This window comes from Neoarius graeffei, chromosome 8 (assembly GCF_027579695.1).
Source record: "Neoarius graeffei isolate fNeoGra1 chromosome 8, fNeoGra1.pri, whole genome shotgun sequence".
Classification (NCBI taxonomy): domain Eukaryota; kingdom Metazoa; phylum Chordata; class Actinopteri; order Siluriformes; family Ariidae; genus Neoarius; species Neoarius graeffei.
Window position 1 is genome coordinate 25267559 of NC_083576.1, and position 72089 is coordinate 25339647.

The 72089-nt window shown below is 42.7% G+C and overlaps 1 protein-coding gene across 1 annotated transcript; it reads right to left on the minus strand.

Annotated features, from left to right (window-relative positions):
* Positions 1-7220: 7220 nt before the first annotated feature.
* Positions 7221-27582, minus strand: LOC132889873 (uncharacterized). Its single transcript, XM_060926697.1, has 11 exons — positions 27382-27582; positions 27189-27294; positions 26956-27083; positions 26825-26869; positions 26670-26729; positions 26533-26562; positions 26378-26422; positions 25557-25789; positions 25256-25415; positions 24680-24755; positions 7221-7311 (listed from the first exon to the last, which is right to left on the minus strand). The coding sequence occupies exons 1-11, from the start codon at positions 27446-27448 to the stop codon at positions 7221-7223; spliced, it is 1041 nt and encodes a 346-aa protein (XP_060782680.1). The 5' UTR covers positions 27449-27582.
* Positions 27583-72089: the final 44507 nt, after the last annotated feature.

The window sequence follows — 72089 nt, forward strand, 5'->3', positions numbered from 1 at the left end:
CTACTCTCTCCCGTTGAAACGCAAGCCATGGAGGAACATCAGGGTCACGTCCGGCAGGTCCTCCAGCACCTGCTAGAGAACAAACTGTTCATCAAGGTGGAGAAGAGCGAATTTCACCAGAATCCTGTCTCATTTCTGGGATTCATCATCTCCCCAGCGAGGATCCAGATGGACCCCCTCAAGCTTGAGGCAGTCACTGATTGGCCCACCCCATCCTCACAATGAGAGCTCAATCATTTCCTGAGGTTCGTCAATTTCTAGAGGTGCTTCATCCGCGACTTCAGCACGGCGGCTGGACCTCTCATGGCATTGACCTCGATCAGGAGCCTGTTCAAGTGGGGGGAGGAAGCAGAAAAAGCCTTCTCCATGCTCAAGTGCAAGTTCACCACAGCACCCATTCTCACCATACCCGATCCGGCCAAACAGTTCATTGTGGAGGTTGACGCTTCCAAGTCAGGGGTTGGAGCCCTCCTCTCCCAGAGGGCCAGTGATGACAAGGTCCACCCCTGCTCCTTCTTCTCTCATTGGCTGTCCCCTGCTGAACGAAACTATGATATCGGCAACGTAGAGCTGTTGGCTGTCAAGTTCGCCTTGGAGGATTGGAGGCACTGGCTCAAGGGGTCAGATCTCCCCTTCCTTGTCTGGACTGACCACAAGAATTTAGAATACCTCAAGGCCACCAAACATCTCAATTCACAGCAAGCCCGATGGTCTCTCTTCTTCTCCCGTTTCCATTTCACGCTCTCCTACCACCCAGGCTCCAAGAACGGCAAACCCGACGCCCTGTCCAGGATATTCTCTTCCCACCAGGAGGAGTCTAGAATGCCCAAAACCATCCTCCCTCCACGTTGTCTGGTGGGAGCCGCCCTACTTGAGGTATAGACATTAGTGCAGAAGGCCCTGGAGCAGGACCCTGGAGAAGGTAACTCAAGCAACACACCACTTAAATATCTGTTGGTTCCCTGTTCTGTGTGAACCCAGGTGCTGCAGTGGGGTCATGGCTCCAAGTTGGCCTGTCACCCGAGAACTGCTCGAACCCTGGCACTTATCCAACAACGCTTCTGGTGGCCATCCATCAAGGAAGACGTCCAGGAGTTCGTGGCAGCCTGCAACATATGTGCCTGGAACAAGACAGCCAATCAACCCCCTGCCAGCTTGCTAAGACCCCTCCCAACTCCTCATCGACCCTGGTCTCACATCGCCCTGGACTTCATCACAGGACTCCCCAACTCAGATGGCAACACATGCATCATCACGGTTACTGACCAGTTCTCCAAGTCAGTCCATTTCATCCCTCTGCCCAAGCTTCTCACAGCTAAAGAAACCACTGAATTACTCATCCTCCATATTTTCCACATACACGGACTCCCCACTGACATCGTCTCCAACCGGGTTCTTCAGTTCACTGTGCAGTTCTGGAGGGCCTTCTGTAAACTCATTGGGGCCTCCTGTAGTCTCTCCTCAGGTTTCCATCCCCAAACCAATGGCCAGGTGGAACAGGTGAATCAAGATTTGGAGGTGGCACTCAGGTGCATGGCGTCCAGGGATGCCGGTTCTTGGAGTAAGTACTTACCTTGGGTCGAATACACTCATAACACTCTTCCTTCATCTGCCACAGGTCTGTCACCCTTCCAGTGCTCCCTAGGTTACCAACCACCACTCTTCCCCAACCAAGAGGAGGAGGTCGCCGTACCCTCAGCCCAGATCTTCATACGCCACTGCAGGAGGACGTGGGCATTGGCCTGGAGAAGACTCATTCGCTCTGCCCTATCATCCAAGAGGCAGGCCAATAAACGCCGCTCTAAGGTGCCCACCTACCAGGTGGGGCAACGAGTCATGCTCTCCACATGCCACCTGCCACTCAGAAACGTCTCCCACAAGCTGGCTCCCAGGTACCTAGGACCCTTCCTCATCAGTAAGGTAATCAACCGATTTTCCGTCAGACTGGCACTTCCACTCACCATGTGACGCATCCACCCCATGTTCCATGTGTCACAGCTTAAACCTCTGGTCTCTCACTCTTTTTCTTTGACTCGACTACTTTGCAATGGGCTGGAGTGTTTGGCGTGCTTATATCGGGAGAGTGATTATAAAGAGGTGTACTCCCAATCAGAATTCAGAAGGAGGGCACTGTGGTGCTTTGGAGTTGTAGTCCATGGTGGCCATGTTTGAAGGCTGCCATGAACTTACACTGTCACTGACAGACACCCCCCCCCAAGGCGCTCTCTCTGGGAGCAGAATTCTTCTTGGGACACCCTCGCCTTCTAGGTGCAGGTTACTCAGGGTGCTGTGCATGGAATTCCTGAGCGAGCATGGGGTCTAGAATGTATTTGGCAAGCACCCAGCTGTGCTCCTCCAAACTGTACCCCTCCCAATCTACCAAATACTTGAGGTTGCCTTGCCTGTGATGAAAGTTGAGTATCTTGTGTGCATGGTACACCAGTCCTCTTTCCAGTTCAACTGCTGCTGGGTGTTTCTGGGCTGGTGTGTTTTCTGCCAATGATACCAGGATGGCAGGTTTTAGACATGATACATGAGACGTAGGTGAAAGCTGGCAGTGTGGGGGTAGCTCTAGCCTGTACAAAACTTTGTTGACCTGGTGAAGGATTTTGAAAGGACAGACGCACTTGGCACTGAGTTTTCTGCAGGTGTTGGGTCTATGCAGATCCGTCATCGACACCCACACTCTGTACCCTGGTGTGTATATGGGATTTTCACATCTGTGTTTGTCAGCATACTGTTTGTATTTGTTGGCCACATGTTCCAGATATTGGTGAATGCTCTCCCAAACTTGCTCGCTCCTCTTGAACCAAGTGTCTACTGCCAGGATATGAGTGGGGGAGTCATCCCATGGGAACGGTGGTGGTTGGTACCCTAGGACACATTGGAACAGAGTGTGCTGTGTGGCTAAGTGTCTTTGAGCTTGTTCATAAAGCTTGCCCATAACCTTGACAAAAATTGGGGTCCCCAGTCACTTATGATATTCAAAGGGATCCCATAATACCTGAAGACATGGCTAAATATGAGCTCTGCTGTTTCCAGGGCTGTAGGTATACCAGGAAAGGGGATGAGTTTCAGAGCTTTTGAGAATCTGCCTACTACTATCATGATGACTGTGTTTCCCTGAGATTTGTATAGCTCAGTGATGAAATTGATAGCAACATGTGACCAAGGTCTGGGTAATGGTATGAGTTTCCCAATGGGTGGAGCTTGGGGTACCTTGGCTTGAGCGCAGGCTGAACAAGAGGATATGAACTGGTTTATGTCAGTTCTCATGTTCTCCCACCAATACTTGGTTCTGATAAGTTTGTAGGTGCATCTGCTGTTTGGATGTCCCATGGGAGGAGAAGAGTGCGCCCAGGTGATCAGGCAGCCTTTGTACTGGGGTCGGATGAACGTGAGACCTTGCAAGCATACTTCAGGTGAGTTATGGGGTTGGTTCTGGGCCAGTTCCTTGTTGATGTCCCATGAGAGAGCATTCACAAAACACATGGGTGGTAGGATGGGTGTGGCTTCTGGGCTGGTTGTGGTGGAAGCATGTAGTTGAGACAGGGCATCTACTTTAGTGTTTTGGGACCCTGGACAGTATGCAATGGAGAAGTTGAATTGAGTAAAAAACAATGCCCATTGTGCCTGTCGGGGGTTCAAACATCTTGTGGACTTGAGGTATTCTAGGTTTTTTGTGGTCAGTAAAGACAACAAATGGATGTATGACCCCCTCCAGCTAATGTGTCCACTCCCCCAAGGCTAGCAGTTCTTGATTCCTGATGTCACAGTTTTGTTCTGTGGGTGTCAACTTCTTTAAAAAAAAAAGGCTACCAGATGCAGCTTGGGTCTGTCTCCCAGGTGCTGAGACAACACTCTGCCAACTCCAGTCTCAGAAGCATCTACCTCGACAGAGGAGTGTTTTGAGGGGTCTGGGTGCTTAAATACAGATGCTGTGGTGAAGGCTGATTTAAGATGAGCAAAGGCTTCCTCTGCTCCCTGGTTCCACTGTAGACACTTGGGGTTGTATTTGAGCAGTGTTCTGAGGGGTGCCGTAATGGTGATAAATCCCTTGATGAACCAGCAGTAGAAGTTGGCAAACACCAGGAAGCATTGGAGCTCCTTAATGGACATGGGCATTGGCCAAGAAGTGACAGCGGAGACCTTGTTCAAGTCCATGCTAACTCCATTGGCACTAATAACATAACCCAGGAAAGAGATCTCGGCGACATGGAACTCACATTTCTCTGCCTTGACATACAACTGATTTTCCAGGAGCTTGCTGAGAACTGACTTGACATGTTTGTGATGACTGGTTTCATCTGGGGAGTAAATCAGAATATCATCAATGTAGGTGATAACATAGCATCCCAGCATGTCCCAGAACATGTTGTTGATGAGACACTGGAACATGCTGGGTACGCAAGATAGTCCATTTGGCATGGCAAGATATTCATAGTGACCTGAGGTGGTGCTGAATGCTGTCTTCCATTTGTCCCCTTCCCATATGGACTATCCTATCGTTCTGATAGATAATTTCTCAGCAAGACTTCTGGTGTTTCCTTTGGTGTGTTTCCTTTTGTGTGGTGTAACCCTACCCTATCATTGATCTGCAAATATGTTTGCAGAGTGGGCACTGATAACCCATGGCAACAGCACTGTCCTTGTGATATGCAAGTTTCCTTGTGGCCCGTGCTGCCTTCAGGTTTGCCACTCTGTCTTCCTCAAAACTTCTAACTGCAGTATGACACTTCTGATGCCAGACAGTTTTATCCAGTGTGAGTTCTTCCCACTGCACACCTAGGTGGCAGGCATGGAGGTTGTTTTTGAGTGTCTCTCTATATCTGAGACATGGCCTACCAACAAAGCGATTCCTAGTACTTAGCTGAACATAGAAGATTGCCTTGGGAATCTTACTGTCCAACATTCTTACCAAGTGGCCAGCCCAGTGCAGTTGTGCCCCAAGTATCAGGCTGTCAATTCCTGGTAACCCACATCAATTCAACACTTCTGTGTTGGGATTTTGTCCTGCCATTTTATTCTACAGATGGAGCAAAGGCATCTGAGATGGAACTGCTCTAGTTGTTTAGTGTGTTTTCTATACACTGTCCAAGTCTCACATCCATATACTGTAATAGGGTGGCAATGACCACAGCCTTGTACACTCTGATTTTTGTTACCATTTTGACTCCATGATTGTCCCAGAGTTGATGTCTTAACCTTCCAAAGGAGGAGTTGGCCTTGGCTATGCACTGTGTAATTTCATCATCAATGGTAGCAGAGTTAATAATTGTGCTACCAAGGTAGCAGAAGCTTTTCACAGGCTTCAATGGGGATTTATCAATATCTGCTGAGTAACCTGCACTTGAATGGATTTCAGTGAGAGAGGGTTGTGCTGGACCAGTCCCATTTTCTCACCCACTGAAGCCCTATGCAGACTGGTGTAAAAGTGCCACAAGTCAGGAGACAACCATGGATGCATGTTTGTATAGAGTGTACTTCTCCTAGGCAGTTGCCTACCATGGTTGAAGAGCCTTGCCTACCCTGCTATTTAACCCATAGCTGGGGCATGGTTGCTGGATGCCAGGGCATGTCCACATGCCAGTGGGCCTGGACATCACAGCTTTAGGGTCCATGCTACTCCCAGATCCCTCAACAGCTTAGTCTGGGGCAGCAAGGTGCGAGATCACCACGAGGAGGTGCTGTGTGAGTCATGACTTTGGAGAAGCTACTGGTATGTACTGGAAGAAGACGACTTATGGATGCTTCCCTTTTTGCAAAGGCTAGCCAGTGGCAGCAACTGAAAGCACTGTAAAGTGCTACTACTACACTACTGTGCTAGCCGCATCACTAAGCCCTGTGGACACACCACAGACACACCTTTCCCATATACGCACCAGGTTATCGGCATTTTGGTGGTTGAGTTTGGTGAAAACGTAAACAGACCTTAGCCCTTTGGTGACTGACCCCTTGAAAATCGTTCCTCCAGGAACGATGACGTTTCAGTTGTCAAGACAATGGAAAAACTAAAATACAAAACAGAAAGATACCTCACAATGCTCTTTGTATCTCTACCAATCATATTCATGCATTCGAAAATTCCTCGCTCCGATTGGACAGAGTTGCTAGCTGTTTTTCTTGTGGAGTCACACAATCGTGACTCATTTCAAAATGGTGTCTTCTAGTAAGCGTTCGTGTCAGCAATTTACTGCTGAAGAAGTAGCACAAATTATTATCAATGATCAGAGTGACGATGAAAGTGATGTAGATAGTGAAACTGGTGGCCTTTCGAGTGGAGAAGAGTTCGAGTTGGACCAAGATTTACAGGAAGAAAGTCACTCGGAATCGAATACAAGGTGAGTAGAAGGCAGCGGACACATGTAAACAATCCCAAGCAGGAAGAACGCTATCGCTTTTTCGGCTTGTATTGACATTGTTTGGCCCGATTATCAGTGCAAAAACAACCTCTATCCTTTTTATCCATCTGCTGTTAGAATTTAGGCATAAAGTCTCTTAGATAGGGTGATTTTTGAGGTTATTTTATGTTCTACACGAAACATGTGTTGCTTTCGCGGCAGAATGTAAGTTGACACCTCAAAAGCAAACAACTGAGTCTTATAGATTCAGACGTTTAGGCTTCTATACAGACAAATCTCGCCAACAAGAAAGCGTAAAAATACCTTCTGTCTCCTTGATATTGATATGCTTTTTATAACATTTTTTCCCCCCTTACATCTGTTTCAAAGTACTTTGAAACTGCGTTGAATCAAAGAGGTTTCTTGTTGAATTGAACTCTGATGAACTAGAAATGAAAACACTTCCGAACGAATGCTTTTTTTCTCGGAGCTGCTATGTTATTTTGTCATTTACATAGAGGGGAAGGATAAAAAACAACCGATGAATAATTTACCTTTTCTTGTATGGATAAGTAATCCTTTTCAACTACGACTTTCAAATAATTTTTTACATCAATTTGAAGTTTTCTTTGCGGCAAAAAGTAAATTGACACCTAAACAAACACCTCACTTATGAGTTCTTTTTTTAGTTCTTTTTGTCAGTTCTTTTTGCCCATTTATTTACTGCATACAATAAATAAAATCTCTGTAATGGTTGTAGCTTATCATTGAAAAGATTTTCTACCTTTTCTTTACAATTGAAAAATCAAGTTCACCAATTTACAAACTAGAGCACGTGTAAAAAGTTACATACTGTGTATTGACTTCTAATTATTGCTTTTACACATCCCTGAAGTGGCACTGAAGACGATGAAGAGGCTGCACCAGTACAGCCAGCACCACAGCCTGTGAGGGGTAGAGGAAGAGGAGGCTGTGCCAGAGGGAGAATCGTTCGTGGCAGAGGAAGGCGCAGAGTCGCACCACAGCAAGCACAGCCCCCACCTCAACATAATAGTTATGCTACCCCTGACACACCAAATCAGTTGCCTGCATTTACACCCAACAGACCTCCAGGTTTACACTTGGAAGCTCCTATTCTTAGAGGGGCTATGTGTAAGGCCATTGACTTCTTTCAGTTGTTTTTCACAATGGAACTAATGGCCCGCATATGTGAATATACAAACTCATATGCATGGGCTGCAATGGCAAACAAGTCTTATTATGGGGACCGACATGGAGCTTGGATAGAGACAACACCTCAAGAGCTGAATAAACTTATTGCATTGGTACTATACTGTGGCTTGGTGAATGTTTCTTCTTTTCATCGCTACTGGAGCACCAAGACATTATACCATGGGTTATGGGCCCGCAGTATTATGTCTAGGGACAGGTTCAAAGCACTCATGGCTGTTTTCCATGTGGTAGACCCTGCAACAGAGGATGAGAATGATAAACTACGGAAGGTCAGTAGCTTTATTGAGCATTTCAAGAACAAGTGCAAGAATTTATACCAGCCATTTCAGCAGGTTGCTGTTGATGAAAGGATGGTGAAGTCTAAGCATCGCTCTGGAATAAGACAGTATATAAAAAACAAGCCCACTAAATGGGGAATAAAACTGTGGGTGCTTGCAGACAGTGCTAATGGCTATACATGTGATTTTGATGTTTATGTTGGCCGTAGAGCAGGACAGGAGCCATCAGCTAATGGACTTGGATATGACACGGTTATGAGACTCATGACACCATTACTGAATCAAGGATATCACTTGTACTTTGACAACTTTTATACCTCTGTCAAATTGGTCAAAGATCTTTTTCTTGCTGGTACACCTTCAACTGGAACTGCAGCAGAAAACAGGAAAGGATTTCCTGACAGTATGAAAAAGGGCAGTGAATGGGCAAAGAAACTTGATAGAGGCAGTATGAGATGGGAGAGGGATGGTGTCTGCTTAGCTCAGCAGTGGAAAGACAACAGAGCAGTTACTATTCTGTCATCAATAGAAAATGCAAATGATTTTATAAGAGTTGAAAGAAACGAGAAAGTTGACAATCAATGGACAAGGAGAGAGGTACGTCAGCCTAAGGCAATATCAAATTATAACAAGTACATGAATGGGGTCGATAGGTCTGACCAGTTGTTGTCAAAGAGTAATGCCTTACAGAAGTGCATGAGGTGGTGGAAGACACTATTCTTTCACATGATTGATGTAGCAGTAATAAATGGCTATATATTGTTTGAACTCCATCGGGCAGCAAATCCTGACAAAGAAATGCTTCGCAGGCCAAAGAAGTTCCCTGTTGGCGAGTTCTGAGAGGAACTAGTCCGCCAGCTAGCTGGCTTAGAAGATTTTTGTAATCCACCAATGTTTGGACCTCCAAAGAGAGAGCCAGGTACCTATGACACCGTTCATCTGCCACAGTTCACAGACAAAAAGAGAAATTGTAAGGTCTGTTACAAGACGGCAAACAAGGAGCTGAAGGTGTTGTCTATGTGTAGTGCTCCCCAGTGCCAGGTGTACCTCCACTGCACTGCAGACAAGAACTGCTTTGCCATTTGGCATAGTAGAGTCTTCCACAAGTAGTTGTTACTTTTGTAAAACATTTTTCCTAAATTGTTTTGTATCACAAACCCGATCACAACTTATTTTGTTTTGCTTCGTAAAAGCTCATTTGCATATCCCTATGAACTGAAGGTGCTATTTCTAAAGATACATCATTTGACCTTGGTTTATAAGATTCCAAGGTATGAGCAAACTCTATCAGGACATTAAGAAGATTTAATGGCCTCTAAAGCAATTTTAAGCATAAAATGTAAACAGTGGTTCATGTTGTTAAGTTTTAGCCAAAATGGGTGTGTCCGTTCACAAGCCTATATCTTGGTAAATATTCAAGCAATCATCTTGAAATTTGCTGTACATATTCATTATATATTTGTCTTCAATTCATTCTTGAAACTTTTCCATGTAAACTTGATAGATTTTTCACTTTTTAGAAAAATATGTAATTTTTGATGTTTTACGCAATATGTAAATTAGGTTTAATGCCAAAAAAAATATTACTTGAATAATAAATATTACACCTTTGAGAATAACTTATGTTCAATCACTTAGCTTTAAAATGATGGGTTACTTATATGATTTGGATAAGTCAATGGTGAGTTATGATGTTTTTATCTAACGTAGTTGAAAACAGGCGATTTTGGGGCAGTCACCAAAGGGTTAGTTGTTCTAGGGCAGGTTGGATGAGGGATAACTGATATGGATACTTGATGGTTACCTGGTTAAGGCCTTTGTAATCAATGCAGGGTCACAGGCCTCCCCCTTTCTTCTCCACAAAGAAGAAACCTGCAGATGCTGGGGATGTGGATAGACAGATGTAACCTTGCTAAAGTGACTCCTGTACATATTCCTCCACAGCTGCTTACTCTGTTCTAGAAAATGGGTAAATGTGGTTGTGTGGAGGGGTAGTGCCCGGAAGGAGGTCTATGGTGCAGTCATATGGTCTATAAGGGGTAATCCACTGGCCTTTCCCTTGCTGAAGATTTCCTGGAGTTCACAGTAGCAAGCTGGGACTTGCTCAATGCCCCCAAGCTAGGGGCTTTCCACAGAGGTGGAAGCCAGGGTGAGTTGGTTGCAATTGCAGGCAGTTCTGATAGCAGAACAGGGACCATTTGAACATTTATTTTTGCTACCAGGAGATGAGTGGATCATATACTTGCAGCCATGGAAATCCTAGCATGATAGCATGGTTGGTAGTTCAGGTGATGTATGGTAACAGACGCTCCTTGTGCAGGGCCCCAACCTGAATCTCCAGAGGTCTCGTTCTTTTTGTGACCAGTCCATCTCTGATGGGGCCACCATCAATAGCTCAGAGGCTCACAGGTTGCTGGAGTTCTTCAATGGGCAGCTCGAGCCTTTAAATGATTTCAGAGTCAATTAAGTTACCCTCCACCCCAGAATCTAATAGAGCAGAGAGAACATGGGAGGTTTCTGATACAGATAGCAAGATGTTGAGTTTCAGAAATGGATGGGTAGGAAAATGTTTATGACTCACCAGGTTGTTAGAGCGATCCTCTTGTTGGGGGTTGTCATGCTTCTGGGAGACCACAGGCCAGATGGGACATTGGGCCAGCAGGTGGCTGGCTCCCCACAATAAAAGCATTATCCTTCCCAGCATCTCCTTTCTCTCTTGGAGTGCGGTGTGCAAGTACTGGAGATTTCCATTGGATTGGGTGCCTGTGAAGGCTGGCTTGGACCATGGGTGGATTGCAAGGAGGGCCGGTTTCGGAGGAGGTGGTCTAAGTTTTAATGGCAAGGTTGATTAGTGGTATATTGCTCATTCCTATAGGTATACTGTTCATCCCTACATGCCAGTTAAGTTAGGATGTTAGCTTCAAGACCCTGACAAAAAACAGCCTTCAACGCTGGGTCATTCCATCACCGGCAGCCAGCATGTGAAACTCTAATTCTGCTACAGTCCTTTCTCCTTGCCAAAGAGTGAATAGTTTCTCACCCACCTTGATGCCCTCAGGCTGGTGATAAAACACTCTTCTAAATAACTCCACAAAGAGATCAGATGATGTTGTGGGTTCACCTCAGCGATTCCAAACTGCAGCTGCCCACTTCAAAGCATGGCCGGTTAAAAGATTCACAAACTGAGCTATCGTTTGTTGTTCAGAAGAGCCCCTTTGTTAGGACTGGGACTGTTTTGGCCTCTAGAGGCCGCTGTTATTTCCTTATCTTGTCTTGTTTGTTTTGGCCTCTAGAGGCCGCCACTGTTCCTGTGTTTTGTGTTTGTGTTGATTGCCTGTTTGTCCTCATCAGTGTCACCTGTTTCCCATTTAGTTTTGTGTATATATACTCCCTCAGTTTGGTCCCTAGTCACGGAGTCTTTATGCTACTTATGGTTTGTTTCCTCTTTCCCATGTACCTTGCTTATGTGCTTGTATTTTGCTTTCTTTGGATTTGTTCTACCCTTTTGGATCTTCTGAGTGTTTTGCCTTTTCTTTTCTTTGGACTTTGTACTACCTTTTTGGATCTTCTGAGCGTTTTGCATTTGGCCTCTTCTTTTCTCATTTTTTGGACTTTGAACCTTTGGATTATACTTTTTGTTTTTTGCCCTGGATTGTATATAGTGTATATATTGTAAATAAACTTTTTTGATACTCTACTTTTGCCTCATGCCTCTGCACTTGAGTCATTCCCCTGGTGGCCTAGTGGGGGTTTGCTGGATCATTACACCAGTGATCCAGGTTCGATTCCCAGCAAAACCCTAACACCTTTAGAGTCATGAAATACAAAGAGCATTGTAGAAGAAATCCTTTACATTCAGTTATGTCACTGGAGAACTTATCTGGCCGTGGAATGGCTGTAGTAGAGTTTGGATGTGTTAGGAGGGCCTGCGATACAGCAGCAGTGAGCTGAGAAAGGTGGATGTCAATATTGCTCAGCATCTGCTGATGTTTTCCCAACAGTCATCCCTGAGCCAAAAGCACAGTTTGCTTAGCCTCTTCTGCTGCATCTATGGTGGCAAAGTATCCTGTCAGAGTGCGGCACTTATGGACGCAATTGCAGGGGAGAGTGGATGCTTCACAAACTGGTGAACAAAGCCAAGTCCTGAGACAAGAATCAAGGTCAGGTTTGTGCCAAAGGTCAGTCAATATGCAATCAGAGTGTTGGAGGAAAACCAGAGTCTCAAAGTCAGTAAATAAGTAGTGGGAGTCAGAATACACTTGAGTCAGGTCAAAGAAACAGAGAGGCTCGGGATGATCAGGTATGAGAACACAGAACGATACTTCACAACAGACTGGAGTGTTTGGTGTGCTTATATAGGGAGAGTGATTTAGAAACAAATGTACTCCCAATCAGAATTCAGGAGAGGGAGGGTGCTGTGGTGCTTGGGAGTTGTAGTCTGTGGCAGCCATGAACTTACACTGTCACTGACAATATAAATTAATGGCAAATATAGAATAATCAGAGGTGGAAAAACCCGGGTGCAGAAAGTAAAAACCCTGCCACATTTTTGCTCCAGCCAATTCAATGAACCAGCTGATCCTAATTACCACATCCCCTAAGCCAGGTTGATGAGCTAATTGGTGAAATCACCTGTGTTGAGAGCACAGGCAGAAGGAAAACCTAAGCAGGACTTTTACTTTGTCAATCCAGTTTTTCCACCTCTGAGAATAATAACTAGAATAAATAAAATATAATGTGGATAAAATATTAAAGCTTATAGCAATTTGTATTGACAATGGAAACAATAAGAAATAGTGTGAAAATTATAATATTGGGTTCTGCTGAAAATCAGTAGTGGCATTTGTCTCAGTTTGGAAAGAAAGGAAGTCTTAGTTTGGAAATGCAATGCAGAGAAACATTGTGGATAGTGCATTTTGCATAAAATTGAATATGGAATGTTGAATAACGATCAAATGGCAAACTTATTTCACTGGGACTTTTTTTTTTGGAAATGGCTCTTATATTTTGGAACCAAACCCTTCATATCTTATAGCTTATAAGGAGAACATTATTTCATTCATCCCTCATCAGTATCACAATCCAGGGCCTATCCTGGGAATCCTGGGTGTAAGGCAGGAATACACCCTGAATGAGATGCTAGTCTATTGCAGGGCACCATACACACATTCTTTCACTCATAGGAGCAATTTGTCATCACCAATCTACTTTCAGCCATGTTTTGAGAGCTGGGAGGAAAGCATAGACATAGACAGTCACTCACGCTCAGGATAGAACCAGGGACCCTGAAGTTGTGAGGAACAATGCTGTGCCACCATGCCATCCAGGGAACAACACTAGTTCTTGCCTGTTCATGTGATATCCAAGAATGCATCCTATTTGTTCTGACATGATGAATTGATAGTGGTGTAATAGAAACTGCAGTACTTGCATTTAGAAACAGATAGATGGCAGATGCATATTGTCTTTGGAAGATTAATTATAGTAATTAGCATTCTGTTGTCTTTGTTGGCCAAATTTTCACTTTTTTTGTCAATTTATCTATATATACTCAGGAGAAAACAATGTCATTGTGGTGGATGATTTGAGGATCTTCATGTGGTTTCTATTTTTATCGCAGGCCAGCTTGGGTAATCAATTCAACCAGATTGCACATTGGGAAACAAATTGCTTAATTTAAGCATGAAAATTGATTGAGCAAAAGGGTGCCACATGAAACCGAACATTTATCAAGTTCTGTTTACTCTAGTCACAAAATCACTTTTCCTTTTTTTCTAATTCAGAATGAAGCCTGAATGACTCAAACATATAAAGGCTTTGACATGCTACTTCAGTTTCAGAGATAAAGGATACATTTCAGTTTGTACCCCAGTTGTACATTGCAGCCCTGGGTTTACTTCAAACATTCAGACAAAAGCTAATATATAAGAACACAGCATCTTAGGTCCAGCATCTATGGGAAAATCCATCCATTTGTCCATTGCCTATACTGCTCAGGGTAACAGGGGAGCTAGCTGGAGCCAATCCCAGCTGACTTTGAGCCAGAAGTGGGGCACACCCTGGGCAGGTTGTCAGTCTTTCACAGGGCTATCATTGGAAAAATGCCCATTTAAAATATTGGGAGATAAATCTTACTGGAAAACTCATATATAAAAGTAAATGCTGTTTTTATAAAAGAGTATATATATATATATATATATATATATATATATATATATATATATATATATATAAAATGTGTGTGTGTGTGTGTGTGAGAGAGAGAGAGAGAGAGAGAGAGCTTAGTGTGTGTGGGCATGTGTATAAATATCCAAACTATCATTATTATGCATCAAGTCATGACTCTCACAGTTTTACCAACTCACATTTATTAAACACTGCCTCAAGTCCTTATGACAAACACTTTCCAGAGTGGATCCAGGAAAATGGGAAGGGGGACATTAACTCAGTGCATGTGTGTGTGTGTGTGTGTGTGTGTGTGGGAGGGGGAGCAGAAGCTCAGTTCACAAGACTCAGGGGATTTCAAGCAGATATTCTTCAGAGCTGTTGCAAAAATCAACATCTCTCACAGACCTATCCAGCTGTTGTCGTAAAAATCAAAGTGATGCTCACCCCCCAAACAGCACATGTCCCATGTACATACACAGGGTATAGTAAGTACAGAGATACCCTATTAATGAATACGAGCAGTAGCCGGATAGCTGACGTGTGTGTCTGGCAAGTCTGCTGCAGCATCTCATCATTTTGGCTTGTGAACATGTGTGTTAACAATACCATAAACATAAAAGGATGGTGCACACCCTTTACATGTAGTCTACAGTGCAGTCTGGGAATACAGTATGTTATTACAGTGTGGGAAATAAGGAATTTTAAGCAGACTGTCACAGACAAGTCTGAATTGTTGTCTGTCTGCCCAAATTTCAGCCTGTCTGAAAGACAGGCCAAAGACCTGGAAAAATGTGGCCGGGGGTCCGGGGCACACCTTAGGGCCCTGGAAGCTGAAGGGCTTTAGATGCCCGGAGATGGCTTCTCAGCTATTTCTCAAGGGCGGCTGGTGCATAAGGGCGATTGGGCGATGCACTGCCAAAACGAAAAAAAAAAGTTTTTTTTTTCTTTTTTTAAAACAAACTTTCACCAGCGCTGCTCGAGCCTGTTTTAATCTGTCTCTGGGTATCATTGTCCAATCAGGGTGGTCTTGCTTCTAGAGTACCGCCCCTTTTGGGGCGATTTCAGTCACGCTGAAAATCGCCCAAGAGTTCACTGATAGAGTCCCATGTTAATATAATTTTTTTCTCCTGACTGACACTTCAATGCAATCTCTATGGGTTCCGGGGGGCTTGCCCTAACGTGCTTACGTCACTGCGAAGCGCGGCAAAGTTGCGTTCGACCCGCTCAGTTTCTGAGGTGAGATGGATGCGGAAAGCAATTCAGTGCGGTCCTTAAAAGAAGTTCAATTTAGTCAGCGATCAAATCGAGCTAAATTGGCAACAAAACAAGCTGGACCCCCCTCGACCAAATCTAAACATAAAACAAATTTCAGCAAGGGGGGGAAATCATATACTTGAGGTTTTACTTCAACATGGTCCCAGCGCAAATCCTGGTGAGCTGGCTGCAAGGACGCCTCAGCGGTTTTCTGCTCCCCCTGCTTACTTTTCCACCCTGGAGGTGGCTCCACGGACAACACTGCTTGGACTGTTACTGGAGTTTTGGACATGCATCATTTGTCGGAGAAAATAAAACAAACATGAGTCATCAAAGATTCACATGGGCAGCTACCTGAAATTTTTGGCTTTTGGGAGAGTGAACATCGCTACACAATCGGATGAGGGCTACAGGCTAGCAGTTCACTGCCACAACGATGAGGTGAGCAAGAACAGGCACATATTAAACCGGCTCACCCAATGCGTGAAATTTTGTGGAGTGTTCAAGTTAGCTCTACGAGGCAAAGACGAAACTGAGGGCTCCAGTCACCGTGGTGTTTTTCTGGGTTTGGTTGACTATTGACTTGCTACCTAGATTAATTTACTTCAGTCCTGTGGACATTTATGGTCCGTGTAGACATAACGGGGGAAGATTGCCCCCCCTGAAAAAAAATTCAGGAGCCGCCACTGCTATTTCCAGGCACATTTTTGTGATCTTCAAAGGAGCTCTTACACTAGACATTAGTTACTAATTACACTACAAATTGAATATAATTTACAAGAAAATGTCAGAAGATTCAAGTAAAACATGCTTAAAGTTATACCCAAGAAACCAGTAGTACGCACAGGTCAGTTCCATGTCTAGAAAAAGTGTGTGTGTGGGGGGGGCACGGTCGCAGGGATGTTCCAGTTGGTTACAACTTACTGGTAGGTACTATAATAACCCTCATGAAATACTGTCAACAATGACTAATTTTATCCTATGTTTATCATAAGTCTATAAGAAATTTAGTAATTAACAATACAACTATTCTTACATAATATAGTTAAAATTTTGCGGACGAGAATTTTGTAACAAAATGACTTTTAAAATGGCTCAAAGCTAGACATGGTAATATCATTTGGCATTCAGACTAAAATTTGCTGGACTAGAACTTAGAAAATAGAAGAAAACACCTCAAAAGAGAAACCAATTGAAACCGAAAGAGTGAAAGTGATTATCATGCCATGTGAATAGTCTTTTATGAATGCATGAGTAAATGCTCAGTGTTCCAACTCTGGTGTGACTGAGTAAGGTGACAAGTTTTATGTTTCATCTAATTTAGGTAATTTAAAATAATATATAATATTATTTGGCAGTGGGCACATAGGAAAGTGTAAAGTTTCTGGCAATATGTTTATCATGCTTGTATGATAACTTGCAAAGATATTTATCTAAATACATGACCTACTCATTCTAAACCTGCCAAGCTTCGCTGGCAAAGCTCTTAACCCCAGAGCGTTCGAATATGATGGAAAAAAAAAAACACTTTGTCAGGGTCCAAAACCTATAGTAGTCTATTTTCTTTTAATGTTAGTGATATACCTCCCCAGCTGATAACAGTGTCATGTGGTGTCATGCCAGAATGCACTCCTACTCACTAATGAGAGGTGACTTGTCATTCATCAAGCGTGTCCACGATCGGCCAGTCACAGGCCGTGTTATGACAATGTATTCACCCATTGCAACATTTGGAAGAAAATTAGAAGTAGATTAGACCCATATCTTTACAATTTTTCATGGGTCATCCGGTCCGATGCTTTTAAAATACAGACTGACAAATGCAAAAATTACTGGTGAATGTCCTCTGGTCCAGCCTTATTTCCCACACTGTAATTATGTCGATGCACGAAGTTCCCGCGCCCTGTTAAAATCCAACAGGACTCGCCCAGCTTGCATTTCACTGCATTCGTGTCATGAGTGAAAAAACCTAAGCTAGGACCTACTATTAAATATAAATTTATACTATAAACTCTTCAGCTCAATCCCAATATCACAATTTATTTTGTTTATTTTTTTAAACATTATTAAGTAAATAAAAAGCGGTGGGCATATCTCAGTATCTACAGTACTGAAACAAATTTTTTTTTGGACAGGGGGGAGGGGGAGACGGCGGGTGCGCCCTCCCCTTAAATCCGCACCAGCTTTCTAGGTTCTGTGGCGATTATAGCTATTTTTTAGACATGTAATGATTCACTCATTCATGATTTCATTTTGAGTCATGATATTGGGCTCATGATTAAATTTCCCACAATATTTAAAAAAGTTAAATTCAGCAAATTTTATTATCAAAAAATGCAACAGTTATTTTCCAATTTTTTAATCAGCTTAAATATTCCTTTAAATGAATTTAAAAAATATTGTTTCAACAATAATTATTTAGAAACATTTGTAAATGTTGGAGTAAAATATAATAGCCACTTAACTAAAATATTCCTTTTATTAAAAATTAAAAAAGGTTAGTAACAGACTTTTTCTTAACCATTTATGAACATTTGTGAAGGCTGTAGTCAACTTAAACATAAAACAACTACACTGCAACCCTTCTATAAAGAACTATTTTACTACAAACTTTCGCATATAAATGAATTAAGTTCGTGTCCCATGCCATTAGTGACAATGAGTCGGAGTATTAAAAAAAAAAATCACAGCAATGTGTCCCTCTTCCCCCCAGATACAAACAATAAGTAATCAAGTCCACAGTCAAGTTAACAGTGTGTTAATGCCATAAAACAAAGGCTCAACTAGACTACATAGCTTAGGTGCTGATCACGAACAATTATGAAGAACAGTGATCAAAGAATTGATAAAAGGACAAAATGACTGCTGACACTGCTAAACTTAACACCTGGCAGTTGAGCTGTGTTACTTCTGTCGAGGTTAAAGTTGCATACATAAAGTTGCTGTTGTACATGATTGCACCCTGATGTCTAAACAGCACAATTACAGCTAGGACAAGCTAAGGGATTACGCAACCTAAAAATAATCAAGGTTCAATTTTTTTGCCCTCAATTCTAATGGTCATAAATTTGTAGTGTGATTTGCCATCGCACGATATATAGTTACATTCCTACTGTTTTTATATGCTTTTAATTTTGCCTATGTATAAAACTTGTCAAAATGTTGCAATTATGCAATTGTCAGGTATCTTTTCTTTTTTTCAGGACAACATTTTTTCAGGACAATGTGAGCAGATTTTTTTTTTTTACTTAAGCATATATCAACATGCTCAACCCCAAAACACAAACCCATAATATCAGATTTAGAATATTACAAGTTACAAATGAAAAACAAACAAACAAACATGACAGAAATAGCAAAGTTATTCCAATAAATGCAATAACTCTCCTGCACCATTTTCACAATAAAAAAAAAAAAAAATGTTTTTTAAAAATCAAATTTAACTTACCACATCTCCATGTCTATGTTTTAGTTGGAAATAAACATTTCACACTTACAAAGACACAGTGGATCATTGCTTAAATTATTGCATACCAAAAATACTATGTGCATTAAGCATCATTTTTATAGAGCAATGAATGTGTTATTCATGTGAATTTGCAATGTGTTATTCAAGTGCACAGTGTTGCTGACAATGGAGCTAGAGTAAGAGGTGTCCAGCTGTGTCATGAAATGGAGAGGGGATTACAAAGGACAAACAAGAATGAAGGGAAGGAGGTGGTTTCTGAACATTTCACCTAACATTCAGACAATAACTCCAGACCTTTTTTAGACCATGGACTAAGGCCCTGTCCACACGGCAACAGATTCAGGTGAATCCGATACAATTGTTTATCGTTTCAGCCTGGTGTCCACATGGCACCGGCGTTTTGGGTGCCCCAAAACGCAATCTTTTGAGAACGGGTTCCAGAGTGGAAAGATCTGGCAATGTTGCCGTTGCGAAGTCATCTGGATGAGTAGAACAGATTTGTTTACGATGACATCACAACCACATGACTGTGAGTGCTTCACGCCGGGTAGAAGTGTAACGAACTCGATGCGAGTTGTCAACAAATCCTATAACTTGGTTCATGAAACGCGCTTACAAAATATTTTCACTGTGAATATTTATTGTGTAATGGTGCAAAGAGAGAGAGAGAGAGAGAGAGAGAGAATAGCCCTTAGGTCAGAGTCAATCCCGCCAGCAAAAATAGGGAAAAAAAGGAGCGATCTCACCTCTTCAGATGTTGGTTTAAGTCCTACAATACATTCCTCAAAAAGGTAGTAGAAGAACAAATTAATCCATCAATGTGTAGCATTCAATTTATTCCGGACCATTAAAGACGCCGCCTTCCGCGTAGAATCATACGTCATCCTCGCCGCCATATTGGATGGGTCAAAGCAGAGAATAAAGATGCCTCATTCATGTGCTGCGTTTAACTGTACCAACAGGTTTGCTGTCCAAATGAGATCACATGGGATTGCCTTTCACAGGTGAGACTGGAAAAATACTTTTCATTGTATTTGATCATTATAATGTAATTTTACGAACAGATTTTTCTGACTTTGTGGCTAATATGAAGTCTCGCGCATAATAGTTTATGCGCATGCGTCCTTACTTCTATTGTTCTGGTGTCTCCGAAGGGACCGTCTTACAGCGCCCCTAGAGGTGTGGCATGTGTATTGCATCGTTTTCAGCAAGCGTTGCGTTGCCATATGGACCTGATATTTTACTGATCGTTGCCCATGTGGACGCAATATGTTTTTAAATAACATCTCGTTGCCATTGTCGTGTTGTCGTGTGGACACGACAACGGCAACGAGATGTTATTTAAAAACATATTGCGTCCACATGGGCAACGATCAGTAAAATATCAGGTCCATATGGCAACGCAACGCTTGCTGAAAACGATGCAATACACATGCCACACCTCTAGGGGCGCTGTAAGACAGTCCCTTCGGAGATACCAGAACAATAGAAGAAGTAAGGATGCATGCGCATAAACTATTATGCGCGAGACTTCATATTAGCCACAAAGTCAGAAAAATCTGTTCGTAAAATTACATTATAATGACCAAATACAAGGAAAAGTATTTTTCCAGTCTCAGCTGTGAAAGGTAATCCCATGTGATCTCGTTTGGATGGCAAACCTGTTGGTACAGTTAAACGCAGCACATGAATGAGGCATCTTTATTCTCCGCTTTGACCCATCCAATATGGCGGCGAGGATGACGTATGATTCTACGCGGAAGGCGGCGTCTTTAATGATCTGGAATAAATTGAATGCTACACGTTGATGGATTAATTTGTTCTTCTACGCCCTTTTTGAGGAATGTATTGTAGGACTTAAACCAACATCTGAAGAGGTGAGATCGTTCCTTTTTTTCCCTATTTTTGCTGGCAGGATTGACTCTTCCCTAAGGGCTATTCTCTCTCTCTCTCTCTCTCTCTCTCTCTCTCTCACTTTGCACCATTACACAATAAATATTCACAGTGAAAATATTTTGTAAGCGCGTTTCATGAACCAAGTTATAGGATTTGTTGACAACTCGCATCGAGTTCGTTACACTTCTACCCGGCGTGAAGCACTAACAGTCATGTGGTTGTGATGTCATCATAAACAAATACGTTCTACTCATCCAGACGACTTCGCAATGGCAACGTTGCCAGATCTTTCCACTCTGGAACCCGTTCTCAAAAGATTGCATTTTGGGGCACCCAAAACACCGGTGCCGTGTGGATGCCAGGCCGAAACGATAAACAATTGTATCAGATTCACCTGAATCCGTTGCCGTGTGGACAGGGCCTTAATAAGGCTTAAAACAGTTCAATTGCAGCTTTGTGCAGCCTACTAGTGATGTTCAGGAATTTAAAAAAAAAAAATGAGGACAAATAAGAGGGTTCACCAAGGAGGCTTTCTGCCAAGGAGACAAACTGTCTCAAATGAAATTCAAGTTACTGTCAGATACACAAGGTAGGTGGATATAAGTGCAGAAGTAATCAGTTTAATAATAACAGTGCAGAATATACACACACACATACATACATACATACATACATACATACATACATACATACAGACAAACAGTCCAAATTGGCAGGCAAAATCCAAAAACGTGAAAACAGGATAGCATAGGCAAGGTGAGAACGGGAACGAGAAATGGGCACAGAAATCAGGAAATTGGAAATCAGGAACATGGGTAGAAAGGCTCGGTAATGTGTACTGACATATCGTAATACTTCGCAAAGATTGTGCATCAGCACAGTCCTTAAATAGGTGCAAGTATACAGTGGAGGAAATAATTATTTGATCCCTTGCTGATTTTGTAAGTTTGTCCACTGACAAAGAAATGAACATTCTATAATTTTAATGGTAGGTTTATTTTAACTGTGAGAGACAAAACATCAAAAAGAAAATCCAGAAAATAACTTCATATAAAAGATATAAACTGATTTGCATCTCTTTGAGTGAAATAAGTATTTGAACCCTCTAGCAAATAAGACTTAGTATTTGGTGGCAAAACCCTTGCTGGCAAACACAGCGGTCAGACGTTTCTTGTAGTTGATGACCAGGTTTGCGCACATGTCAGGAGGAATTTTGGTCCACTCCTCTTTGCAGATCATCTCTAGATCATTAAGGTTTTGAGGCTGTCGCTTCACAACTTGGAGCTTCAGCTCACTCCATAGGTTTTCTATGAGATTAAGGTCCGGAGACTGGCTAGGCCACTCCATGACCTTAATGTGCTTCTTCTTGAGCCACTCCTTTGTTGCCTTGGCTGTATGTTTTGGGTCATTGTCATGCTGGAAGACCCATCCATGACCCATTTTCAGTGTCCTGGCAGAGGAAAGGAGGTTGTCACTCAGGATTTTACGGTACATGGCCGCGTCCATTCTAGCTTTGATGCGGTGAAGTAGTCCTGTGCCCTTAGCCGAGAAACACCCCCAAAGCATAATGTTTCCACCTCTGTGCTTGACAGTGGGGATGGTGTTCTTCGGGTCATAGCATTTTTCTTCCTCCAAACATGGCGAGTTGAGTTAATGCCAAAGAGCTTGATTTTGGTCTCATCTGACCACAGCACCTTCTCCCAGTCACTCTCAGAATCATTCAGGTGTTCATTGGCAAACTTCAGACGGGCCTGCACATGTGCCTTCTTGAGCAGGGGGACCTTGCGGGCACTGCAGGATTTTAATCCATTACGGCATAATGTGTTACCAATGGTTTTCTTGGTGACTGTGGTCCCAGCTGCCTTAAGATCATTAACAAGCTCCTCCCGTGTAGTTCTAGGCTGATCTCTCACCTTTCTCATGATCATTGATTCCCCACGAGGTGAGATCTTGCGTGGGGCCCCAGGCCGAGGTCGATTGATGGTCATTTTGTATTTCTTCCATTTTCAAACTATTGCACCAACAGTTGTCTCCTTCTCACCCAGCTTCTTGCTTATGGTTTTGTAGCCCAGTCCAGCCTTGTGCAACTCTACAATCTTGTCCCTGACATCCTTAGACAGCTCTTTGGTCTTGCCCATGTTGGAGAGGTTGGAGTCTGATCGATTGATTCTGTGGACAGGTGTCTTTTATACAGGTGTCAATTTTAGACAGCTGTCTTTAATGCAGGTAACAATTTGATTAGGAGTGTCTAACTGGTCTGTGGGAGACAGAACTCTTAATAGTTGGTAGGGAATCAAATACTTATTTCACTCAACGAAATGCAAATCAATTTATATATTTTATAAAATGTGATTTTCTGGATTTTCTTTTTGATATTCTATCTCTCACTGTTAAAATAAGCCTACCCTTAAAATTATAGACTATTCATATCTTTGCCAGTGGGCAAACTTACAAAATCAGCAAGGGATCAAATAATTATTTCCTCCACTGTAGCTCCTTAACTGAGTTCAGATGTGCATCATTAACAGTGCGCATGCTGGAGTCCGCTTGACGCAAGCGCAGCCTGAAGGCGCGCCTTTAGGTGGACACACCACAGTGTGCAGGACTGACAGTTACACTATCATTAAAAGTCAATCTAGCGTGAGAACATTACACAAGTATAGATCAATTTTCTCTCATTGAATAAAGTGAAGAATCCTGCATAATTCATTTTATATATGTACGTTGGCAAATTTACAATAATTGTTTTACTGTAAATTAGTTATTCCTCTTCATTCACAAAACATACAAAGTGAACAAAAATGTATATACACATAAATGACACTATCATGCTCGCTCTCTCTCTCTCTCTCCCTCTCATATGACCAGTGCAGTCCCTTATCACATGATTCACATTGTGATTTTATTTTTTCATATGACTTTTTTCATGATTCATTCATTTTTTCAGGTGTGATCTTTTCATATGATTTAATTTGTTTTTCTCATTTTTTCCACATCAGTTTTTCTTGTAATTTATTTTCACAATTCAATTATTTTCACATGATTTTTCCCCCAAAAGGTTTTTATTTATTATTTTTATTTTTTTTTTTTTACAGGTGACATGGTGGTGTAATGGTTAGCACTGTTGCCTCACAGCAAGAAGGTTCTGGGTTCAAGCCCAGTGGCTGGCGAGGGCCTTTCTGTGTGGAGTTTGCATGTTTTCCTCGTGTCTGGATGGGTATGCTCTGGTTTCCCCCACAGTCCAAAAACACGTAGGTTAGGCTAATTGGTGGCTTTAAATTGACCATAGGTGTGAATGGTTGTTTCCCAGATAGCAAAAGGGCGTTGATTCGACGGGGAATCATCGGCATGTTCTTCGACCATACGCCGTCAAATCATCGTGGATCACCGGCGTTGATTCAACACCGCTTTGCTCATACGAGTTTGCGTTGAAACGACGTTGAAAAGTGGATGGTGGCTGACAGAGAATAGACCCCCTTTCACCCTTTATTCAACTACGGATTTCGGTCGATTTATAGTTTAATTTTCGGCGATGATTCATCCAACTTTACTTCCTGTTTTATGTACAACAGGAAGGCTACAAATTAAGCAAAACAGGCTAAATTAAACTAGCTAACAATAAAGCATCGGGGCTCTTGCCTAGGATGAACACACACATGCATACTTCAACCATGAAAGTGAAACTTAATTTATATCAATGTGCGTAGGCTACGTCCTGTTTTATGTACAACAGGATATAAAAATGCATGCAACAATGCACCTCTCCTAATGTTTGTCAAGCTATCTAATGAGGCATAACTTTTAACATTTATAAGGAACAGAACACACTTGAACAAGTTCTTAGAAACATTTTATGATTTATTTATAATTTATAATTGTGGCCTATATTCCTCCTGCGGCGCAGACACCTGTACATGGAAACAGAAAAACATAACCAAAATTAATTTGATGCAGCATTGATAAAGAAAGTCAGCAGTAGGCTATGGGTTTCTAAATGCCACCCTACCTCACGTCTCCTCATCCCTCCCTCTCTCTCTGGCGCATACTTAAGCCACTTCTTGATTGTGTCACTAAAAGTAGTGTGTGTGCTCCCTGGCAGCTGCTTTTGTAGAGCATCTGAAAGAAAAAGAACAAAACAACATTGAGACTTTGCATGGTGATAATTGTTAAAGTTTGAGTTGTTAAGACTATGCACATCACACTCTAGTGGTAGGTGGCAAGTAATGGTACTAGTACAGAAAATATATGTAAAAATCAGAAACCATAGATGTGAATCTTGTGACAATTTAAACGGGATTAAAAAAAAAAAAAAAACATTTTAATTTCCCCATTGACACAAAGCGGAAATAGAAATGCCACTACCGGACCGTTCGTCACTCAGTCAGCCTCCCTGGACTTGCCTGCACACCTGCTTTTTCTGAGTAAGGCGCCTGGTGAGTTTCTTAATCCTTTTTAATCCTTTGCATCTTTCACAATATGTTTGTCGTTGTCGTTATAATCGTAATGTTACAGTTAGTGAAGGAGTTATCAAAGAACGTTTAGAAGTAGTGTGCAAGTACTTGCGACAGCTTACTATTTTACCCTCTTTTACAGCTTTGTGCACATGCATAACCTACCAAACAGGACATCATGGATCTTGGTGTCCTTAAACGCAGTTTTTTCCCCCTTTCCAGCCCAGCTAAATTGGCTGGCCAAGCTGTTGACCAGGAGGCTACGCAGCATCCGCCTCACTGTGACCCCTACGTCGGTTCCTCCACAAAGGGCTAAGGTAGACACCTGATAAAATAAAATGTAGCATGAAGACAATAATGAGAAAATATTCATTGTTTAATTGATTCACAATGATATTAAGTATTTGTGTTTCTTTTTGCAGGTGTTGCAGATGACTGGAAAGGAAAGGTAAGACTCAATAAGTACCATTAGCTGCTTTTGTTTGGCATCTTCCTTCACCAGGGCCTCTGCTGCCAAAAACTCCTCCATGGTGGAGAGTGGGAGCTTGATTAGGGGCGATGTCTGGGGTGTGTCTTGTCTCCCCATCTCTCTCCTTAGGGCCCTGACCTCTTGCACCAGCCTTCCTACTTCCCCCTTCAGCTCCCTGTTTTCCTCCCTCAGCTGGCCAAGGAGAGCGATGACTGTGCTGATGCCCATGTCTGTTAAGTAACACCAAACATTAGGACTTTTATTTCATATTGCTGGTCATTTTTGAACAGTGATTACAGTTGATGACTCACCACACAGCAACTGATTGTTCCCCTGTTGCGATGGCAGAGGTGTGGCTGAAATATCAGAGAGTACAATTTAGTTCACTTCAAGGTGCGCCTTAATTTAATTTCTGTTCTAAATTCACAATTTTCATGTTGATTGATTGATTTCCTCTTTGACTTACCATGGAAGCGGTGACGTGGCTGGGGTGAATCTGAAATTGTATAGTCAGCTGATCAAAATGCATCTACATAGATATTTGTTTGTCGTTTTGTTGTTTTTTTGTCGTTTTTGGCATAAATAAAGGCAATGCATAGTTACCATGGGTTAGTGGCTGGCTGTGAAGGAAAGGGCCTGGCGGGGTTTCTGACGACGGTGAATCTGAAAAATAGTAAGCAGTCAGTTTTCCTCCCTCAGCTGGCCAAGGAGAGCAATGACGGTGCTGATGCCCATGTCTGTTAAGTAACACCAAACATTAGGACTTTTATTTCACATTGCTGGTCATTTATGACCAGTGATTACAGTTGTGGACTCACCACGCAGCAACTGATTGTTCCCCTGTTGCGATGGCAGAGGTGTGGCTGAAATATCAGAGAGTACAATTTAGTTCACTTCAAGGTGCGCCTTAATTTAATTTCTGTTCTAAATTCACAATTTTCATGTTGATTGATTGATTTCCTCTTTGACTTACCATGGAAGCGGTGACGTGGCTGGGGTGAATCTGAAAAATTGTATAGTCAGTTGATCAAAATGCATCTACATAGATATTTGTTTGTTGTTTTGTTTTTTTAGTCGTTTATGGCATAAATCAAGGCAATGCATAGTTACCATGGGTTAGTGGCTGGCTGTGAAGGAAAGGGCCTGGCGGGGTTTCTGACGACGGTGAATCTGAAAAATAGTAAGCAGTCAGTTGATCAAAACATATCTTCACTTACTCATTGGTATTTTAATTTCTGGCATAAATAAAGGAAATGCATAGTTACCATGAGTTAATGGCTGGCTGTGAAGAAACAGGCCTGGCTGGGTGTCTGAAGACGGAAATGAAAGCATTATTATTTCAGACAACTGCTAGGTCTTTAGTAGAACAACAACAACAAGTGGTACAGATAGTCACCTTCATTAAGGGAGGGGAATTGCCACTCGCTGTCCAGCTGAGTGGCGTCAATAGATGGTGGCCTCCTCCCCCTACAGCTTGGTCCTGCCTCCTCCTCGCTGTCCTCCTCCAAATACCTTTTGTTTGGTCTTTAAAATAAACCCAGGACCTTACTGACACAGCTCAAAACACAAACGAAACTGTAATTGAACTTATAACTGCAAGTTGTGATTTAAAAAAGAAAACACTTTTACCGTCTTTTCCTTGGCCCCATCTCACCATCATCCGATTGCAGGTCTGCTGTAAGGCAGCCTTCCTCAAGCGATCGGGTCAGGTAACGTCTTGCTTTGGCAAAGGTGCCTGAAAGGGAAGGCAGTCTTAATGAAATTGGCTTAATGCAGTATTGAAGTATTGTCATTGGTTTAATGAAGTAGCTATGCAGCTCACCACAGGTTGCCAGCACCCTTATTTTTTGATGGAATCGCCATCCTTGTCCCGGGGGGGTGCAGTTCATGGCGGCCTTCACAGCTTTGTTTTCACCAAAGGGTGGCCAGTAGCATCCCACTTCTCCGTCAACATCTACCACCCAGCTGGACGACACAACTGCTGCACTCCGGTCTTGGAATTCCACAACTTTCCAAATCTGTGCCATCTATAATAAAAAAAATTAAAAAAGTACTCCATGGAAAGGATAGTTAGTGCCTGCCATCCAGCTGGAGTACTCCAACTATCCAGATTCCTTCTAATGCATAAGTAAAGATGTGTTTCTTTGTGTGTGTGTGTGGTTTTTTTTTTGTGTTTTTTTTTTTTTTCCTTCCCATATAGGTTTACGAATGGTGACGAAGAGGGATTGCCACAAAGGTCTCTCCATCTGGGAACAACACACATTTGCCCTGGACAACCTCAAGCCGGTCAACGTTAAGGCAGCTGTCTATGCCAAATATTCTGTAGCAGCCAATGCTTGTGGAGGGGCAAGGGTAGTGGAAATATGACTCCCTCCTCTTGAATTTCATGTAAACCACAAAGACAGAGTCACCATGTTTAATTATGTTTTTCACCATTATGATTTCATTTTTAATCACTAGGCAATCATTGCCCTGCTTTGAAGAAAAACAGAAATCATTGAAATGCACTTTTTTAAATTGCTGGCCAGAACTTAAGTGTTGGGGTAATGGGCCCTCCTGGTGTGGGTGTAACAACTGTGGTTGTGTAGGTGGTGGTGGAAATAAACAAACTGGCTCCTCTGAAAGGCGTTTGACAACCTGTTGTAAAGGTTGAGATGGCTTGCGTAGCATTTTTTTTAGTTTACCCAAATAATTCTCGTAAGGAAAGGATGAGATGTTGTCTAGGGAACCATACTGGCGGTACTCATGTGTCAGATGTATTGTTTGATGTACGCTAAACACAATCTCGTCTTTACCATACACCTCTCCAAAATGCTTTACAAAAGCCATTAACAATTTTTCGGAAAAACAAACCATACTTTCAGAAATGTTTGGTGTGAGTAGCAAAAACATGGCCACAGAAAACAACATGAAGTTTTCATAGAGATCTTGTGGAAGAATGTCCCTCAGAACTAATGGCCCACTGTAAATCATAAATTGGCGCAGCTCTGCCGCTTTCCACCTATCAGTTTCGGCGAGTTCACGGGGTTTCCGTGCAAATTCAGCTGGAGTATAGGGACGAAGCTGTATTAACTTTTCGGAGATGGCTTTAATGGCTATTGTAGGCTGCCTTGTAGAGTTTTTCCCCCTCATCCAAAAATGTATCAACTTTTTCATAACGCCAAGGCAACATAAATGCATATAATCTATTGGGAAGGCAGACACCATTTTCACCAGACCCGTCAGAGGACTTCTGTTGATGTGGTGGTCCTCATCTACCATATTTTCAAACTCCTCGTCTGACCTTAGCCTAACATCAGTCTCAGGATACGTCATTTTTTTCTGCCAAATACCAGTCTGATGGCATTTATCGCATCCGGAGTACCCATTATGGCATTTAATTTGTTTTACAAATGCTCGAGCAGGAGCATCACAAATGAAGGATGAAATGGCCACCCTCAGCTTTCTACCTCCAAATGTTACCCCATTGCAAAGCAGATCAGAGAGGTCTTTAACAAACTGCGTCAGATAATCAAACACATTGGAGGGTTTTCCAGGGCCACAAAAGATGCCAACTAAAAACAGTGTTCTGGTGTAATCGCAATCAATCAGTGCCAAAATAGGCCAAAACTGAAGCCTGGTGCTTTTGAAAATAGGGAGACCATCGATGTTAAATTGAACTCTTATTGTTTGAATAACATCTGGTAAATGGATGGTGCTTAATTTGGACAAAATTCCCTTTGCCAAGCAAAAATGGAAGTATTCCCCATTACCTATGGTCTGTAATGGTACTGCAGGCTTAGTGCCCAATAAGGTCCTAGCATCCTTGGGCAGTTCAGGGTGGCTTGTTCTCAAAATGGTCAACAGAGCAGTAATGGCAATCAAAGGCACAGAGAATGATGCAGCCCAGTGTTTTAATTTTTGGTGAAGCCCTGACTCTTCAAAAGAGTCACCATCAATATGACTGTCACTGTCACCCTCTGAAGACATGCTACTGCTGTCAGACTCTGCATCACTGCACCCTCCCAACTCAACAGAATCCCCACCATCCTCATCTAAACCCATTGATGATGCAGGCCTGGGTGATGCAATTGAAGGAGAGACTTGAGCAGCAGGATTACCCAGAGCTGACTCAAAATCGAACAGAATCTGCCTTTCTGACATTTCAGTAGCTGTCACAACACGTCTTCTTTTTGACCAATAAGAAGCCATGTTCTCTCCCCTAAAGAAATAAATGTCTGCAGTACTTTTTGAGGGAATGACGGGGTAGTGGTCTTCAGGTTCCATTGAGGTAAACATGGGGGGAACAAAGACAACAACATTTACGTCATTACATTTGAAATAACCTTACACACACACACACACACACAGTTCAAACAATTGTTTTATAGAAAGTTCTGTTTTAATACCAACAATGTTTTAACAATGTCTGGAGTCATGTTCTAATGGCTGCGACCCATACTGCCCTACAAAGCCAAAAGACCTTAATATCACTTAAGGTCAACATGAGTTATTGCCATTTTTGGAACAGAGGACATCAGTTGTATCATGTGATGAATTATTTCGAGTCATTTCTGTTTTTTTCTGGTAACAATAAGACGTCGTTTTTACCATAACTTCCAAAAGCAAAGGGAAAACCAAGGCAGAAGCCTGTAATGAGTCTGATGAGTTAAGGTCTTTTGGCTTTGTAGGGCAGTATAGGCCTACAGCGTTACAAAGCCCAGCCCCCTCAAGCCGGGTATAGCTACCGGTTATAACCACGGCCTATATACTCGATTGAAATGCTTTGTTTTCACTCCATCAAGACCACTACTTTGACTAGTTTTCGACTAAACAATGCATCTGCATGTTTATTGTATTAGTTGAGGGAATATAAGCAATTTCGTTCGTGGTACCTCAAACAAAGTGGTCACTACAGAAGCGTTGGTAGCTGGATAATCTTTAAAGTTCATGGCCGCAAGGCGCGACCCATGGCTACACAAAAGAACAGGTCAGCTCAAAACGACATGTGACCTAGGCCTACATGCTCGATTTAAACGCTAAGTTTTCACACCAACGCTAAGTTTTCACTCCAACAAGACAACTACTTCGACTCGTTTTTCGATTGAATAATGCATCTGCATGTTTATTGTTTCAAATGGACACGTGCGCGCACACGCACACACACAGTTCAAACAATTGTTTTATAGAAAGTTCTGTTTTAATACCAACAATGTTTTAACAATGTCTGGAGTCCTGTTCTAATGGCTGCGACCCATAGCGTTACAAAGCCCAACCCCCTCAAGCCGGGTATAGAGCTACCGGTTATAACCACGGCCTATATACTCGATTGAAATGCTTTGTTTTCACTCCATCAAGACAACTACTTTGACTAGTTTTCGACTAAACAATGCATCTGCATGTTTATTGTATTAGTTGAGGGAATATGAGCAATTTCGTTCGTGGTACCTCAAACAAAGTGGTCACTACAGAAGCGTTGGTAGCCTGGATAATCTTTAAAGTTCATGGCCGCGAGGCGCGACCCATGGCTACACAAAACAGGTCAGCTCAAAACGACATGCGACCTAGGCCTACATGCTCGATTTAAACGCTAAGTTTTCACTCCAATGCTAAGTTTTCACTCCAACAAGACAAGTACTTCGACTCGTTTTTCGATTGAATAATGCATCTGCATTGTTGTTGTTTCAAATGGATACTAGTTGAGGGAAATTTCTCCAACGCGTGATATGACTGAAGTTCATCATAACTTCTTAAACTGCTTGAAATTGTATTCGAAATTCCCTTTATTAATAGTGACTGAATAATGGTACGTACCAGATGTCCAGGGATGAATGAAAATGTAGCGTGGTCCAGAGTTTTTTTTCAATGTTGTTTCAATGGTCCAAGCATAACAGCAGGCCGATCCACAAGAGAGTCGCGATCCAACCGAGTGGTGGGAGTTTCACGTGCACCCAGGTATATAACGAAAATGACGTCATCCAGTAAACAGCAGTGGTAATCGCACTGCATTATAGGACATTATGAATTAAATAATTATAATTATAAATTATAATTATAATTATAAATTAGAATTAATTTATGATCATCTTGGAAATGTTAAGTTATTTGCAAAAAAAACTTTCAAAGATAGGTCAAATCCATTGCTGAGTTAAGAAAGTAAACTGGTTTTTGTTCTTTTTTTATCATTTATCATTATCACTTATATCATTTACTCGTATCTATGTGTAAGCAGGATAAGACAAACAGTGGCAATTTATATTCTGAACAATTAGTTGCTCATCCTACCAATGTTGAAAACTGGCCGGCAAAAGTGACGATGGTTCAACATCGTATATTCGACCTTCTCTGACGGTCGACAGATCAACCTTTACCCACGGTGATTCAACAGTGATAAATCGACCTTCTCCGATGGCGGAGAAATCGACGTTTCACGGCGCCGTTTCAGCGTTGATTTTCTGACTTACGACGGAAACCGACCATTCTGACCAAGAATCGGCGCCGTTTCAACGTCCCTCTGCTATCTGGGTTGTTTCTGCGTGTCAGCCCTATGATGACTTGTCCAGGGTGTACCCTGCCTCTCACCCATAGTCAGCTGGGATAGGCTCCAGCTTGCTTGCGACCCTGTACAGGATAAGCGGCAACAAATAATAGATGTTTTTTACATTTTTGTTTTATGATTCATTTATCGTCACATTTTTTTCATATCACTCATTTATTTTCATGTGTGATCTTTTCATTATTTATTTATCTTCACATGTGATTTTTCCCCATATGATTGATTTTTACATGCAATTGTTTCACATGGTTTCATTTATGACATTATCCACATAATTATATCACATGATGCCATGTGTATACTTGAGTTAATGTGCAATGTCAGGGCATACCATGGTTAAATTCATCTCCACATATTTTTTTCCTGATGTGATTGCATATTAGTTACATAATCACATGTGAAAAACATATGATCACATGTGGATTGTGTGCAAATTTTCCATAAGGTGTGCTATTCATCTGGTGAATAACTTCACAAGCAAGTGAGTCTAAATGAAAATCTCAATGAAATGGTGGCGTGAACATGCCAACCTGGCTCAAAATAGTGCCAATAGAAGGCAGTGAAGGCAAACAAAACAAACAAACAAAACCCCACACCATACAAAGGACTCATGAACACAAACACAATATATTCAGATATTATAACACAGATTTTTCCTATTCATGTTTTTGATAATGTATTTCAATGTTGTGGAAAGAAAGAAAGCCCTCAGATTATTTGGTATCATTGTTCTGTGATATCATGCCACCAATATTCATTTCACCATTTATCAGACACTCATTTGTTAATTACGTAGATAAATCCTGCTCTCAGAAAGAATAACAGGCAATGGTAATTAGCATTGTTTAGATGGCAACGATCTATTGAGCAGCAAACTCATTATCATACTTTAGAGGAGGTGCAAAGAGGTGTAACTGATGTAAACAGATTTATTTCAAGTCATCAAATATTGGGGAACAGGATGGCTGAATTTGTACTGGCTTTGCATAACTCAGAGCAAACTACTCTGGGATCATTGGGGCATTCTGAGCCTGCATTGTTCCATTTGTGACAGTGTTTTTAAAATCATTGTTCATGAAGTTCAAACATTTTGCCTCAAATGGAAAAATTTATACACAATGTAAAATTACACATAATTAATGATAATTCTAATCCTCATCTCATCTCATTTTCTTCCACTTATCCGGGGCCGGGTTGCAGAGGCAGCAGTCTGAGCATGGAAGCCCAAACTTCTCTCTCCCTAGACACCTCGGCCAGCTCCTCGGGAAGAACACCGAAGCGTTCTCAGGCCAGCCGAGAGACATAGGCCCTGTCCACACGGCAACGGATTCAGGTGACTCCAATACAATTGCTTATCGTTTAGGCCTGGCGTCCACACGGCACCGGCGTTTTGGGTGCCCAAAACGCAATCTTTTTGAGAACGGGTACCAGAGTGGAAAGATCTGGCAACGTTGCCGTTGTGAAGTCGTCTGGATGAGTAGAACGGATTTGTTTACGATGACGTCACAACCACATGACTGTGAGTGCGTCACGCCGGGTAGAAGTGTAACGAATATCACCAGGAAAAAGCCTTACAGAGCACTAGTGAGAGTGAAACACGAGCTTGGATATTATTATTATGTTCAGTGTTAGTTCACAGTAGTAATGCAAGAAGCAGAATAGTGACAGTAATAGTGAAGCAAAAACATGCAATTGTACAAACACTGCAGCTCTACAGCAAAATATTCATTTATGAAATGGTCTGATTCTTAACACCAGTAGTGCCAATGATCTTCTCATTGCGATGCGAGTTGTCAACAAATCCTATAACTTGGTTCATGAAATGCGCTTACAAAATATTTTCACTGTGAATATTTATTGTGTAATGGTGCAATCCCGCCAGCAAAAATAGGGGAAAAAAGGAGCGATCTCACCTCTTCAGATGTTGATTTAAGTCCGACAATACATTCCTCAAAAGGGGCGTAGAAGAGCAAATTAATCCAATTTATTCCGGACCATTAAAGACGCCGCCTTCCAGGTAGAATCATACGTCATCCTCGCCGCCATATTGGAGAGGTCAAAGCGGAGAATAAAGATTAGCTGCGTTTAACTGTACCAACAGGTTTACCGTCCAAACGAGATCATATGGGATTACCTTTCACAGGTGAGAAACAGCAAATTAATCCATCAACGTGTATCATTCAATTTATTCCGGACCATTAAAGACGCTGCCTTCCGTGTAGATTCATGTGTCATCCTCGCCGCCATTTTGGAGAGGTCAAAGCGGAGAATAAAGATTAGCTGCGTTTAACTTTACCAACAGGTTTGCTGTCCAAACGCGATCACATGGGATTACCTTTCACAGGTGAGACTGGAAAAATACTTTTCATTGTATTTGGTCATTATAATGTAATTTTACAAACAGATTTTCCTGACTTTGTGGCTAATATGAAGTCTCGCGCATAATAGTTTATGCGCATGCGTCCTTACTTCTTCTATTGTTCTGGTGTCTCCGAAGGGACCGTCTTACAGCGCCCCTAGAGGTGTGGCATGTGTATTGCATCGTTTTCAGCAAGCGTTGCGTTGCCATATGGACCTGATATTTTACTGATTGTTGCCCATTTGGACGCGATATATTTTTAAATAACATCTCGTTGCCGTTGTCGTGTGGATGTAGCCATAGTCTCTCCAGCGTGTCCTGGGTCTTCCCCGGGGCCTCCTCCCGGGGGGACATGCCTGGAACACCTCCCCAGGGAGGCGTCCAGGAGGCATCCGAAAGAGATGCCCGAGCCACCTCAGCTGATTCCTCTCGATGTGGAGGAGCAGCGGCTCTACTCTGAGCTCCTCCCGAGTGACTGTGCTTCTCACCCTATAATTCTAATCCTATTATAAACAATTAATATAAACCTATTTGTTTATATTGAAAGGACAATGGGTAGTATGCAACTTGGGTAGCTGCTACAAGCTATGTTCATAGTAATGTTCTTACACAAGCATACAAATGGGCTTGTCATGTGGTAACATGGTATGGTGTTACGTACTGATTAGGGAATAAATATCAGTCACTCAGAAAGAACTACAAGCAAGCTTTTAAATTTTATTTAAAACACTTAACTACATTCTAATCTCAAACCAGGTGGCATGGTGGTGTAGTGGTTAGTACTGCTGCCTCACAGCAAGAAGGTTCTGGGTTCAAGCCCAGCAGCTGACAGGGGCCTTTCTGTATGGAGTCTGCATGTTCTCCACGTGTCTGCATGGGTTTCCTCCAGGTGCTCTGGTCCCCCCCCCCCCCAGTCCAAAGACATGCAGGTTAGGCTAACTGGTGGCTCTAAATTGACCATAAGTGTGAATGTAAATGGTTGTTTGTGTCTATGTGTCAGCCCTGTGATGACCTGGCGACTTGTCCAGGGTGTACCTTGCCTCTTGCCCATAGTCAGCTGGGATAGGCTCCAGCTTGCCCACGACCCTGAACAGGATAAGCAGTTACAGATAATGGACGGATGGCTAATATAAAAACCACAATATACAACAATCAGCTTGCCACCACAGTAATGAAGTACAATAATCTGGCCCTAAATATACACAAATGAATTTAAATAAATATTGTCTTACCTGGTGAATTTGGTAAAGTCCAAATTTGATAGATTCCGAATGGTAATCCTGAGATCTGTCAGTAGTGTCCTTGGAGATGTTAGGATATTGTAATCCTGAGTGACAGTCCAAGTCTTTGAAGATTCTGGAAGATTATTCAAACCGTTTGGCTTCTCAGTATAGCATTACAAACTGTAAATAGTTGTTCACTGCTCTCAATACACTTGATGGTTCTTGTAGATGTTTTGACTCATTGTGTCTGTGTGGTTCTTGTCCACCACCTATTTATATCTTCTTCTTAAAAAAAGTTCTAGAATCATCCATCAAATCTTGATTATTCTATTTTTCTCAATGCTTCCAAAAAAAAAAACTTCTAGCGCCCATCATCTTCACCTAACAAATGGGGGCCACTAATGCCCTCTGGTGGCAAATCATAACACACCTCCCCCCTTTAAGAATAAAGTTTGAAAGACCTGAAAACTTTCATAAACAATATACTAATCTAGTCCAAACTAGCTAATATAATAAAATATACATCGAGATCATGTTAACATTCTACATGTGAATGTGTAAAGACGAGCTGTTAAATGTGAGCACTTAGTCCACTCAAGATAGTGCATCAGTGATTACATTATCTTTCCCCTTAACATGTTTTATGTCCAGGTTGTACTCTAGGAGAGATAAACTCCATCTCAACAGCCTTTGATTCTTGTTTTTCATCTTGTTTACAAATGTCAGAGGATTATTGTTGGTGAATACTACCAGTGGCTGTTGAGGGGTACTAAGGTAGACTTCAAAATATTGTAGGGATAAAAGGAGTGCAAGGGCTTATTTTTCAAAAGTGGAATAATTCCGTTAATGTTTATTTAATTTTTTAGAAAAAAAAATATTACAGGATGATAGATGCCCTGTTTGTCCTCCTGGAGGAGAGCTGCACCAGCTCCAACATCGCTGGTATCTACCATGAACTTGAAGGGAAGCTGGAAATTTGGTGCTACAAGGACTGGTGCATTGCGGAGCATGGCTTTGACTTGAGTGAATGCCTCTTGGCACTCATCATTCCATTTAAACTTCATTACTTTCTTTAGATTTGTTAGTGGAGTAACAACATCAGAGAAGTTCTTACAGAACTTACAATAATACCCAGCCGAGCCCAGAAAACACATCAGTTCCTTCTTGTTCTGTGGTTTAGGAAAGTTAGTGACAGCCTCTACCTTAGCCAGTACTGGTTGTACCTTCCCTTGTCCAATCACATGTCCAAGGAAGACAACACGGGCTTTGCCAAATTCCTTTTTAACTAAACTGATGTTTAATTTAGCTTCAGCAACCCTTTCAAAGAGTGCTTGAATGCAGTTTATATGTTCCTCCCAGGTGTCACCTACAACCATTACATCATCAATATACACTTGGGTTCCCTCCAAACCACAGAGCACATCATTCATCAACCTTTGAAATGTGGCAGGGCTATTCTTCATTCTGAAGGGCATAACCAAGTACTGCCATAGGCCATCGGGGTGGCAAATGCAGACACTTCTTTTGCCGTCAGTTAGTGGAATGTGCCAGTAGCCTTTCAAAAGGTCAAATTTACTCACAAATTTGGCATTACCAATCTTGTCAATGCAGTAATTAATCCAAGGGATAGGATATGTGCCAGTTTTAATGACTGCATTGACTTTTCGGAAGTCGGTAACAACTGAACACTTTGGTCTGGCTTTGGTGCTAAGATGCTTGGTGAACTCCACTCACTGTGGCTAGGCTCAATTAGATGATTGTCAAGCATACACTTAACTTCCTTACACATTTTGACCAGTTTAACAGGACTGACTCTGTATGGATGATGTTTGACGGGTGTAACGTTACCAACATCTACATCATGGTATACCACATCAGTTCTACTAGAAACATCTGGAAATAGCTGTTCATACTCCTGTATAAAACTTGACAAGTCTTTCTGCTGGGCTGGGGTCAGGTGGCAAAGCTTCTGGTCAAAACTTGACAATATGGTACAAACCCGATTCCAAAAAAGTTGGGACAAATACAAATTGTAAATAAAAATGGAATGCAATAATTTACAAAATCTCAAAAACTGATATTGTATTCACAATAGAACATAGACAACATATCAAATGCCAAAAGTGAGACATTTTGAAATTTAATGCCAAATATTGGCTTATTTGAAATTTCATGACAGCAACACATCTCAAAAAAGTTGGGACAGGGGCAATAAGAGGCTGGAAAAGTTAAAGGTACAAAAAAGGAACAGCTGGAGGACCAAATTGCAACTCATTAGGTCAATTGGCAATAGTTCATTAACATGACTGGGTATAAAAAGAGCATCTTGGAGTGGCAGCGGCTCTCAGAAGTAAAGATGGGAAGAGGATCACCAATCCCCCTAATTTTGCACCGACAAATAGTGGAGCAATATCAGAAAGGAGTTCAACAGTGTAAAATTGCAAAAAGTTTGAACATATCATCTACAGTGGATAATATCAAAAGATTCAGAGAATCTGGAAGAATCTCTGTGCATAAGGGTCAAGGCCAGAAAACCATACTGGGTGCCCATAATCTTTGGGCCCTTAGACAGCCCTGATAACATACAGGCATGCTTCTGTGTTGGAAATCACAAAATGGCTCAGAAATATTTCCAGAGAACATTATCTGTGAACACAATTCACCGTGCCATCCGCCGTTGCCAGCTAAAACTCTATAGTTCAAAGAAGAAGCCGTATCTAAACATGATCCAGAAGCGCAGACATCTTCTCTGGGCCAAGGATCATTTAAAATGGACTGTGGCAAAGTGGAAAACTGTTCTGTGGTCAGACGAATCAAAATTTGAAGTATTTCGATTACGTTCATTATGTCTTATATTAAATATAGTTAGTTTTTTTTTTCTTTTTTATCAGACATCTAGTTTTTGGGTTTGTTTACCTGACATGTTTTGACGTACGACTGTCGTCTTCCTCTGTCAATACAATACAGCTTCCTGTCTGGTTTGACAGAGGAAGACGACAGTCGTACGTCGAAACATGTCAGGTAAACAAACCCAAAAACTAGATGTCTGATAAAAAAGAAAAAAAAAACCTAACAAAATTTGAAGTTCTTTATGGAAATCAGGGACGCCGTGTCATTCGGACTAAAGAGGAGAAGGACGACCCAAGTTATCATCAGCGCTCAGTTCAGAAGCCTGCATCTCTGATGGTATGGGGTTGCATTAGTGTGTGTGGCATGGGCAGCTTACACATCTGGAAAGACATCATCAATGCTGAAAGGTATATCCAGGTTCTAGAGCAACATATGCTCCCATCCAGACGATGTCTCTTTCAGGGAAGACCTTGCATTTTCCAACATGACAATGCCAAACCACATACTGCATCAATTACAGCATCATGGCTGCATAGAAGAAGGGTCCGGGTACTGAACTGGCCAGCCTGCAGTCCAGATCTTTCACCCATAGAAAACATTTGGCGCATCATAAAACGGAAGATACGACAAAAAAGACCTAAGACAGTTGAGCAACTAGAATCCTACATTAGACAAGAATGGGTTAACATTCCTATCCCTAAACTTGAGCAACTTGTCTCCTCAGTCCCCAGACATTTACAAACTGTTTTAAAGAGAAAAGGGGATGTCTCACAGTGGTAAACATGGCCTTGTCCCAACTTTGAGATGTGTTGTTGTCATGAAATTTAAAATCACCTAATTTTTTCTCTTTAAATTATACATTTTCTCAGTTTAAACATTTGATATGTCATCTATATTCTATTCTGAATAAAATATGGAATTTTGAAACTTCCACATCATTGCATTCCATTTTTATTTACAATTTATACTTTGTCCCAACTTTTTTGGAATCGGGGTTGTAGAATTTTGAAGCTTAATGCTCAGGTCAGAATACTTTTCTTCAAAAGCACAAGGTTTAACTTTCTGGTCATCTTTCTCTTTTGGAATAACTTCTGGGGTGATAGTAGACACAACCACAGCTTTACCTTCTACCTTTCTTTCATGGTACCTTTTCAACATGTTCACATGACACAAATGTTTGTTTTCTCCAGTCAGGTGTGTTGGCTATATAATCTACATCATTAACTTTCTGAACAATCACATATGGGCCATAGTATTTAGCATATAATGGTTGATCTAAGATTGGTAACAGTACTAACACGGTCACCTGGAGAGAATGTACCCTGTCTGCTACATTTTTATGTCAGGCATATTCTGTACTCGAGTTGAGGGGGGATGGAGGGGATGCCATCCCCCCTGGAATAAAAAAGAAATGCCATTCCACGTAGCTTTGCTGAAAGTGAGCATACAAGAAGCTACCGCGAGAGAGGGCACGCGCAAGCGAAGTGTTTGAGGAGGTGACATTCAGTTGGGGTTCCTTTATTTTTTATTTCATTTGGCGTCCGTGACAGCAGCGGATTGCAGCATCATGGCCAAGCAGAGTGGACAGCAAGACCTAAGCAAGTTCGGATTTAAGATCGCAAGAAAAAACATTTCAGGAGGTAAGTCAAGAGTTACGAATATCAGTCACACTTTCTGTGAGCCCACTATCATGCTGTAAAGTTACCGATATGTAGCCTAATTTGTGGGCGGCGGATAACAACACAGCTATCATAATGAATGTTAGTTTGGAGTCTAGCCAGCTATCGATAGCTTACTCAGGTTCATGTTAGCTTTGATTTCTTGTATAAGGCCATTAATTTAATCAGCCTGGACGTTCGTTTGTTATTCTTCAGGCAACAGAAAGTTTTATTCAAGACAGGAAGGCTAAAATAAATGACACTAGCAGTTTTGAAGGCTTCATTGCCTCATTAGAGAGCCGGTCACAACATGTAAGGCAGAGCAGGATTGGTGTAGGACTCGACAAAGTGTCTGCTAAAATGCAGCTTTCTTTTTCTTTCAGTCAAATGAACATTCTAACAACAACTCGAAGCTCCCTAGAAGTAAGAAGTATGTCAGCGTTGCTTTTAATCCGGTGTGTTTGCCCTCCATTGACACTGTTTAAACCAGAGGTGTATGTCAAGTCTTGGCTTCAACACCATTGCTTAGCTAATGATCCAAAAGCAAGAGCCCGGAAAATTGACCACAAAAAAACATGATTATGAAAATCTTTGGAAATTTCTATGAGGTAGGAAAGCCATGAGAAGTAAAGCCATTTCTTTGCCCACCTTCACTCCCCCACAAAGGAGGGCTTTTTTTGGTCTTTTCTTTTCTTTCCATTAAAATAATAACCGGTATGGACATGTATAATTTGCATTACTCATAAGAATAAACAATAATAACAAAAAGGAAAAAAAATGCATAATGCCTCAAACATCTTTTAGGAAGTTTAGTCTGATTTACAATTTACTGTTGCTTGTTTTAGCTTATTGGTTACCTACCTACCTCTGTATTTAACTCAATGTTCCCAATGTTCAGCTTTGAATAAAAATTCTATTGACTTGATATGAAAAGATTCAGTTGTTCATTTACATTGCCTGCTGAGGTTTTAAAAAATTATTTACCAAATGATTTAAAAGGAGCCTACCATGACTATGAAGTTACACTTCAAATTTGTCATCTGCATTTCACCCTAATATTTATGGAGAATGTGGTAGGTATGTCAGCCAGGAGACTGACTAAATATGACAGGACATCCACACTGTGCATGTTTTACAGTAAAATACCAGTGTATTATGTTTTTTACAACAATAAAAAGGGTACACAGTGTGTACTACACACTTTATCAGCACAAAATATTTTATGTCTAGTAAATGAACAAGGTCCACAGACCTACGTTGTGTGCAAACCCTCCTAAAAGCAAACCAGTTTCCCACCGACGGACTGACTGATGGGTCGACGCGACTAAAAATTTCACCATCCACCCTGGTTTGATTTTACAACTCTACCACTGGGCATATTCCAACAAGTGATGCATGAGTTGGGGATCAAACAGTACAAAATCAAGTGCATATCATCCTCAGTCCCAAGGTGCACTAGAAAGATTCACATATGGGCCATAGTATTTAGCGTGTAATGGTTGATCCAAGATTGGTAACAGTACTAATACGTCACCTGGAGAGAATGTATGCTGTCGGGCTCTCATTATACCATGTTTTCATATTTTCTTGGGAGAGTTCTAGATTTGTCTTAGCCATTTGACAGGCACTTATGAGTCACTCTTTGAATGTTGACGCATAGTCCAGCAAGGTAAAGTTCAGTCTCCTCCTCCAACCACTTTTCTTTCAGCAATTTCAATGGACCTCTAACAGTATGTTCAAATACAAGTTTAAAGGGACTAAAACCTAATGACTTGTACTACTTCCCTTATGGCAAAAAGCACCAATGCAATACCCTCATCCTAGTCTTTTTTGTGATCAAAGCAGGCAGTAGGTCTTCATCATGGTCTTTAAGGTCTGATGGACTCTTTCTAGTGCACCTTGGGAGTATGAGGATGATATGCACTTGATTTGTACTGTTTGATCCCCAACTCGTGCATCACTTGTTGGAATATGCCTGACATAAAATTAGTTCCCTGATCTGACTGGACGCTTTTTGGAAGACCAACAAAATTAAATAATTTAATCAAGGTCTTAAGCACTGGTGCTGTGATTTTTCAAAGGGGAATCACTTCGGGAAATCTTGTGGAAGAGTACATGATGGTGAAAAGGTACTCATTCCCTATTTTGGTTTTTGGCAATAGCCCAACACAGTTAATGATAAAATGACTAAAGGGATCCTTGAAGGTAGGAATTGTCATGAAGTCAAGTCAAGTCTGTTTGTATAGCACTTATAACAATAGATGTTGTCCCAAAGGCAACTTTACAGAATCTGAATGACCCAAGGCATGAGCCAATTTTTCCCTAATCTATCCCCCATGAGCAAGCCTGTGGCGACGGTGGCAAGGAAAAACTCCCCCAAACAGCACAAGGAAGAAACCTCAAGAGGAACCAGACCCAAAAGGGCCCCCCCCACACCTGGGCAACAGACAACATGATGATAACATTAACAGTTTTAACATGAAGTCAGTTTCGTTGATGTTAGAACTCTTCATTAATGGAAACTTGAGTGCAAAACTGTTCATGACAACAGCAGTCCCAAAGTTAGCGAGCCAACTGTAGTCCTCAGCCATAAAAGCATTACTGTAAGTGTCCAGAGTGTCTTCCAAGTGTGACTTTCAACTGTCCATATGGGGCGGTCCTCCACAGGAGTGATGTGATGAGACTTCAACCAGACATAGGGCATCAGGATGGATCAGGCAGGGCCAAGGAGCAGAAGAAGTCAGCACCTCGATCACAGGGTTGACATGTAACTCAGAGGAACAGATTGAGAAAACACAGGTTGTTAGGTATGCCTAATGTCAACTGAATAAGTAGGTACAGTATACAGTTTGCGCTGAGTACAAGCAGGGACTCCAGCAAAACTATGATAGCATAACTAAAAGGAGAGAGCCAGAATGTAACACAGGCATGAGGGAGCCTCAGGACATAAAGCAGCCAGCCACTAGACCATCAAACTCGAGTGAGCAAGATAGTGGGGGACTGACAGCATCCATACATCCCAGTTTACCGAAACACTATGTCCGAGGACCCTCCAGATTTACACCTTTACCTCAAACACCATTAACAAAAGGCTTGACTAAACAGATATGTTTTCAGCCTAGACTTAAATGCTGAGACTGTGATTCCCAAACACGACTTAGAAGGCTGTTCCATAACTGTGGGGCTTTGTAAGAAAAGGCTCTGCCCCCTTCACTATATGAGGTACCAGCAGATAGATCAAAAGGTGCAGGCTAAGTAGGCATGGCGGGTCATAAAGGACCAGAAGTTCACTCAGGTACTGTGGTGCGAGACCATTCAGTGCTTTAAAGGTCAATAGTAGTATTTTATAAATCAATACAAAATTTGATTGGGAGCCAATGCAGTGTGGATAAGACAAGGGTGATATTTTCTAGTTCTAATAAGGACTCTTACTGCTGCATTTTGAACTAACTGGAGCTTGTTTATACACTTATTGGAACATCCAGAGAGTAAGGCATTATTATAATCCAACTTGGAGGTAACGAAAGCATGAACTAGTTTTTCTGCGTTGTGTAGTGTCATTAAATTTCTTATCTTGGCAATATTTCTGAGATGAAAGAAAGCTATCTGGGAAATGTTATCTATGTGAGTTTCAAATGAAAGACTGGGGTCAATAATCACTCCGAGGTCTTTTACTGCTGCACGTGAAGAAACAAAGGCCATCCAGAGTTACTATGTAATCAAAAAACTTACTTCTAGCTGCATGTGGTCCTAGTACAAGCACTTCAGTCTTGTCAGAGTTAAGCAGAAGGAAGTTAATAAGCATCCAGTGTCTAATGTCCTTTACACATTCCTCAGTTCTATTAAGTTGGTGTCCCTCATCTGGTTTTGCAGAAACATACAACTGTGTGTCATCAGCGTAACAGTGGAAACTAATAAAATGTTTACAAATAATATCACCCAGAGGTAACATATATAAAGGAAAAAAGCAGTGGACCCAAGACAAAACCTTGTGGAACACCAAACTTTACATCAACATACTGATAATCAGTTAAATAAAACCTGAGCCAGGAGAGAGCCATTCCCTCAACTCCCACAAAATTTTCTAGTCCATCCAGAAGAATGGAATGATCAGTGGTATCAAATGCTGCACTAAGGTCAAGCAACACAAGCAGCGAGACACAGCCCTGATCAGACGCCAACAGTAGGTCACTTACTACTTTAACCAGTGCTGTCTCTGTGCTATGATGAGGTCTAAATACTGACTGATACATTTCATGGATGTTATTCCGATATAAATATGAGCATAACTGCTGTGCCACAGCTTTTTCAATGATCTCAGAGATAGAGGGGAGGTTTGACTTTGGCCGATAATTGGACAGCTGACAGGGATCAAGGTCAGGTTTTTTTAATCAGTGGTTTGATAACTGCTAGTTTAAAGGATTTGGGTACATAGCCAATCCTAAGAGAATAATTTATTATTTTTAGAAGCAGCTCAATTAGTTCAGGTATTATCTGTTTGAATAGACGTGTAGGTAAGGGATCTAGTACACAAGTGGAGGCTTTTGATGTGGAGATTAATGAAAGTAATTCAATTTCTCTAAGGGGAGTAAAACATTCTAATTGATGATCTGATACAGTTATATTGTTAACTACAGGATCACTTACATTGTCTGACCTTAAATTAGTAGTTTGAATTTTTTGTCAGATATTCTCAATTTTGTCATTAAAAAAAAATAATGAAGTCGTTGCTACTACATACTGCAGGTGTGCATGTGTCTATAGTGGACTTATTCCTGGTTAATTTTGCTACAGTATTAAATAGGAATCTAGGATTATTTTTGTTATCTTCCATTAGGGAGGAGAGATATGTTGATCTAGCAGCACTAAGAGCTTTTCTATACATCAGGAAGCTCTCCTTCCATACTAATTTGAACGCGACCAATTTTGTTTGATGCCATTTACATTCCAATTTTCGAGTGGTCTGTTTTAAAGTGCAAGTGTCATCATTATACCAAGGTGCTAATTTTTTTTTCTCTCTGATCATTTTCCCTTTAAGAGGAGCTATGTTATCTAAGGTATGGCGAAATGTTGACTCTAGGCATTCAGTTGTGTGATCAAGTTCTGCAGGGGCTGACAGTGACCCAGTCAAAGTTGATAACTCTGGGAGATCATTTATAAAGCTCTGTGCAGTAGTTGATGTGAATGTACGTTTAATACAGTAGCGTGGTGAGGCGCATATATTATTACTCAGACATATTTTGAATGAGATGAGATAATGATCTGAGATGACTTCAGACTGTGGAAGTGTGACTATATTTTCTACATTTAACCCGAATGTTAGTATTAGATCGAGGGTGTGACCACCATTATGGGTCAGTCCTATGACATTCTTATTAACCCCTACTGAATCTAAAATGGACACAAATGCTGTTTTCAAAGGGTCTTCTGGGTTATTGAAGTGAATATTAAAACCTCTGACAACTAAAGCTTTGTCTAAGGAAATAACCAGGTCTGAAATAAAATCTGCAAATTCAGAAAGAAACTCAGAATATGGCCCCGGGGGCCTGCAAATAATAAGTAACAGAATTAACTGGGTAGACTTATTTTTCGAGGCTATATATTTTGAGGCTACAGTATATTTGTATGAAGAACTTCAAATATATTAAATTTATAACCAGGTTTGTGTTTTAGACCTAGATAATCATTATAAATAGCCGCGACACCTCCTCCTCTGCTAGTTAGACGAGGCTGGTGTATGTAACTGTATCCAGGAGGACTAGCTTCATTTAATGCTATATATTCATTTGGTTTAATCCATGTTTCTGTTAAACACAATACATTAAACTCCTGATCAGTAATAAGTTCATTAACCATTAGTGCTTTAGATGAAAGAGATCTAATATTTAATAGCCCCACCTTTAGACCAAAAGGTGCTGGCAGCGGCTGTACAGTCAGTATGATCTAATTTTATATTGATTAGGTTACTGGAACAAACTCTCTGAATATTTCTACTTTTTTGTTGAGCTTGGGGAACAGACAGACAGTCTCGATGTAGTGGACCCTGAGTGACAACTCTGTGCGGCTAGCAGACAGTCAGTTTAGCCTGTTTGTCTGCTCCCTGGCCTTGGCTCTGGATGGTCAAAAATTAACTGAGACTATGAGCTATGCTGCAAGAAATGAGAGCAGCACTTCCCGAGTGGGATGGATACCGTCCCGCCCTAACAGGTCAGGAGTGCCCTCAAAATTAGCCCAATTATTTATAAAGCCCACACTGTTTTCAGAGCACCACCTGGACAACCAGTAGTTCAGTGACCATAACCTGCTGTAAGCTACATAGCCACACCGCATTGGGATGGGGCCAGAGCAACCTACAGCATCGGACATTGCCTTTGCTAATTTAAACACCTCTACAAAGTTACTCTTAGTAACTTCAGACTGACAAAGGCATATATCATTAGCTCCTACATGGATAACCATCTTTGAGAACCTGTGCTTGCCTAGGACCCTAAGATTACCTGCCATGTCTGGTGCCCTGGCTCCTGGTATACACCTGACTAAAGCTGCTGAATTGGGTGCAGGGGTGCCTTGGGAATTCCTTGATTTGTTTTTTCCGACCATCTGACATGTGTGGCAAGATTTATGTCATCTTCTTGCTTTCCTATATTAAGTTTTAACTTAAATTCTGAGTGCTCATCATCCTGATAAACAATGGAGTGAGCCAAATCAATAATATTGTCCTTGTCACCAGAGGCTCTTGGTTAAAGTTTTGGCTGCTCATAATCATGAATAATCAAATCAGATAAATTAGTGTCATCACCCTCATTATTAGAAGCTTTTTGAGAGAGCTTCCTGGTCATAGTTCAAGTCACTGCACAGGCCAGAAGAATCTCATGAAATTCTTTTGAGATGCTCTATACTTTCTTGTGCACTCAGCTTCTTTAGCATAACTGGGTCGGCTGTAACTTTTCTACCAGCTAACTCATTACCTAGCAATAAAGAAACTCCTTTCACAGGAAAAGTTGGTCTTCAGCCAACAACCAATGGTCCTGAACCCAAGTCTGAGTTCAAAAATGCCTTATGAAGAGGGACCTCAACAGAGCCACATTCTACACCCCGAATGAGCGCACTGGCTCCAACTGATGACTGCTCAATGGGAAAACACACTCCAAAAGTCAAGGCTGAGAAGCCCCAATATCTCATAAAATTGATGGGCTGTCGGTCAATATTTTCACTAGCAAGTAACAAATCCCTCAGACATGAAAGGCTTATACTCATCCATAACTGGGTCAGACTCAGCTTCTATACCCTTTGTTTCAGGTATGGCCCTTTTGGGTTGAGTGGGAACCACTGGGGTAGGAGCTATCACAGCAGTGGGCTTCACTTCCTTTTGAAGGGCCCAACATTCTGTAATCACATGTCCATGCTTTCTACAATCTTTACAAATCAGACCTGATGTGATGAGCTGGTCAGTTTCTCTCTGACCAGACAAACTACTGGCTGTAGTTGTGGAACTGGAACCTACCACAGGTCTAGACTTTTGAGAACTAAGTAACCCACTTTCCTATTCTGACTTTCTTATGGCATTACTAGTCTGAGAACCACCTTTCAAGCAAAATTCTTTGTGTGAGAGCATACAACCCCGATTGCAAAAAAAGTTGGGACAAAGTACAAATTACAAATAAAAACGGAATGCAATGATGTGGAAGTTTCAAAATTCCATATTTTATTCAGAATAGAACATAGATGACATATAAAATGTTTAAACTGAGAAAATGTATCATTTAAAGAGAAAAATTAGGTGATTTTAAATTTCATGACAACACCACATCTCAAAAAAGTTGGCACAAGGCCATGTTTACCACTGTGAGACATCCCCTTTTCTCTTTTCAACAGTCTGTAAACATCTAGGGACTGAGGAGACAAGTTGCTCAAGTTTAGGGATAGGAATGTTAACCCATTCTTGTCTAATGTAGGATTCTCATTGCTCAACTGTCTTAGGTCTTTTTTGTCATATCTTCCATTTTATGATGCGCCAAATGTTTTCTATGGGTGAAAGATCTGGACTGCAGGCTGGCCAGTTCAGTACCTGGACCCTGCTTCTATGCAGCCATGATGCTGTAATTGATGCAGTATGTGGTTTGGCATGTTGGAAAATGCAAGGTCTTCCCTGAAAGAGACGTCGTCTGGATGGGAGGATATGTTGCTCTAGAACCTGGATATACCTTTCAGCACTGATGGTGTCTATCCTGATGTATAAGCTGCTCATGCCACACGCACTAATGCAACCCCATACCAGAGATGCAGGTTTCTGAACTGAGCGCTGATAACAACTTGGGTCATCCTTCTCCTCTTTAGTCCGAATGACACAGCGTCCCTGATTTCCATAAAGAACTTCAAATTTTGATTCGTCTGACCAAAGAACAGTTTTCCACTTTGCCACAGTCCATTTTAAATGAGCCTTGGCCCAGAGAAGACGTCTGCGCTTTTGGATCATGTTTAGATACGGCTTCTTCTTTGAACTATAGAGTTTTAGCTGGCAACAGCGGAGAGCACGGTGAATTGTGTTCACAGATAATGTTCTCTGGAAATATTCCTGAGCCCATTTTGTGATTTCCAATACAGAAGCATGCCTGTATGTGATGCAGTGCCGTCTAAGGGCCCAAAGATCACGGGCACCCAGTATGGTTTTCCGGCCTTGACCCTTACACACAGAGATTCTTCCAGATTCTCTGAATCTTTTGATGATATTATGCACTGTAAATGATATGTTCAAACTCTTTGCAATTTTACACTGTCAAACTCCTTTCTGATATTGCTCCACTATTTGTCGGCGCAGAATTAGGGGGATTGGTGATCCTCTTCCCATCTTTACCTCTGAGAGCCGCTGCCACTCCAAGATGCTCTTTTTATACCCAGTCATGTTATTGACCTATTGCCAATTGACCTAATGAGTTGCAATTTGGCCCTCCAGCTGTTTCTTTTTTGTACCTTTAACTTTTCCAGCCTCTTATTGCCCCTGTCCCAACTTTCTTGAGATGTGTTGCTGTCATGAAATTTCAAATGAGCCAATATTTGGCATGAAATTTCAAAATGTCTCACTTTCGACATTTGATATGTTGTCTATGTTCTATTGTAAATACAATATCAGTTTTTGAGATTTGTAAATTATTGCATTCCATTTTTATTTACAATTTGTACTTTGTCCCAACTTCTTTGGAATCAGGGTTGTAGTTATCAGCCAATACAGCGGCCTCTTCTAATTCATCAACTTTCTGATCATCTAAGTGAGTCTTAATACTGTCATGAACACACGCTTTAAGTTGTTCAAGTAACACTAACTGTCTAAGCCGGTCAAAATTTCCAATCAATTTGTTCAGAAGTGCACCATTTATCAAACAACTCTTCCTGTTCTCTAGCAAATTCAACATGGGTCTGTTTTTCACACCTTCTCCAACTTCTGAATTTTTGACTGTAGGCTTCAGGCACTAGTTCATAGGCTTTGAGGATAAACCTCTTAACCAAATCATAATCCAAACATTGTTCAAGGGACAAGGCTGAATACATTGCCTGAGCTTTTCCCTCCAGTACACTTTGTAACAACAAGGTCTATGATTCCTTGGGCCATTTTAATTTATCTGCAACCTTTTCAAAATGAGGGAAGTACCTGTCAATCTCCTTTTCTTTTAATGGGGGAACTAGACAAATGTTTCTGGCTACATCAAATGCTTGTGGATGGGGTGAGGCAATTCCTTGTAGTTCTTGTGCCAGTTTAAGTTTTATTTCCCTTTCAGCCAACATTAACTGTTGCATTTCTAATTCTTTATTTTTCATTTCTGTTTGTTTTGCATTCCCAATTCTTTGTTTTTCATTTCTTTTTGTATTTCTAATTCTTTTAACCTCAAATTCTCTCTCATCTGCAATTCTAGCTCATATTTCCTAAGTTCTAGTGCATCACCTGCCTCTGAACTTTCAGGGAGGACTCTTTCGGCAACAGACCAATGTTTATCAACCACTGAATCAACCTGCCTTTAATTTCATCCTTTGTCACCCCTTCCAAATTTGCTTCATAATGCCTTGCCACCTCTAACACATCTGTCTTCTTCAAACTGTCTGTTTTTTTTCTTTGGTTGGTTGCAGTTCAAATTCCCTCACGAATTCACATAATTCAAATGTCATGCTTGCCTGTGTGTTGTATGATAACTAAACAAATGCAATGATTTAAATTGAAAGAAATACAAGATAAAGATCACAAAATTATACACCATTACAAAAATTATTAGAAACTAATTTACAATGAAGGTTATCCCAGACGAGCCCCCAATTTCTGTTATGCACTGATTGATTAGGGAATAAATAGTCTAGAGCCAGTCGTTCATCTGCTCAGAGAGAAATAAACAAGCAAGCTTTTAAATAAAATTAAAATCCTTACCTATATTCTAATCTCAAACCACAATATACAACAATCAGATTGCCACCACAGTAATAAAAGTACAGTAATCTGGCCCTAAATATACACTAATTTAAATAAATATTGTCTTAACTGGCTTGTCTCTGGAATGATCCGTGAAGAAGTCCAGGTAATGTCCAAATTTGATAGATTCCAAATGGTAATCCTGTGATCTGTCAATAATGTCCTGGGAGATGTTAGGATGTTGTAATCCTGAGTGACAGTCCAAATCTTTGAAGATTCTGGAAGATTATTCAACTGTTTGGCTTCTCAGTATAGCATTACAACCCACTCTCTCTCTCCCCCTGTCCCTGCACCATGGAAACAAGACCAATTTCTCCAAAGCCAGCTCCCCAAACCCACGTCCCTCACCATCCCCCCCCCCTTATCCTTCTGTGGTTACATGCCTGTGCTTCCACTAACACGCTCACTTTCTCCATGCTCACCAAGACCAGGGCAAAGCCCAGGCCAGTCTGCAGACATGGCAGGGAAGCTGGGCATTTCTGGGATCAGCACCCCCTTATGGAAGCAGGGATACTGATCCAAATTCTTGACATGCCTCAGGCCTCCCCTGATCAAGCAGGAACATACTGAGTATTTAAGGGTTACAAACAGACCACAGTCCATCAAAGCACGAGTCAATGCAGGGCATTGGGAAATGCATTATTTCTGAAAAGAGGTGTATACAAGAGGATATTCAAGGAGTATTCACTGGTTGTCCATCCAAATTAAATTCCAGGGAGAAAGCATAGTCTAGAATCAGCAGTTAGTCCTTGCCTCACCCATTCACTAATTCTGGGTACAAATTAGACAGGCTTTCAGACATTAGCGAGGGAAATATTTGTGGATGGGTCCTGCAATAGGAAGGTCCCCTGTGGCATGTTTGCAGCATTGGCTGGGGAGGTGGTCAAGGTGCCATGTGTGTCAGCTCTGTGTCATGGAGACACAGGGTGGGGAGAGGTCTTCCCCTCCTCCTTTCCCAGGGATTCCCCTTGGGGATTTGACTGTATAAAGGACACTCAGCTACAGTAATTTGCACTAGGAGATAAAGTGCTACAATGTTTTACTATCCACATCAAGCTCTAAATTAGTCAGGAAGTGGCAAGGACCCTTTGAGATCATACAAGAAGGCAGAAAATGAGGTCGGATGAACAGAGAGAGGTGATACACTTCAAATATGCCACCTCAATCTCCTGAAACTGTGGAAAGAGGAGGTATCTATGACTCTGGCAATGGCGGTTCCCATAAAGGAGAAGGTGGGAGGCAAATCCCCAAAAAATGAGGCCCAATTCACCCTGGTCCCTTCTTGTCATCCCAGACAACACAGGTTGCCAGGTTGCAGGAGAAATTTTCTGCTGTGTTTTTGCCTCTACCCAGTCACACTAACCTCATAGACTACCACATTGAGACTCCTCCAGGTGTGGTTGTACACAGCTACTTGCACATAAGAAAAATGTGGTTTGGGAGGAACTTAAGGCTATGCTAGACATGGGGTACTCAAGGTGTTGTGATTGTGGCCTGCCCAAGACCAAAAATGGGGTGAGGCAGTTCTTAGGGCGGGCTCCTTGTTCAGACAGACATGGGCAAATTTAGTGGTACCCTTCTATGGGGGGGGGAGACCCACAACCATCTCTGAAATAACTTGAAACTGAGAAAAGTTAAATAGTATTCATCATTGTTTATTCCATGTTTAACACATCAGACTTTGGTTTTGATTCAACTGAATATTCTACATAAAACAAATGAAAGTGGTATGGACAAAAATGATGGTACCCTGACAATCACTGCTAACAAGTGATCTCTGCAGCTCTCAATGAAACTTCTGCATCTGCCAACAGGTAGTTTGGTCCACTCTTCCTGAGCAAACTGCTCTAGTTGTCTCAGGCTTGAAGGGTGCCTTCTCCACACTACATGTTTCAGCTTTTTCCAGAGAAATCTTAATTTTTTCTTCTATGGACATAGAGCTGATGTGATTTGCCAATAAGCTTGAATTTTGGCTCATCTGTCCAAAGGACATGCTTTCAGAAGCATTGTGACTTGTCAATATGCATTTTATTCTAGTCTGGCTTAAAAAGAAAAAAAATGTTTAACAATGAAGTCTTTCTTTTGAGCCTGCTGTCACTCAAAAAGTGACAGATGGTTCAATCATACATTGATGTACCTTCACCTTGGAATTAAACTTTTATCTATTTGGAAGTTGTCCTTGGCTCTTTTTCTCTCATTGGCACTATCCTTCTATTCAATCTGTGGTCAATTTTCCTCTTGCAGCCATGTCCAGGAAGGTTGGATACAGTCCCATGAAACTTAAACTTCTTAATAATATTTGCAACTGTAGCCACAGGAACCACAAACTGCTTGAATATGTTCCTTTAGTGTTTGCCTTTAACAAGCTTGTCTATACTTTTCTTTCTGATGTCCTCAAACAACTAACTATGTCCTTTGCTTTCTCTGGTCTCTGTTTGTGGTGCACACAATACCAAAAGTGAAAAGTGATGACTTTTTACCACTTAAAAAGACTGAATGAGTGATAAGATTGAAGACACCTGTGATACTAATTAAGGTTAAACACTTAGTTTGGAATATCACAATAATCCATTTATAATCTTTTCTTGGGGTACCAACAAATCTGCCCAGGCTATTTTAGAATATCTTTGTACATACTATATATTTGATCCAGTGGATGGAGCTGTGTTAACAGGCTTTCTGTGGTTTTGTGTGGGGGCCTGTTGTTGCATTCACCTGACTTTTCTCTCCATTTTGTTCTACAGAACTATGCATTGGACAGAGTGCTGGGAGCCATTTTGTTCCAGGTGGTGGTGGTGTGTCCCATGCTATACATCAGAAGTGAGCTCTTGGTGTGGGAGAGTCAGTCCAGCATGATTAAGAAGGAGTGCCTGGCCATGAATTGGGTGGTCCTCACCCTCTGATACTACTTGATGGGACACCATTTTGCTCTCTGTTCTGAACACGCCCCGCTCCAAAGGCTCCACTGCATGAAGGATGTATATGCATGGATCACTTATCTGGCACTTCAGCCATTTAAGTCACAGGTGGCCACAGGCTGGGGGCACAGATGATGGTGGCAGATTAGCTCTCCTGCCAGGGGAGTAGTCAGCTGGTGGTGGTGGTATGTGGCAGCAGGCATATAATCGAGCATCGGCCATGCAACCAGTCTATTCCAGTAACACTGGCCACAAGGACAGAAAATCCACCCTGGATGGGCCACCAATTCATTCCAGGCATCATGCACACAAACAGATTGACAGTGATTCATACTCCGGGGATATTTAGCAGAGCAAGTTCACCTACCTACATGTTATCGGGAAGTGGGACAAAGTAAGAGAACACTGAGGAAACCCATATGAAAATGGGGAGAACATGAAATAATACACTGTACAGATAAAGTTGATTATTGTCTCGTGTTACTATCTACCACACACAGTTATTCCATGAAATTGAGTCATACATGAGCTGATAGCCAATGAGGCACATAGTACCAAGTATGGTCAGTAAATTGGCTGAGAACACCCCCACTAAATATGGACACCTCAAACTACAACTCCCACAGTGCCCTCTATCTCCCGATTATTGAACTCAGCTGACACTCATTTCCCTAATCACCGCTCAACCCATTTAAGCCTCTCACACACGCCACTTCAGTGTGAAGTATCATTCTGCTGATTTCAGTATATACCAAGCCTTGTTTCTCTGACTACCTATCATTCTCTGACTCTTTTCTTGCCCTCTCATTTACACCCTTTGTCTCATCTCTACCAAGTTGTTTGCCGATCGCCTGACCCTCGCAAGTCTCCGACCATGATTTCGGTCTCTTGTTTTGGCTTTGTTTATAGTTTGTTTCTTGTCTTTTTCTGCACATACATCTGTAAGTGCTTGCACTCTGACAGGATACTTCGCCACCATGGATGTAGCGGAAGAAATGAAACAGACTGCACTTAACGTTCAGGGATGCCTTTGAGGAGAACATCAGTAGATGCTAGCAGACCTCAACACATGGATGACAACTAGCTTCTGTGATGTCGCAGGCCGTCCTAGCACGTCCTGAAGCTCCTCTGAACCCCGCGCTACAACTTCCGGGTCCAGAAAGATTTGCTGAGGACACGAATGCCTATAAGGGTTTCCTGCTACAATGCTCCATGCATTTTGCTATTATGCCTCACCTGTCTGATGAACATAAAAATGTGAAGTTCCTCTCTTTTCTCATGGGCAAAGCACTCCGATGGGCCAGCGCTGTTTGGAACCAAGGAGAGGAGCAAACGAAGTCTTATGAGCAGTTTCTCACCCAATTTAAGAGGGTCTTTGACCATGAACCTGAGGGCACTGAGGTAGGAAGAAGCCTTCTCAATATTTCTCAAGGTTCCTGGAGCATAGCTAAATATGCCCTGGACTTCAGGACACTGGCAGCAGCCAGTGGTTGGAATGATCCAGTTCTGAAGGCTGTTTTTCGTCAAGGCCTGCAGCCAGAAATCCTCAGCAAGCTCGCCTGCAAAGATGAACAATGCATGCTGGACTCACTCATTGACCTAGCCATTCACCTGGATCATCTATTGACACATCGCCCCTCCATTCAGGAAAGTGTTCAACCAGTTCGGTTATCCGACAGCAGTTCACCCATGGAAGTGTCACATGCTTGACTGTCATGGTCTGAATGTCTCAGGAGGAAATGGGACGGCTTATGCTTTTACTGTGGGAGTGCCGAACACCAGCTCAGACAGTGTACCATCCATCTGTCCCGTACAGCAGCCCCAGCATGAACTGTGAGTCCAACACGAACTTTTAATTCCAAATTATTTAAGGTTCCTGTACTGTTAAAGTTGGCAGATACCACATGTACTTTCTGCTTTTATCGACTCAGGAGCAGAAGGGAACTTTGTCAGCGACTCAGTTACCCAGCAGTTTAACCTGCCAACCACTCTTCTCCAAAGCACACTCCGCATCCAAGCTATTGCCAGAAGACCCATAGGAGAGGGTTTTGTCACTAGGTGCACCACTCCCCTTCACATCCAGGTGGGGGCATTGCATTCAGAACTCATCTCTCTCTGTCACCATGTCAACCATAACATTATCCTCGGTTACCCTTGGCTACAACTTCACAATCCCGTGGTCTCCTGGCAAAATAAAGAAATACTCCAGTGGTCACCAGCCTGCTTCCTAAGTTGCATAGATTAACCACGAGTCAACATTTCATCAACCTCTGTGGAAAGCCCTTAACCTGATTCCCTGGACAATGTCCCTGAGTGCTACCTGGACATCAAGGAAGTGTTTAGCAAAGGAAAAGCCTGTGGGTTACCACCTCATCGTCCATATGACTGTGTGATCAACTTGCTGCTAGGTATGTCACCACCACAATGCCACTTATTTTTTTTTCCCCTGGTGGCATAGCTCTGCCGGGTCACAGGCTGGTGCTACTGTTGCTTTTTTTTTGTTTGTTTTGTTTAGTGCTCTTTGCTGTGTTAAGCGACTGTAAGAAGTTTGAGAGGGGAGTGTAATGTGCTCACGTGCAACAAGTTTTAAAGATTCAACTGCACTGTGCTTGGAACTGATATAAACTGCGCTGGTTGACAGCTTGTAGCCTGGAACAATGGCTTCATGCCAACTCTTTCTATTGTTTGGCATTGATTATCAGCGGATTGCCCAATCCGTGCTTGTCGTGGAATTTACAGCAAGAGCAAGGCACTAGACTGGTATACTCCAGGAGCGAACTGCTGTCTTTCAAACAACAGCCATATACACCACTGGACTGTTTGCCAGAGACTATCCGAGCAACACATAGTGGTATCCGGGCACGACAAAAGCGAGGGAGACGGGGAGGAGTGCGGGAGTGTCTTCGCTGTCGAGCCAGCAAACTTCCACTACCCTCGGTGATCCTGAGCAACATGAGGTCGCTGACGCCAAAGGTGGACAAGCTTCACATCACCACTAAGACCTGCTTTGAATACAGGGAGGTTAACATCATGGTGCTAACAGAGACCTGGCTTCATGATGGCATTCCTGATTCACTTCTGGAACTGGATGGATACTCACTGGTGCACGCAGACCACACTTCTGACTCCGGAAAAAAAACTGGAGGAGGAGTGTACATCTCTGACAAATGGTTGCACACAACACACAGTAAGGTACAAAGTGTGCACCCCCGATATTGAATTGCTCTGTATGTCACTTAGACCTCATTACTTGCCCAGAGAATTTGGTTGTGTCATCATGTGTGCTGCATATGTTCCACCCAGCAGAAACGCAGGCAGAGCCACTGCGCGCATCGCAAAGTGCATGCACAAGCAGCTTCAGCATTCACTGGGAACCCTTATTTTCTTTTTGGGCGATTTCAATCACTGCAAGCCAGAAACTGTGCTGGCAGGATTTGAACAATATGTGCAATGTGACACACGACAAAAGAAAACTCTGGACAAGTGTTATGGAAATGTTAAAAATGCATATGTAGCCAAACCCAAGCCCCCCGTCCAACTCAGATTACAATACTATACATCTCGTTCCCTCCTATAGGTCAGTGTTTAAAGCATGTAAACCAGAAAGTAAAACAGTAAATGTATGGACAAAGGATTCAATAGAAACACTAAAAGGTTGCTTTTTATGTACAGACTGGTCAATATTTCACATATTAGAGCTTGAGGAGTCCACTGTTACAATAAGCGACTACATCAATTTTTGTGTAGACAATGTGGTTGAAAAAAGGAGGTTGTTGTTTATCCCAACAACAAACCTTACATTACAAAAGACATTAAAGAATGCATAAACAATAAAAAACAGGCCTTTAGGAAAAAAGATAAAGCAGGACTGCAAGTGGCACAAAGGGAGTTGAAACACCATCTAAAAAAGGTAAGGGAACAACATAGGCAAGCTATGGAACACAGTTTCTACACTTCCAACACAAAACAACTCTGGGACACAATGAAATTGGTAAACATGAATCAGACTAAAAAACACATAGTAATCGATGATTTACAGAAGGCAAACAAATTAAATGACTTTTACTTAAGATTTGAGGCACAGAATTCTTCAGAAGAATGTTACAATATGCTAAACTTACTGCCTGATGCTGAAGCAACCCCGTTAATAGATCCATCTGATGTGCAGCGCCTTTTCAAATGCCTGCACATCAAGAAAGCTACAGGGCCTGATGGGCTGTCAGCTTCTCTGTTAAAAAACTGTTCTGAGGAGCTTACAGGTGTCTGGTATCCCTTATTCCAGCAATCCCTTGATACTTTCACTGTGCCAGCAGTATGGAAACTATCCCATATAACACCAATTCCTAAAAAACCTGGTGCTATGACAAATGAAAATCTGTGTCCTGTGGCTTTGACCTCAAACGTCATGAAATGCTTTGAGAAACTTGTTGTGTCACTTTTAGAGAAAAAAGTTGAGTCACTATTAGACACTTAGGTGGTGTTTACATTAGACCATATCCGTATCGTTTTCGTTGCGGATGCACTGTCCGTGCACATTAAAACGCCGGGAAACGACTCCACAGGCGGAACAATTTGAATCCGCCAGGGCCCACGTATTCAACCCAGTACGTATCTGATCCGGTGCTGTGTAAACATTGAGGAACGCGGATACGCAGTGCTGAGCTCTAGCTGACGTCGTCATTGGGACAACGTCACTGTGACATCCACCTTCCTGATTCGCTGGCGTTGGTCATGCCACGTTGGTCATGTGACGCGACTGCTGAAAAACGGCGCGGACTTCACTTCCTGCTATTTGTGTGTGTACGCGAATTGTTTTAAAAACATTAATCTGATGATCCGCTGATTCGAAATAATGTAAACAGGGCCTTACCAGTTTGCTTACAAGAAAAACAGAAGCACTGAAGATGCCATTCTTAGTATTGTTCACTTAATGTTGAAACATCTTGAAAACACTAAGGCCTATGCTCGTGTTCTATTTGTTGACTTTAGTTCAGCCTTTGACACTGTGCAAACACATCTGCTCTTAAAGAAGTTGTGTAACATGGGTGTTAGTGCCTTCCTAATTAAATGGTTTTACTCTCTCATATAACAGAACACAACGTGTTAAAGTGAATGGGTTTCTGTCAGAGATAGGTTACAAAAACACTAGAGTTCCACAAGGTCATCTCCGGTGCTCTTTGCCTTGTATACTAGTGATTGTAGAAGCATACTGTGGCAGCGGGGGCGTGGTCAAGCATCGGTCTGTGAATGGAGGGTGGAGTCAGGGAAGGTAAGTGGCGGAATCACTGCACCTGATGGGAATTAACCTGTGTTTGTGTGTCTTCCCCAGTGACCGTGCCCTATAAGAGGAGAGGGAGAGTGGAGGGAGAGAAGTTCTCCCCAACCTGGATGCTTGTGTGCGTAGTTTAGACTGAAAAGCTAAATAAAGAGTCTTTGAGAACTCAGTTCTGGCCTGCCGTGCTTCTGTGCTCCACCCACCCAGAACTCGTTACAATGGTGCTGAAACCTGGGACAGAGCGCAGGAGTGAACAGCCCCATGGAGACCTCCCCCTTCAAGGACTTGATCCATGCCCTCACCACGGCCCAACAGAGCCAGCACCAGGCGCTGGTCGCCCTCCGGAAAGAACAGGAGCAAAGGTTTGAGGCCCTGGTGTTGGCGCAGCAGGAAGACCACCAGGCGTTCCGGCACCTACTCACGTCGGCGGGGTCCACCACCTCCACCGCCGCGGGCCCTCCCCACCTCACCCTTACGAAGATGGGCCTGCACGACGACCCCAAAGCCTTCCTCGCTCTTTTTGAGCAGGCAGCAGAGGCGTGGGGTTGGCCGGTGGAACAGCGCGCAGCGCACCTCCTCCCCCTGCTCACGGGCAAGGCGCAGCTGGCCGCCAACAGCCGGCTGGTCTATGCGGACCTCCGCAGGACCGTCCTCCAGTGCATGGGTCACACTCCGGAGCAGCAGCGGCAGCAGCGGCAGCGCTTCCGCACGCTGCGCCTGGAGGAGGTCGGCTGGCCGTTTGCGTTTGGCCAGCAACTCCGGGATGCCTGCCGCTGGTGGCTGAGGGCCGACAACTGCGACGCCGAGGAAATCATCGATCTGGTGGCACTGGAGCAGTTCATCGCTCGACTTCCGGAAGGGACCGCGGAGTGGGTCCAGTGCCATCGCCCGGCGTCGCTGGATCAGGCCACTGAGCTGGCAGAGGACCGTATGGCGGCCGTTCCAATGGCAGGACAGCGTGTCTCCCCCTCGCTCTCTCCTATCCTGTTCCTCACCCTCGCCCCATTCCCCCACCGCGGAGGCGGGGGCCGGCTCCACCCCAGCCAGCCCGCCGCACCCGCGGTGTCCTACCGTTTCCTACTTCCATGTCTGTGTCTTCACCCCCTCAGGTGAGTGATATCCAGAACACCGGTGCAGAGAGAGAGCCTGGGCTGGTGTGCTGGTGCTACGGGGAGCCGGGGCACCTCCCGCATCAGTGCTCGGCGATGGAGGTGGGCACGCTGGTCAGAATCCCCGACGTGCCAGGAACTGCCCTCGATCAGGCCGGAGCATATTGCATACTGGTGAGTATCCAAGGGGATACGTATCAGGCTTTGGTGGACTCCAGCTGTACTCAGACCTCAATCCACCAAAGCCTGGTGCAAGATGAGGCATTGGGCAGAGCACAGTTGGTGAAGGTGTTGTGTGTGCACGGGGATGTTCACAACTACCCTTTAGTGTCGGTCCACATTCTGTTTCGAGGGGAGAAATTTAGAGTACATGCGGTGGTTAATCCTCGCCTTACCCACTCTATAATTTTGGGGACTGATTGGCTGGGATTTCGGGACTTAATGACGCGCTTAGTGAAGAGTAGGTCCTGCTGTAGTTCAGCAGGGGGAGGTCCCGGTGTGGCATTGGTGGGAGCAGCTGTCACAGAGCCGTCTACGTCATCACATCAGAGTGAGGAGCAGCAAGCTCCTCCTCCCTCTCTCGGGGAATCCCTCATGGATTTTCCGCTAGAGCAATCGCCAGACGAGTCTCTGTGGCATGCATTTGACCAAGTGAGAGTAATCTATGGTCAAACGCTCCAGCCAACGCCACCCCGTCCTTCCCCTATTTTTCCATTATTAAGGACAGGTTATACCGAGTGATGCAGGACACTCAGATGAAGGAACAAGTAGCCCAACTTTTGATCCCAAAGAGCCGCCAGGAATTGGTATTCCAGGTGGCTCACTTTAATCCCATGGCTGGACACTTAGGGCAGGATAAGACACTAGCCCGAATAATGGCCCGGTTCTATTGGCCAGGGATTCACGGAGATGTCCGTAGGTGGTGTACAGCATGCCCTGAATGCCAGTTAGTAAATCCAGCGGCCATCCCAAAAGTGCCTTTGCACCCTCTACCATTAATCGAGACCCCGTTCGAAAGAATTGGGATGGATCTCGTCGGGCCATTAGATCGGTCAACACAAGGGTATCGCTTTATTTTAGTTCTGGTGGACTATGCAACGTGATACCCAGAAGCAGTGCCGCTCCGCAATATCTCCGCATGTAGTATTGCGGAAGCGCTCTTCCGCGTCATCTCCCAAGTCGGAATCCCCAAAGAGATTCTGACCGATCAAGGCACTACGTTTATGTCACGCACACTGCGTGAACTTTATGGGTTTTTTGGAATCAAGCCGATCCGCACCAGCGTTTATCACCCACAAACAGACGGCTTAGTCGAACAGTTTAATCGCACCCTCAAAAACATAATTAAAAAATTTGTAAGCAAGGATGCACATAACTGGGATAAATGGCTCGAGCCCCTGCTTTTCGCAGTGCGAGAGGTCCCACAAGCCTCCATGGGGTTCTCCCCGTTGGAATTATATGGGCGTAAGCCGCGTGGCATCCTAGATGTGCTGCGGGAAAATTGGGAGGAGGGCCCTTCCCCGAGCAAAAATGAAATTCAATACGTTATTGACCTGCGCGCAAAACTCCACACACACACACACACACACACACACACACACACCTAACCCAGGAGAATTTGCGGCAGGCTCAAGCATGTCAAGTCTGCCTGTACAACAGGGGCACGCGTCTTAGGGAATTCACACCGGGAGACAAAGTACTCGTGTTATTGCCCACGTCGAGCTCTAAATTAATCGCCAGGTGGCAAGGACCCTTTGAGGTCACACGGTGAGTCAGGGACATCGACTATGAGGTGAGGTGAATGGACAGGGGTGGGGCGTTACAGGTATACCACCTCAATCTGTTAAAATGTTGGAGCGAGGAGGTCCCCGTGACACTGGTGTCGGTGGTTCCAGAGAAGGCAGAGCTGGGGCCAGAGGTTCAAAAGGGAAAAATCGGCATCACCCACCGCTCCGGTCCCCTGTGGAGCCCACCTCTCCCCGACCCAGCTCGCGGAGGTCGCCCGGTTGCAAACAGAATTTTCTGATGTATTCTCGCCCCTGCCCGGCTGCACCCACCTCATAGAACACCACATTGAGATGCCCCCAGGGGTGGTAGTGTGCAGCCGCCCTTACAGACTGCCCAAACACAAGAAAAAGGTGGTTCGGGAAGAACTCGAGGCCATGCTCGAAATGGGCATCGTCAAGGAGTCCCACAGTGACTGCAGCAGTCCGGTGGTCTTGGTTCCCAAGGTCGATGGGTCGGTACGGTTCTGTGTGGACTATAGAAAAGCCAATGCGGTGTCTAAATTTGACGCATACCCAATGTCTCGTATTGACGAGTTGCTCAATTGACTAGGCATGGCTCATTTTTATTCGACACTGGATTTGACAAAGGGATATTGGCAGATCCCCTTGGCTCCACTATCCCGTGAGAAAACGGCCTTTTCCACACCGTTTGGCTTACACCAGTTCATCACACTTCCGTTTGGGTTGTCTGGGGTGCCCGCTATGTTCCAGTGGCTTATGGATAGGGTCCTCCGCCCCCACGCCACCTATGCAGCCGCATACCTAGATGACATTATTATTTATAGTAATGACTGGCCACGGCACCTAAAACACCTGAGGGCCGTCCTGGGGTCGCTGAGGCAAGCAGGGCTCACAGCCAACCTGAAGAAGTGTGCGATTGAGCGGGTAGAAGTACAGTATCTGGACTTCCACTTGGGCAATGGGCAGGTGCATCCCCAAATCAATAAGACAGCAGCAATCAAGGCCTGCCCAAGGCCCGAGACCAAAAAGGGGGTGAGGCAATTCCTGGGGCTGGCTGGCTACTATCGTAGGTTTATACCTAATTATTCAGACGTCACCAGCCCACTGACTGATCTCACTAAAAAGGGGGCACCAGATCCGGTCCAGTGGACGGAGCAATGCTAGCGAGCTTTTTCTAAGGTAAAGGCTGCACTGTGTGGGGGGGCACTGTTACACTCCCCTGACTTTTCTCTCCCCTTTGTTTTACGTATGGACACATTGGACAGAGGGCTGGGGGCGGTTCTGTCCTAGGAGGTGGAGGACCGTCCGGTGCTGTACATCAGCCGCAAGCTGTTGGTGCGCGAGGGCAGGTACAGCACCATAGAGAAGGAATGCCTCACCATCAAGTGGGCGGCCCTCGCCCTCCGCTACCATCTGCTGGGGCGCCCTTTCACCCTCTGGTCGGACCACGCACCCCTGCAGTGGCTCCACCGCATGAAGGATGCCAACGCGTGGATCACCCATTGGTATCTGGCACTCCAGCTGTTTAAGTTCGAGGTGGTCCACAGGCCAGGGGCGCAGATGGTTGTGGCAGACTTCCTCTCCCGTCAAAGGGGGGGGAGGGGGAGAGTCGGCGGCAGGCCGGACGGCTGCCCGGCCTGAGTCGGGCGGTGGGGGTATGTGGCAGCAGGGGCATGGTCAAGCGTTGGTCTGTGAATGGAGGGCAGAGTCAGGAAAGGTAAGTGGCAGAATCACTGCACCTGATGGGAATTAACCTGTGTTTGTGTGTCTTCCCCAGTGACCGCGCCCTATAAGAGGAGAGGGAGAGGAGAGGAAGAGAAGTTCTCCCCAACCTGGATGCTTGTATGCGTAGTTTAGACTGAAAAGCTAAATAAAGTGTCTTTGAGAACTCCGTTCTGGCCTGTCGTGCTTCTGTGCTCCACCCACCTAGAACTCTTGTTACACATGCATTCAAATAACTACATTGTGAAATATGCAGATGATACTGCCATTCTGAGCCTTCTATAAAAAGACATGGACCTGTCATCATATTACAGTGAAATAGACTCCTTCATTAAGTGGTGTGATAACAACTGTCTCCTGTTAAATCTCAAAAAGACACAAGAAATGGTCTTTGACCCAAGGAATGTTTCTGACCATGAGCCTGTTGCAATCAAAGACATTGCACTTCAACAAGTGTCATCCTACAAATACATAGGGATTCAGATGGACGGTGCTTTGTGTTGGAAACCCCATATTGACTTTGTGTTCATGACTGCAGCAGAGACTGTACTTCATAAGAAGACTGAGACTGTGTGGGGTGGGCACTAACATACTGCTTGTTTTCTACCGAGCCATGCTGGAAAGTGTGATGCAGTATGGGATAACGGCCTGGTTTGGTAACTTAACTGTCCAACTTGGGAACAAGCTTGCCCATATTCATAAAACAGCTATGAAAATAATTGGCCTGAAAGATTATGAATCCATACAGACCATATATGAAAAGGCAATGATAAGAGCAGCAAAAATCATATCCAGTGACCATGGACATCCACTGTTTACTGAATATGAATTTCTGCCATCAGGAAGGAGACTGAGGGTGTCACAGTGTAGAACTAACAGACATAAACTGTCCTTTGTTCCAGCATCAATCAAACTGTTGAACTCCAGCTACAGCATCCATTCCACAACACATTAGCACTTTAAACATGTTGCACTTTACAATTAACACCTGATACTGTACTCTCTACCTCTTGTACTGTTGATTATTTTGAGTTAGTGTATCTGTCCATATTTTGTTGTCTAAATGTCCATGCTTGTTTAAGTTTTTTCCTTGCTGTTTAAATATTTTTTGCTTGCAACTGTTTAGCACTTTGCCCAAGACAAATTTCCCCATGGGGACAATAATAAAATATATTCTATTCTATATTCTATACCCACTCTCCCAGAAGGAGCACACAGCTATGGAGGAATATACTCAGGAGGCCCTCAAACAAGGCTACATCCGACCTTTCAGCTCTCCAGCCCTGGCAGGATTCTTCTTTGTGGAGAAACAGAGTGACAGTCTCTGGCTCTGCATTGACTATAGAGGTCTTAATCAAGTCTCAGTAAAGTATACATATCCTCTTCCACTGGTTCCGACAGCTTTGGAACAACTCAGGTCTGCGAAAATCTTTTCCAAGCTCGACTTACGCAGCGCTTATAACCTCATAAGAATCAAAAGGGGTGAGGAGTGGAAGACCGCCTTCAGCACTACCGCCGGTCACTTTGAATACTGGGTAATGCCATATGGCCTTTCTTCAGCATCTAGCATGTTCCAGCATCTAATAAACGACGTGCCATGGGACATGCTAGGCAAATACGCCATCGCATATATTGATGATATCCTCATCTACTCTCCAGATGAAGCAACCCACATGGATCACATTCAAGCTTTTCTCACTCGCCTGCTCAAGAACCACCTGTACATCAAAGTGGAGAAATGTGAATTCCATTAGAGACGTCTCTCTTTCTTAGGCTATGTCATCACTGCTGAAGGGGTTAGCATGGACTCATCCAAGGTTTCAGCAGTCACATCCTGGCCCACTCCCAAGTCCATCAAGGACCGCCAATGTTTCCTGGGTTTCACCAACTTCTATCGCCACTTCATTAGGGGCTGCAGCATGGTCGCCGCTCCCTTAACCGTGTTGCTCAAGAAGGATCACAAGCGGCTCCAGTGGAACCTCGCAGCAGAAGAGGCCTATGAATGTTTGAAGCAAGCTTTCACCTCCACTCCAATATTACAGCACCCCAACCCATTGAAACCTTTCATCCTTGAGGCTGACACATCAGATACTGGGGTAGGTGCCATCCTGTCTCAACGTCTTGGGGAGAAATTGAGAACTCACCCAGTAGCCTTCTTTTCCAGGAAACTCATCTGCTGAAAGGAATTATGACGTGGGGAACAGAGAGTTGCTTGCCATAAAATTAGCCCTTGAAGAATGGCGACACTGGTTAGAGAGAGATACTCATCCATTTATCATCCTCACGGACCATAAAAACCTGGAATACCTTAAAAAAGCAAAGAGATTAAACCCACACCAGGCCAGGTGGGCCCTTTTTTCATGCATTTTGATTTCACCATGTCTTTCCTCCCAGGCTCCCGCACTATCTCGAGTCTTTGCCACACCTCATCAGGACACAGGCACGCACTCTATTCTTCCTCAGCAGTGCTTTGTACAGTCCATCACCTGGGACCTAAATAGGGAGATAAGGAACTCACAACCTCTGACCTTACCCAACAACATCCCACCAGGACTATTGTATGTACCAAAGCACCTCAGAGATAAACTCCTGTATATCCCACCACTGGACACCCTGGCAGCCAACACACCAGTTGTTAAACAACAAGTATTGGTGGGAAAGCATGATCAATGATATCAACCACTTTATCACTTCATGCTCCATGTGTGCCCAAGCCAAAGTTCCCAGAACTCCACCAGCAGGCAAACTCTGTCCACTCCCTGTACCTCAAAGACCCTGGTCCCATATAGCCATTGACTTCAATCACCGGCCTCCCCCCAGGGTAGCACCACCATGATAGTGATCATCGACCACTTCTCAAAAGCTTTAAGACTCATCCTGTCACCTGGCATCCCCACAGCTTGCCAAACCACAGAACTACTATTTCAGCATGTCTTCAGATACTATGGTCTGCCTGAGGACATTGTCAGCGACTGGGGCCATCAGTTCATCTCACTCTTCTGGACAAGTTTCTTGGAGAAAATGGGGGTCTCTGGGAGTCTCACGTCCAGATATCACCCTCAATCAAATGGCCAAGTGAAAAGAGCCAATCAAGAAATTGGCTGCTTCTTAAGGATTTTTTGCATGCATAAGCAGAGGGACTGGGCATGATTCCTCCCATGGGCCGAGTATGCACAGAATTCCCTTAAAATGCTTACAGTTGACACCATTCCAGTGCATACTCCGCTACCAGCCACCTTTGATCCCCTGGCATGACATGCCCAGCCAAGTACAATCAGTAGAGGACTGATTTTCATTCAGCCAGACAATATGGGAAGAGGTCCACCAATGTCTTGAAATAGTCAATGCCCGACATAAGGAGTATGCAGATAAACATCAGACAAACAAGCCAGACTTTTCACCAGGTGACAGAGTATGGGTGGCAACAAGGAATCTAAAGGAACCCAACACTTGTAGTAAGCTCCAACCACGATACATCGGACCATTCAAGGTCCTTCGTCAGATTAATGAGATCTCCTACAATTTGGAACTTTTCTGCATTTTTATTTTTTGCCAATTTGATAAATAACTTTATACAAAACAATCATCTCCACTTAGAATGTAAACAAACTGGCAATTTGACAGTAGCAATTTTTGAAAAATATCAAATACTTTTATTTTATATTTTGTTGCTTTTTTTGGGGGGGGGAAACTATATTCTTTTAGCCATTTGTTTCTTTTAAAATACTGGATCACAATTTTTAGGGTTTTGTTTCTGAGTGAAGTTTTTACTTAATCCTAAGTTGGTTCAGCAACATGCTCTGCCATTTTGGGTTTTTTCTACTTACAGTATAGGATTTGATAGCCTAGTAGTAGAGTAGCCAGAGTGTGCAATTGCTCATATCCAGTGAATGTGGATAGAAAAAAAAAAAAACACACACACAAAAAAAAAATGGTACACATGTACTGCTGATCTGTCAGGATCATGGGAGAAGGTGGAACCAATCTCAGCTGACTTTGGGTACACCCTGGGCAAGTTGCCATCCTATCACAGGACTAATACAGGAGACAACCATTCACACCTATGGGCAATTCAGAGTAGCCAGTTGACCTAATCTTCATGCGGACATGGGGAGAGCACACAAACTCTGCACAGAAAGGCCCTGGCTGACTGCGAAGCATGAACTCCAGATCTCCTTGCTGTGAGGAGACAGTGCTAGCTGCTGCACTACTATGCTTTCTTAATTAATTAGCTGCATGTTCACATGCACAGGGCATACAATATGACATGGCATTTTGGAACCCTTTGTTGAAGGCAAAATTCTCAAGCCTAAATGACACTGGTAAAATGACACTGCACAGTTTTATTCTTTTATTGATCACTGCATCACATATTTATTCTGAGAAGGAACAATGTCTGATAATATAAAATGAATAGAAAGTACACATTTTATAATCAAATATAGTATAGTTGAGTTTAGGTGGAAAGGCAGTTTTAACAGAGCATAAGAATAAGAGAATGTATTATTTTGCAGCATCAATGCCAAATAGCCAGCAGGCAATTTATTCCACTGACAATGCATCTGTCCTCGATACTGCATCCCCCCTTGAATTATAATTTTCAGAGACATGTGCAGCTCTGAGCCTTCTCATAGTGGCGCTGGTGGACTATCTCTGCTGAAACCCAGCTTTTTCAAATTGAAAAAGAGCTTTCAGAAAAGACTAATCAGTAACTGAATATACAATGTAACACACAAGTACAAATGAACATAATGTGTATATTACAAGGCACAATACGTATGCAAGCCATGTTGTTGACATTAGAACTGAAGTCTCTCATCAATGGCAAAGTGTCTCCCAGGTATCTTTATTAAAAAAAAAAAAGCCTTTACTTTTCTAAAATGCCTTGGATGACTCAACTTGGATGTTTTTACAAATTTGCATAACACAAACACCACTCACAAAGATTAAGTGGAAAAGTCAAATCCAAGTGGTCACAGTCATGGTTGCAGTCAGGGTTGAGCATTATGATCACACAATCGTCTGAAACTTCAGAAGGAAAGTAAATCAGACATAAGCCAACTATGAATAAAATGGATTTTAGAGATGAGGAGATACTGAAGCCCAGCTCTGAGAGAAGCTGTGCCCTTTAAAATTTACAATGCTGACAGCTAGTTCAACCTAGAAGAGCTGACCTTTATGGATCTAGTTGGATGAACAAAAGGGAACACTAGAATCCAGACTTAACCTCCTGTATTGAAGCAGACTAATTCTAGAGGGGTGTCTGAATATTAATTGTGAACAAACCTCATGGGGGTCATGACCACATAAGCTCACACTGACTCACCTTAAAACTGAAAAACCATTTCAGGTTATTGAGAATTTCTCTTTGGTCAGAGAACATTACTGCATGGCAAATCATCTAATCTTAGATAAATTTTATTTTACAATGACTACTTAAAATGAATTTTATTTTAAGGACAATGCCATATTGATGATTTGATAGTGTTGGTTATACTAATTTCTGGGGGGGGGGGGGGGGGTTGGGGGAGTGTAGATATCAGCATCAAAAAACCCAATTGTTCAACTTAGACATGGTAGATGGAAAGATGTTTTAGACTATAAAAAGTAACATGGAAAAAAATTACATTGTGTCATTGAAACACACTGGGATGGGCAGTGATAAAAATTGTTCTGCAGCCAGTCAGCAGCAGTGCTAGACCTGTGGTGGCTACACTTTTTAAAGATACTGTCCATGTTTTCAACATGGAATGGTTATAACAGTGATCAAGTCACTACACAGACCTTAAGTGTAACAAGTAGCCAAGAGCTACTGTAGCACAAACGTGTTTTGGGATGTTCTTGGCACTGGTTAGTACCTACCAAAAGTGGTCCAAGGAAGGACAACTCTTGGTAGGTACTAACCAGTGTTGGGAACATCCCAAAACATGTGCCATTTTGGAGATGCTTAGTCATTGAGCCATCACAATTTGGCCTTTGTCAAAATTGCTCAGATCCTTATGCTTGCCCATTTTTCCTGCTCCCAACACATCAGCTTCAAGAACTGACTGTACTCTTGCTCATCTCATTATCTCTAGCTGCTTTATCCTGTTCTACAGGGTCGCAGGCAAGCTGAAGCCTATCCCAGCTGACTACGGGCAAAAGGCGGGGTACATCCTGGACAAGTCGCCAGGTCATCACAGGGCTGAGACAGACAACCATTCACACCTACGGTCAATTTAGAGTCACCAGTTAACCTAACCTGCATGTCTTTGGACTGTGGGGGAAAACTGAGCACCCGGAGGAAACCCACGCGGACACGGGGAGAACATGCAAACTCCTGTACTCTTGCTGCCCAATATATCCTACCCCTTGACAGGTGCCATTACAAATGAGATAAATCGATGTTATTCTATCCACATTCACTGGATATGAGCAATTATATGTTCTGATTGGCTAATCAATTAGGCTATCAGCTCATATACTGCGAGTAGAGGGGGGGGAAAATGGCGGAGCATGTTGCTGAACCAACTTAGGATGAAATAAAAACTACTTGAAGTTTACCTGCAAGTAGTGAACATATTCACAAGTGAACTAAGTAAACAAGTGAAGATATTTTCAAGACATAAAAGATAAACTACTTATCTTCATGCCACTATGGTCATTATGGACACACACACAAAAAGTTAATCAAAAGAATTTTAATTTTGAACCAGTTTGCCATTTTGACAATGCACGTCCAGTCAGTGGGAAAACACTGGGAGTGACAGAGTGAAACATCAGAATATGTCACTCAGATCCCTGATGTATTTTGTCTGAAAAATGATAGCTTTTCAACACACACTGTCACTTACTTACTGTCTGACAATTATTTACGAATAGTAAATTAATAGCCACACAGATGTGCTAGCTTTTAATGAGTGTGTCAGCTTTGTTTTCTACTTTTCATCTCACAGTTAACAATATTCAGTAATCTATGTGGGACTAATAGTGCAGTGATAGAGAATTATGGTCTCATCAAGTAAAATATTCCCATTCCCACAGATTCTCATTAAGCCTTCAATGGAACAAGCTGAGCTCTCAGAAAGAGTAGGAGCTTGGCTCTTTTCAGACATTTAATTGATCTTTCCACATTCTCAGCCTTCGAGCTAGTAAATAATTGGTTCACCATTTAGTTTTCAGTGAGCGTGACAATGCTGGGACTAAATTAAGGAAGCAAATAGTTAAAAAGGCTTCAAATATGGAACAATCTGTAACATGGCTGTGACAAACCAGACGCTCGCGGATTATAAATGAATGCAAAGTTTTAATGAGAGAAGGGTAATCCAAAATCAGAGTACAAAAGCCAGGCCAGGTCAAAACGGGGAAATCCAAAACAGTAACAAGGGCTAGACAAACTGTAGTCAGTAAACAGGTGTAACCGAATTAGGGCCTTGGCTAAATTTTGGCTTTTACAGCACTAAACTCCAACTACACCACCCTGGGAACAGTCACTTGAATGATTTAAAAAAAAAAAAATTGAAACCGACTCATAAAATAAAGCCAGGGGGGTTCCCACACAAGTAAGTTCACAAAAAGAACAGACGTGATTCACTTAGTTCACAACCGAATTATTTAATTTCATCTCAAAAAAAAAAAAAGTGTTAAGATTAAGAATACAAAACTAAAAGGAGGGAAAACAGCATCCAAGTTAACAGGGATTTAAAAGCGATACCAAACCCAGAAAATAAGAGTAAATACAGAGGTGTCACATTATGAGGCGGCTAAATAAATAGCTCAACTTAAAAAAAATAAAATAAAATAGCAAAATAAACAAAAAGTAAAGCCATCTATGAAAAACTACTGGTAAACACTTCTATAAAGATGGGGACAAATTATTTAAAAAAAAAAAAACACTTAAGTCATTTAAAACAAACCTAGCACTGTTACTCAATAAAAATATGTTACAAACGAAATAACAAAAAAAAACTTCCAATAATGTTAAAACAGCAATGGCAGGCTCAGCTGCTGAATACAAAATATATTAATACAATGTTTTCTTCAGTGTGTACTTCTTAAAACAAGAATCTCACCGTTTAAAATAATAATAATAATAATAATAATAATAAACCCATACATGGGTTGAAACGGTCTTGTTAATATTCGCCGACCAATGTTAAAAACACAAAGGTGACATCAGCAGTATTATCTGGAACAGACACAACCGATAAAGTCAGACTGCATGAGATGGAAAGAGGCAAACCCAGCACAGAGCGTGCAAATTTTCAATCAATAAAAGGAACCAATACAAACAGAGCCCTGCTATCGCAAAAAAACATTACCAACATACCTCGAACCGGAGCCTGAACAGCAAGCAGCAAAGCCCGGAAATGTAGCAGTAGTTATACAGCACGCTGATACCTGCCTTTATACTCCAATATTAACAGGGTAACCCCTACAGCTGCCACACCAGACGGGGAACACGGACTTCGCCTGCCAGTTACACAGGCAATAGTCGAAAAACCGGGAATCAAGAGATACGGGCAATCAAAAAACAAGGGCTACACAAAACAGGAAAAAAAAAGGAAGGCAAAAAGGGTCATACACAGAGAAACAATTGATACAATAATGCTCAGTAGGCTCACAAGAGGTGAAGACAATACTGTGCAAAGGACAAGACAGACAAAGGGGTATAAATATAAACAAAAAGGGTACAGGTGAA

Bases quoted from the DNA above. Each gene is read 5' to 3' on its own strand.
- LOC132889873 (XM_060926697.1), bottom strand. From the start codon at position 27,448: ATGAACTGCACCCCCCCGGGACAAGGATGGCGATTCCATCAAAAAATA. The intron at 26,870-26,955 runs GTGACTATCTGT...TTCCGTCTTCAG, and splicing joins ATTCCCCTCCCTTAATGAAG to ACACCCAGCCAGGCCTGTTT. The intron at 25,416-25,556 runs GTACTTATTGAG...TTATTTTATCAG, and splicing joins CCAAACAAAAGCAGCTAATG to GTGTCTACCTTAGCCCTTTG.